General features: G+C 43.4%; 3 protein-coding genes across 3 annotated transcripts in view; all 3 read left to right on the top strand.

The window, feature by feature from the left end:
* LOC101832479 (filaggrin) overlaps window positions 1-2,364 on the top strand; it is a 6,685-nt gene extending 4,321 nt beyond the window's left edge. The window contains exon 2 of the mRNA XM_021233017.2: window positions 1-2,364. This exon is cut by the window's left edge and continues 3,607 nt beyond it. Coding sequence (XP_021088676.2) covers window positions 1-2,252 — 2,252 coding nt within the window. The 3' untranslated portion in view covers window positions 2,253-2,364.
* LOC121142149 (filaggrin-like) lies at window positions 2,255-5,165 on the top strand (the record flags this gene model as incomplete). The annotated part of the gene is made up of 1 exon (XM_040751476.1): window positions 2,255-5,165. A coding segment is annotated over one exon (2,379 nt), but the record flags the coding sequence as incomplete, so codon positions are not given.
* A 22,593-nt stretch (window positions 5,166-27,758) lies between these two features.
* Window positions 27,759-44,671, top strand: Hrnr (hornerin). Its single transcript, XM_040752295.1, has 3 exons — window positions 27,759-27,800; window positions 28,521-28,680; window positions 30,675-44,671. The coding sequence occupies exons 2-3, from the start codon at window positions 28,543-28,545 to the stop codon at window positions 43,791-43,793; spliced, it is 13,257 nt and encodes a 4,418-aa protein (XP_040608229.1). The 5' UTR covers window positions 27,759-27,800; window positions 28,521-28,542; the 3' UTR covers window positions 43,794-44,671.
* The last annotated feature ends 27,418 nt before the right edge of the window (window positions 44,672-72,089 follow it).

Here is a 72,089-nt window from a genome sequence, read left to right as displayed (position 1 = left end):
CATCCACTGACCGGAGGCACCATGAGTCCAGCAACAGTCAGGCAAGCGACAGCGAAGGCCACTCCAATGTCTCAGAGGGCCAGGCAGTGGGAGCCCACGGTCGCTCCAGGGTCAACAAGAGACACGAGGAACAGTCATCCCCTCGAGGCCAGCACGGCTCGGGAGCCTGCCACATGTACTACTACGAGCACGAGCATGAGCACAAAAATGAGCACGAGCACCACCACGAGCATGAGCACGAGCACGAGCACGACGCGTCTGGACACAGACACCAGCAGCAGAGGTCCAGTGGTAGGGCTGCTGAGGGCACCCACCGAGAACAAGGAAGGGACAGCGCCAGGCGCCCAGGGTCCGGTCAGGGCCAGGCATCTGGCCACGGAAGAGAAAGGCCCGAATCAGGCTCGCGCACCAGGGAAGCGCAAGGAAACGTTGGTCGTGAACAGTCGGCTGACCGCTCCGGTCACTCCGGAGCTGGCCGCACACAAAGCCACGCCACATCCACTGACCGGAGGCACCATGAGTCCAACGACAGTCAGGCAAGCGACAGCGAAGGCCACTCCGATGTCTCAGAGGGCCAGGCAGGGGGAGCCCACGGTCACTCCAGGGTCAGCGAGAGGCACGAGCAACAGGCATCCCCTCGAGGCCAGCCCGGCTCTGGAGCCTATCACATGAACTACTATGAGCACGAACATGAGCACAAAAACGAGCAGGAGCACCACCACGAGCACGAGCACGAAGAGTCTGGACACAGAGACCAGCCGCGGTCCAGTGGCAGGGCTTCTCAGGGGACCCGCCGAGAACAAGGAAGGGACAGCGCCAGGATTCAGGGCTCTCACCAAGGACACAGTTCCTCTGGACGCCAGGCTGGGTCCTCCCAAGGAAGGGTCCAAAGCAGTGCTAGAGAGGGACAGGGGTCCCACAGGGAGTCCGTGAGGGACAGCTCTGAGCACCGTCAGTCCAGAAGGGGCCAGGAAGACCACCACGTCGGCTCTGGACGTTCTGGATCGAGACAAGGCCAGGTGGGCTCCCACTCTACCGCAGACTCCTCCCATGGTCAGACAGGCCACAGAGGCACAGCAAGCAGGCAGACATCGGGCAGCAAACAATCCCGAGACAGCACCGGGCAGTCAGGCTCCCATCAGAGAAGCGAGTCCTCCCACCAACATGCTGACTCTTCGAGGGGCAGCTCAAGAACCAGTCCCAGAGGAAGACAGGAGTCCCCAGCCGGCCACAGACAAGCCACATCCAGCAGAGGCAGACACCAGGAAGACAGCCCCAGTCAGGCCAGTGACAGCGAGAGGCACTCAGATATTGAAGTCGGACACAGGCAGGGGTCGTCTGCCCACGGGAGGAACGCCAGATCCAGCCCAGGAGCCCAGCGGGCATCCAGCGGCCAGGGCCAGGAAGGTGACAGCGCCAGGCGTGCAGGAGCCCGTCAGGGCCAGGCATCTGGCCAGGGGCGAGGACAGTCTGAGTCAGGACGCCGCCACACAAGGGAAGCACATGGGAACGTTGGTCATGGACAGTCGGCTGACCGCTCCGGTCACTCCGGAGCTGGCCGCACAAAAGGCCACGCTACATCCACAGACCGGAGGCACCATGAGTCCAGCGACAGTCAGGCAAGCGACAGCGAAGGCCACTCCGATGTCTCAGAGGGCCAGGCAGTGGGAGCCCACGGTCACTCCAGGGTCAGCAAGAGACACCAGGAACAGACGTCCCCTCGAGGCCAGCACGGCTCTGGAGCCTACCACATGAACTACTACGGGAACGAGCACGAGCACGAGCAAAAAATGAGCACGAGCACCACCACGAGCATGAGCACGAGCACGAGCACGACGCGTCTGGACACAGAGACAAGAAGCAGTCCAGTGGTAGGGCTGCTGAGGGCACCCACCGAGAACAAGGAAGGGATAGCGCCAGCCGCCCAGGGTCCGGTCGGGGCCAGGCATCTGGCCAGGGACGAGGACAGTCCGAATCAGGCTCGCGCACCAGGGAAGCACATGGCAAAGTTGGTCATAGAGAGTCGGCTGACCACTCCGGGCACTCCGGAGCTGGCCGCACACAAAGCCACGCCACATCCACTGACCGGAGGCACCATGAGTCCAACGACAGTCAGGCAAGCGACAGCGAAGGCCACTCCGATGTCTCAGAGGGCCAGGCAGGGGGAGCCCACGGTCACTCCAGGGTCAGCGAGAGGCACGAGCAACAGTCATCCCCTCGAGGCCAGCACGGCTCTGGAGCCTATCACATGAACTACTATGAGCACGAACATGAGCACAAAAACGAGCAGGAGCACCACCACGAGCACGAGCACGAAGAGTCTGGACACAGAGACCAGCCGCGGTCCAGTGGCAGGGCTTCTCAGGGGACCCGCCGAGAACAAGGAAGGGACAGCGCCAGGATTCAGGGCTCTCACCAAGGACACAGTTCCTCTGGACGCCAGGCTGGGTCATCCCAAGGAAGGGTCCAAAGCAGTGCTAGAGAGGGACAGGGGTCCCACAGGGAGTCCGTGAGGGACAGCTCTGAGCACCGTCAGTCCAGAAGGGGCCAGGAAGACCACCACGTCGGCTCTGGACGTTCTGGATCGAGACAAGGCCAGGTGGGCTCCCACTCTACCGCAGACTCCTCCCATGGTCAGACAGGCCACAGAGGCACAGCAAGCAGGCAGACATCGGGCAGCAAACAATCCCGAGACAGCACCGGGCAGTCAGGCTCCCATCAGAGAAGCGAGTCCTCCCACCAACATGCTGACTCTTCGAGGGGCAGCTCAAGAACAAGTCCCAGAGGAAGACAGGAGTCCCCAGCCGGCCATAGACAAGCCACATCCAGCAGAGGCAGACACCAGGAAGACAGCCCCAGTCAGGCCAGTGACAGCGAGAGGCACTCAGATATTGAAGTCGGACACAGGCAGGGGTCGTCTGCCCACGGGAGGAACGCCAGATCCAGCTCAGGAGCCCAGCGGGCATCCAGCGGCCAGGGCCAGGAAGGTGACAGCGCCAGGCGTGCAGGAGCCCGTCAGGGCCAGGCATCTGGCCAGGGGCGAGGACAGTCTGAGTCAGGACGCCGCCACACAAGGGAAGCACATGGGAACGTTGGTCATGGACAGTCGGCTGACGGCTCCGGTCACTCCGGAGCTGGCCGCACAAAAGGCCACGCTACATCCACAGACCGGAGGCACCATGAGTCCAGCGACAGTCAGGCAAGCGACAGCGAAGGCCACTCCGATGTCTCAGAGGGCCAGGCAGTGGGAGCCCACGGTCACTCCAGGGTCAGCAAGAGACACCAGGAACAGACGTCCCCTCGAGGCCAGCACGGCTCTGGAGCCTACCACATGAACTACTACGGGAACGAGCACGAGCACGAGCAAAAAAATGAGCACGAGCACCACCACGAGCATGAGCACGAGCACGAGCACGACGCGTCTGGACACAGAGACAAGAAGCAGTCCAGTGGTAGGGCTGCTGAGGGCACCCACCGAGAACAAGGAAGGGATAGCGCCAGCCGCCCAGGGTCCGGTCGGGGCCAGGCATCTGGCCAGGGACGAGGACAGTCCGAATCAGGCTCGCGCACCAGGGAAGCACATGGCAAAGTTGGTCATAGAGAGTCGGCTGACCACTCCGGGCACTCCGGAGCTGGCCGCACACAAAGCCACGCCACATCCACTGACCGGAGGCACCATGAGTCCAACGACAGTCAGGCAAGCGACAGCGAAGGCCACTCCGATGTCTCAGAGGGCCAGGCAGGGGGAGCCCACGGTCACTCCAGGGTCAGCGAGAGGCACGAGCAACAGTCATCCCCTCGAGGCCAGCACGGCTCTGGAGCCTATCACATGAACTACTATGAGCACGAACATGAGCACAAAAACGAGCAGGAGCACCACCACGAGCACGAGCACGAAGAGTCTGGACACAGAGACCAGCCGCGGTCCAGTGGCAGGGCTTCTCAGGGGACCCGCCGAGAACAAGGAAGGGACAGCGCCAGGATTCAGGGCTCTCACCAAGGACACAGTTCCTCTGGACGCCAGGCTGGGTCCTCCCAAGGAAGGGTCCAAAGCAGTGCTAGAGAGGGACAGGGGTCCCACAGGGAGTCCGTGAGGGACAGCTCTGAGCACCGCCAGTCCAGAAGGGGCCAGGAAGACCACCACGTCGGCTCTGGACGCTCTGGATCGAGACAAGGCCAGGTGGGCTCCCACTCCGACACAGACTCCTCCCATGGTCAGACAGGCCACAGAGGCACAGCAAGCAGGCAGACATCGGGCAGCAAACAATCCCGAGACAGCACCGGGCAGTCAGGCTCCCATCAGAGAAGCGAGTCCTCCCATCAACATGCTGACTCTTCGAGGGGAAGCTCAAGAACCAGTCCCAGAGGAAGACAGGAGTCCCCAGCTGGTCACAGACAAGGCACATCCAGGAGGGGCAGACACCAGGAAGACAGCGCCAGTCAGGCCAGTGACAGCGAGAAGCACTCAGAAGCCGAAGTCGGGCACAGGCAGGGGTCGTCTGCCCATGGGAAGAACAATGTGTCCAGTTCGGGAATCCAGCGGGCATCCATAGAAGACCATGTAGGAGAGAATTCAAGTGATGCTTCCAAACAACTGGGGTTCAGTGTGTCACAGAGATATTATTACTATTAATGAACTGCACGCGAATTGGAAACAGCAACGCTAAACCTAAAGTCAAATCACATCAACCTTTAATGTAGGCCTTTTCTTTTATGTTTGGTGGTGGTGATTTCCTTTTTTCCCCTATTTTTGCTGATTTGTTTGTCTTGGTTTGGGGTTTTTGATGTTAAATTCTAGTTATTTCTTCATCTTGGTGTGAGTTCCTTTCTCTTTTTGAATATTTTTGAAATATACTTCAGGATTTATTACCTAGAAATTTTCTCGAGACAGAGAATTTTTGGTTGGCGTGGGAACTTTGATTTAAGATTAATTATTCACCTTGAAATGTGTTAGTTTTAACCTCTGAATACTGGTTATCATTTTTGCTAAAAAATTTTTAAAAAGCCCAAAATCCAAGACCAGTATTTGTAGCCCCTAATTCTCTGCCTGCAATCAGAGTTGGATTTGGATTCTACAAGATGTGACCTTTCATAAGCAATCATTTAAATCAAATTGGACACATTCAATTCAACACAGTAAACTGTATGATAATTGAAAATAAACAATTGGCCATCTAATACGGTTTTGCTCTTTTATTCTTTTCTTCATTTATTCAAAGGTTTCCTTCTGTACATCAGAACTGTATCTTTCATACTCTGTAGAAAAACTGTATAACCATATAAAAATATCTGTTTTGCCATGATCCCCTAAATTAGACATATACCCATATGTTTCTCCAAAGTAATCATGGTAACGTTATTATGAATGTAGCCTTGTTATCAATAGGAAATCATTTATCCATGTAGTATTTATCTATGTCAAACCAAGATCAAGATTTGGAATCTTTTGAGAGAGAAAAAATTTCTTCCTTCCAAAGAACATGGTACTTAATGTCTAGTGACAACCAATGGGAGCAGGGACACAGTCCTGGTGTATATTTCCAGAGGGAAGGAGGGGAACAAAGGCTCTCTGTCCTGGCAGGAGCACAGCCACATTTATTGTTTGGAAATGGGTCAGGGGAGAAAAAAGAATTAAGTAACATGTGCACAAAGTTCTTTCATTAAAGGGATGTCTTTCCATCAGAGCTGTACCTTTACCCAACTATCGAACAGGGGAGATCCATAGACACACGTTCACAATTTACAGATGAGTGTATCACACAAGTAACTTCTTTCAAGGTAAATAAGTAGATATCTAGTCTCCAACTTCTGAGTTTGGTGGTTTATAAAAAGAACACATTTAAAAACTACCTTTCTTAACCTTTACTGAAATAAATCAAGCTGAAGTGAGACCGTCAAAATTTAAATGCTCTTCAATGGAGGCAGGTATTGAATCAAAGGCAGTAAGCAAGCTCATTGTTCTAATTAGCTTTGCTTCATGTTTCTATTGCCTTCCACAAGCCCCCATTAAAACTATAAAACTGCATATTCCTTAAGTTGCCAGACCTGACAACTTAGCAATGCCGCTGCAGACAAACATGGTTTATTCCGCTCCTTCAGACAGCCCTTCTATACATTTAGTTAGGCCCACATAGAGGGTTAGGAGTAAAACACTATGAGTTAACAGTACAGACCTGGATTGACCAAGGTAAACGCACTGACAGACAATATAATACAAACAGATAGATATGTTTTCTCTATAAAAAATAAACTAAATTTTCTGACAGACACAGCCAACTGAAATTGCTTTCTTTTGTATTTCTGCCCAAGCAAAGGACAGACTTACCAGAGTATCCTTTGGCCAGCTAACAGAAAATCAGTTTACCCAAAAGGATACAACAAGTCTCAGTAGACACATAAGTTTTTATCCGTCCTCTTATTTCCTTATGACACACTTATCCCTCTTCTCAGTTGACTAGTGCACATAACAAAGTTGGCAGGGTCACAAAGACTGCGTAGGTACATGGAAGCACTTGGAATTGGGCCTGCACATGATGAACATTCAATAAGTTTGTCATTTGGGGCAAAGTTTTAGGGATGAGTTAAAAAATAAGGTGATGAAGAATAAAATATTGAGAAAATATACCATTAAAGGTCTGTCCATAGTTAAGTAATAAATATGTGGTAGATATAAGATTTGAAACCTGGAAACAGGTGGCTCAGTAGTAGTTTCTAACATGTATAAATCCTGAATTTACTCCCCAGCACAAGAAAATAAAACATAAATTTATCTGAAGATTTCTTTGTGGTAGGTTTAGTGATGTTTGCCTGTATTTCCAGTGCTTTGAAGGCAGAAGCAGAAATAGTGTGTTCAAGGCGAGTCTGGACTATATTGCAGAGCTCCAGGTCATGAAGATATACATGGATGATATCCTGCCTCAAATTTAAAAAAATAAAAATAAAAGGATGTCTAAACCTAATTCTGTCTTCCACGCAATACTCCTATCACTAAGAAGCATTATCAACATTAAAATAGCCCAGAAAATCAAATAAAGAGAAAGATAAAAATAGTCATTGCTGTGATATCTTGCAATCTGTGATACTACGAAGAGCTATTTCTACAGAAAGGCAGTGATATACAGAGATTATTGGAAAGGTTAGGAATGAATGGTTTCCAATGAACCATACCCAACAAATATAAACTACTCCTATGAAGAAGCAAAAAACTACTATCTAAGCAAATCATTTGGGTTTTCCACATTCATCAGAGTACTAGCCTGTGTGGGTTTGTGGGGTGAGGGTAGGGAAACCATCTTCAGGAGCTACCTTCTGAGAATTAACAAGAGACAAGATCATGAATGGAAGATTGGAAACCAGGGCTCAAGGCTGGTCTTCCCTTCCTCAGATTTCTGAAGAATAAATATTGAATTAACATAGCATGTTTTAAGTATACAATTCAATGTTTTGATATATGTGTAAAATGTGAATTAATCACCACAGTCTAGCTAACTTTAATATATCAATTACCTCACATAGTTACCTGTTCTGTGTGTGTATGTGGTGGGGACATTGGAGAATTAGCCTCTTAACAAGTTCCAAAGCACAACACATAATTATTAACTGTAGCAGACACATTGTACATTGTCTCCAGTAATCACTTTTCTGGTAATAGAAGGGTTTAATCCTTTGTTCAATAGATTTTTTTCCTACGCTCTAAACACTGGTAGCCACTATTCTACTCACTTTGTTTTCATGAGTTTGACTTTTCTTTAGATTTCGTATATGTGAATCATGCAACACTTATTTTTCTGTGTCTGACTTAGAATTATGCCCTCTGGGTTCACCCATATTGCTGCAAATCACAAGTCTCCCTTAATCTTAAGGCTGACTAATATTTCATTGTATATACAATCAGGCATCCATTAACAACAAAGATATATTTTGAGAAAATGCCTCATTAAAGAACTCAGCCATTCTATGAACACCACAGAATACAACCCTAAATGGTATAGAGCAAGCACTTGACATGGCCTGTTGAGTGAGGCAATAAAGTAAACATGAGATTTATAAGGTGTTGCCAACATCATATGTTATACTGTTTTACAGTAACAATGAAAATGTGACACATGAGATACGTACACTAGAAATACAGTCATTTATAATCATTAAAAGGTAGTATATGCTGTACATGATTGCAAGTCCTATATTATTGGAGGTGTGATATACTTATATGTGTGTACATGCATATATGAACTCGTGTGCACGTGTATGTGGAGGCCGGAGGTGGTCGAGTGTTTTCCTCAATGACAAAAGTTTTTGAGATAGAAACTCCCACTGAAGCTAGAGCTCACCAATTAACTAGACTGGCAGTACACTGAGCTCCAGAAATCCACCTGTCTATAATAAATCCACACTGCCATCGTCAACTTTTACATGGATGTTCAGGATCCAAATTAAGACCCTCATGTTTGCACAGTAGGCCTTTTACTCCCTTGTGCTATTCCTTTACATACTTGGCCAGAACAGTAGGCTTGTTTGTTCTAGTACAATCACAGAAACATGAGTGATGCTACAAAATTATGATGAGTACAATATCACTGGGTGATAGGAAATTTTCAGTTCTATTATAATCTGACAAGATAACTGCCATATATGCATTTTGGGGTATAAATAAGGGGGTGGTGTCAGAAAGCCTCACAACCATGATAACCACTTACAGATAAGATGTACATATTCAGGCAAGTAGAGGACATGGGAAAAATGAATAAATTACATTCATACTATACACTATCATCAGAGTGGTTCCAGCAAGAAGTTGATAGCTTATAACTTAACAAACAAGTTACCTATATAGTTTCACATGAAAATAAACAAACTAGTCTCTAGCACTTTGTGAGGCTAAATTGCCATTAGTTTCTATTGCTCTCAAAAACTTAAACTCTTCTTCCCCTAGTACCTTTTCCAGCCTATCATATAGGGAAAGGATGGACAAGACATGGTACCCAATGCCCAGGAGCAGGCAGCCTATTCAGTGTGTAAGGGTCATAGTGTATCCCACCATGACCAGAGGGTCCCCCTTATCCTATATTATCCCATGCATCTTCCATTAGAAAGCTAAGGATGTGTGTTATATTGACCAGAATCTAGGCAATGTGATTGTTGTATGGTTCACAATGCAACATGATTTATCCTATCCTTTAGAAGAAAAGTATTAAGCATTTAATAATTTTACTCTATTTTAGATATTGTAGTCATAATGATTGGAGAGAAAGACTGTTCCTTGAAAGGCTCACTGAACGGACAGCTCCTGGTGGTATAAAGTATAGTGCGACCAGTTGATTATGTTACTGGTAAGAAACAATAGTCCAGATATTTTTCTATGAACTTAGGAAACATATTCTAAACCTTCTGACTTTAGGAACCAGGTGGTAAGTCTCTACAAATGTCTAGGAATGTGTTAACTTGGGGAGGAGAGTATCCAAGAAGTTTAATTAAACACTTTGAATAAAATTCTAAAGACAAGAAAAACAATGGTGACAAGAAACTGTTAGTAATTCCTCATAGCCAATATACAAGATGCAAGTGAGTGTTTCAGCACAAGACATTCTGAATACACAGAAACCAGATCAAAGTTACCCCTGTAAAATATCCCCTTTGTATTATCCCATACAAAGAAACAGCAGAAGGTGTTTGGTAGAGAGGTGACATGAACAGATCTTAATTTTGTAAATATTAATTGGTGAAAAGACAGGAAAGGGGTGTGACCAAATGGTGAGCTAACTGGTAAGACAGCTATTGTACTACCTAGACAAACTTATCTTGGATACTGAGTTCACACCAGTTAAAAAACAATCTTAGATTATCTTTCAAATCTCTGGCTAGTATTTCTAAGTATATAAATAATGTATGAAACATAAAAATAACACCTTAATCAATTAATATACTTTACAGGAATTTTATAAGAGTTCTAAAGTTGAATCAATTGTTCATATGCTTCAACCCATGGTAAATAAATGAATCCATATGATCAAATGTAGACTACAGATGTGCCTTTCTATAAATTGATGAGTAACATGTTACTTCAAATGTTATCAATGTGGTCTAATTGGATAATTTCATATGAAACACAGAAAACTCATTATCTTCAAAACTGTAAGACAATGAATTATCTCCTGAAGACAGACTATTAAGTAACACTTCCGCCTACTGGCTGAATAGATAAGGGACTGTTCATTTGGTCCTGACAGTCTTTTCTCCAAACAACAAAAACAATTGCCTTACTTGTTTAGATCATCTACCTGCTTCTTTCCCTTAGGCATATGCCTATATACCACCTCCTATACCTAAGTTCCCCTCATCACTATTAACCCTCACTTCCCTCTGAAGTCAGTCAGAAGAGCTCGAAGTGGATGGCATTGCTGAGGGGGTCCACAAACACCAGTCCAAGGCTTAGGGGTGCATTGGCTCCCCCTTCTCTGGGTCCATTTTGGATGTTAAAACCTCAAGTCTCTTTCTTTGTCAGTTATTCTCTCTAGTTATTCTTTGAAGCTTAGCAAGAACTGTTTCCAGAACTAAAACCATTTCCTGAACCAGAATTACCCCACTCATTTAAAATATTTGGCATTTTATTTGTGTTAGGGATAAAGTGCGAGGGGAATCTTGGCGGATTCCATGGCAGGCGAGGGGGAGGGAGGGACACACAAACATGCCAGGCAGACAGAGCTTAAGTGAGAAGTTTTATTAGAAAGGGGAGGGAGGGGAGAAGGAAAGAGCAAAGAGACACAAAGGACAGAAGAGAAGAGGAAGACAGGAAAAGTCCTGTCTGCCTCAAAGGGAACAGTGGGAAAAGGGGGGAGAAATAAAGAGAGAGGGGGGCGGGAAAAGAGAGCATAAGTGGGTGAGGTCTTTATTTCAAACGGGTCCTTTGCACCTGCATGCAGACTACGCAGCCATGGAACCCTGGGCTGTCCAAGGTACTGCCTGAGTGCATTCTGCCAGGTGACAGAGGCAGGCCAGCGTAATGCCTGAATCCTTACAGAAGCAGCCTAAATGTTCGTCAACTGATGACTGTGTAATGAAAATGTGGTACATACACACAATGGAAATTTACTCAACTTTAAAGAAAAACGAAAATTTACAGAAAAACAGATGGAACTAATGATGATAGACAGAACAACAGATAGAGTGTGATAGCCCAGGCCCAGAAGTAGAAATGCAGCATGTTCTCTCGAAGCTCCTGGCTTTTCTTCTTAAGTACTTATGGGAACCAGGAAACTAGGATACACTGAGAGGAGTGTGGCTTAATTGGAGGAGAGTAGAACATGGGTAAAAGAGGGAAAAGAGCTTAAGGAGGGAAGGAGTAGGGGAAGAGTTAATCAAAACAAAGAGCGTAAGAAAAGGTCATATGGAGACTTACTATCTTATAACCCAATTTAAAACTACAGAAGGGAGATTGGAAGCAATGCTGTTCATAGGAGCAGCAGGTTTCTAAACACAATTCCAAGTTCAGATACCTCTGTAAGAGTTATTAGATAAGGAGGCTCCAGAGGCCTCTTGAACTATGCAGGCTCTTGCTGGTCCTTGTTTGCCCATCATAAGTAGTAGATAAATAAGATCTTATTGCTGAAGATACTACATATTTCAGTTGCAAGATACATAGAAATCAAGCCAATAGATAGGGCAATGCTGGCCGCAGTGGAAGACTAGCTGGTGCTTTTACCCAGCTGTGAACTCTATGAACTGTCAGGTAAAATGTGTCCATTGCTGAAATAGTGGCATAACTATTATGGGAGCAAACCAACCACTCCCTAACTAGATTTGAAGCCTGCTTCACATATGAAATCTATACCTAGTATGGAGGTCCAGTCAACAGTTCATGCCTAAGGAGCTCATAGGCACAAGAGATAACTACTACTACTACTGCTTAATTAAATTGTGTAGTATCAGATTGCCTTCTAAATGTTTGTTTATACTCATAGGCAAAAACTACTTTCATCCTTAACAGGAGAAGTCACTCTCTTAGTGAACAGTAGTAAAAGCAAAGACATATGGATCCCCAGTGTGCTGAGGCCCCAGCCTTAAAGAAGGATCTCCCCTCCTTGAGGGTCAGGAAGAAGTTGAGAGCTACAAAGCAGGCAGCATGGGTGGGGTAATGATGCCCCTCCCCCTGCCCATCAACATCTGAGCTGGTCCTGTAGGGATAAGAGTGACAAAGCCATTCCTGACTCCCACCAGCTGCAACACTAGAGAGCAGACCCTGTACCTTGCCAGGACAGCACAATAGAGTCAACACTGCCACCCATTCCTCATCTGTCTTGTGGTGGCATGGGCCAGGGAAAGATGCCCTGCCCACCACCACCATTGCCCATCAATGCCTGGTGCAGGTAGGAGAGCTGTCCTTGTGGTCATAAGAGCAGAAGAGCCAACCCATATGGAGGCCATGCCCTCTGCTATTCTAGTTTTAAATCTGATACTCTTCTGATCAGACATTTATCAGTACATATAAATAAAAAGAATAAATCTTAAAAAAGAAATGGATTTTTGCTTTTAGTCTTTGTTGTCCTCTAAACTCGCTCTGTAGACCAAGCTGCTCTCAAAGATCCACCTGCCTCTGCCTGAGTGCTGAGATTAAAGGTGTGAACTACCAGACGCCTCAATTTATAAAGATAGTGTAAGATCAGTACTATTTCCTCATTACATGGTTGACAGAATGTATCACTGAAACTGCCTATAGTCTGGTTTCTTGAGAATTTGAAATTTAACATCTTCACTAGATATAGGAAAATTTAGACTTTTCTTTGTATCAGTTCTGATATATTGAGGTTTTTCAAGAAATTTTTCATTTAATTGAAGTTGTTCAATTTATTAACAAAAAGAAAAAATTGAAATGTAAAAAAGAAATATATTAACCCATCCCCAAAAAACTCAACATAAAATTCCTAATAAGGAGACATATTCAAATAACTTTACTATACTTAAAAGATTAAAACAAAATTCTAGTATTCTACTGAGGTTCTCATTTATAAGACCTGAAAATATGGAGAAAATGAAAAATAAATAAATGGCAACATTTGGAGGTACTCTAATCATGGGTAACACATTTATTAAACTTTTTCTCTATCTAAAAAAATGGCAAGCTACCACACTAGCTGAAGCCTAGAAAAAGGATTAGGGAGAGCCAGGCCACACTGTACTCTGCAGGACCTTTGATTTCCCAAGGTCTCCCAGGAAATATCCCATAAGAGGAGAAAGAACTTTCTTATTGTGAAGACATAAAGGTATAGAAGTCCACCCAAATAGGACACCCAATATTAGGTTAACACCTAAACTCTGATAATTATATAATAGCTGTAAGTCTTTTTTGTTTTGATTTGTTTTGTTTTGTTTTTCGAGATAGGGTTTCTCTGTGGCCTTGGAGCCTGTCCTGGAACTCGTTCTGTAGACCAGGCTGGCCTCAAACTCACAGATGTCTGCCTGCCTTTACCTCCCATATGCTGGGATTAAAGGCATACACCACTACCACTTGAGGAGAAAGATAATAAGACTTGCTAGTAGACAATATATAAAAGTTGAGGGGAAAATGAATACAGGATAATTCCTAAACAATAACATAGATATTAAATTTGTATATGTCTATTTATTTGGTAATAACGAATGCAGTATAGTTGAATGAAAGAGAATTTGGAGATGTTTTGTCATGTTATATTTCAAATAATTACAAAAATGTCAAGATGTCAGGCATGTAGATAGATAATGTCCATGCTGGCACATTCAATAGTCATTTCAATCTCTTTATACATAGCAGCATTTAGCATAATTAGCTTTCTTTTTGCTTTCAAAATACCATTTTCTGCTGGCTCCTCTTATTTTCCTGACCACTACTTTGGTTTGCTTGGCTTGCTCTGCTTCCTCATCTTGACTTTTCACCATAAAGAAGGGCTCCAAATCTTTGCCATTTATCTTCTCTCATTATATATCTGTACAATTTTCACTCAGTTTTCTTTGACACTTACTTATCAATCCTGTGAGAACCCAGAGCAGTAAGGAATAGTCGCAAGATTTAGAAGAACAGTTAGCATCTATCCAAGCTCAGTCTAAATATGGCCAAAGGCAATATGGAATCAACACAGGAGTCAACTCTAACCACAAGTGAACAGGAAGAATTCAGATCTCATATCTCAGCAGGGCCAAATGCCTACCCATAGACCATGGGATTCTATGCAACAGAAGGACATCAATCCAATACTGGACAATCAGGAAGAGCATGAAATATTCAGGATTTTATCACACCCAGCCAATATCTATAAATGTCTTGACTCACCACGAGTAGACAAAAGTACCTAGGTATAGACAATATGATAGTGAAAGACAGGGAAAACAACCTCAGACAACAGTATTTATGAACAGTCTAGTTAGCCATAAATAACAGAAAACTTAAAGAAAAAATATATCAAGGCTCCAGACATGGTCAGTCACAAGATAGTACTGGATATTTAGTTCTGCCTACATTTACCCATACACAATCTAGGCCTACATGAGGAGAACCTGGACCTGATACCAAAAATCCAGTTTCATCTAGTCAATTAGTAAAGAATTTAAGATACCAATATATTCTCACAGACACTCACCATTCTCCATACAATCTAGATGCATCATAAACAGAAATCTAATTTTACTCAATTCAATGCCAAAGGACAACCAGGAGATTTGGATAGATAGTTGTGCTTTCTACACTCAAGTTGAGTATAGACATCGGCAGGCTAGATCCAACATAATGAAATATTTAAAAAAAAACTGATCCAGAGGCTGTAGAGATGGTTTGGTGGTTAAGAGCACTTACTTCACAATCATAATAGCCAGAGTATAGGACCCATTATCCATGTTCCAAGCAAGGTATGAAGATGGAATCACTGGGGCTTGCTGGCTTCCAGTTCTACCCAAGAAAACCATGCATGTCATGTTCAGGGAGAATTCCTACATCAAAGAAATAGATAAAGAGTGATAGAGAAAGACACTTGGTGCCCTCTACTGGCTTCTTAGCATGGGCACATACACATACACATCAATTATCCATTAGCTAATATTTTTTAAAAGATGCCTTAGCCATTAATAGTCAAAGTCAGGCTGGGGTACTCTAAGGACAGCACAGAGATATTCTGGTGATAATTTCAGAGATAAAGGCAGAATAAAAAATGTTTGTGAGATATTATTTGTCATTAAAAACTGGTGGTTTTTGTGTCTGCAGATAAATAGAAAACTACAAAAAGCTCAAGAATAAAGTATAATCAAGTGTAATTAGAAAAAATCTGGCTTACTTGAAGTGTTTTGTATACCTATAAAAGTTTCTTTCATAAAAACCAAGGATCATATAGAGGCTATGAGTCTAGCACATAGAAGATGCTCATTTAATTCCTGTTGTTATTTAGTAAGACACTTTAAATAGAAAAATGACAAAAATAATCAGATGTTTTCAGATAAATTCATATCTTCTACAGAAGAAAATATTTGGAATTTCAAGAAGATTGTATAAATAAATAAAAATGAATCTGAAGAAATCTTTTTTTTTTTGGTTTTTACTAGACAGGGTTTCTCTGTATTGTTTTGGAAGCTGTCAGTCCAGCCTGGCCTCGAACTCACAGAGATCCGCCTGCCTCTGCCTCCCGAGTGCTGGGATTAAAGGCGTGCACCACCACCACCCGGCAGAAATCATTTTTTTAAAATGCTTCCAAGAATATCATGTGAAGTTGAGTCATTTATTTTGGTGGTGGTGGTGGCACAGGCCTTTAATCCCAGCACTCAAGAGACAGAATCAGGTGGATCTCTGTGAGTTTGAGACCAGCCCAGTATACAGAGCTAGTTCCAGACTCCAAAGCCACAGAAACCTTGTCTCAAAAAATGTATATGTATAATATAGTATATACTATACATATATACTATATGACCATATATTCTTCAAAAGTTATTTTGGTAATGAGAATACTAAACAGAGAAAAGGCAGGTTTGGGAGAATGAAGACTTATTTTCCAAGCTAAAATGAGTCAAAATGTTTAGGTCAAAGAATGCACTGTATAGGTATGATAGCTCAACCTATAATCCCAGCATTTGGGTAGCTGAAGCAGAATTGACATGAGTTTGAGGCCAGGCTGGGATACATCTGTTCTAAGCAAGCCTGGGATACAGTTAGGCTATAGAAAAGTTCTTGTCAAAAAAAAAAAAAAAGAGGAGAAAAAGAACGACTTGTGAGCCAGGTGTTGGTGGCGTACACCTTTAATCCCAGCACTCAGGAGGCAGAGGCAGGCAGATCTCTGTGAGTTTGAGGCCAGCCTGGTCAGCGAGTTCCAGGACAGCCTCCAAAACAATACAGAGAAACCCTGTCTCCAAACACCAAAAAAAAAAGAATGACTTGTGTAGGTAATACTTGTCAGTAATGATGTGAAGAAGCTGTTTTAGCTGTTGCTTTGTAAATTTCATTCAGCTATGTCTACGGAGAACATGAGATTAAGCTGTACACAGGCAGCAGATTGTTATGGGTTAAGTGGTGAAGTTAAGAAATGCAGAAGAACTGATAGTGTCTACATAATGATTTTCATATGTTCATGAGTACATATACACCTGGGTGTGCATTGCTCGCTCTGCTCTGTTCCATTTTGTCTCAGACCTGGGGATTGAACACAGGGCCCTTCATACATTCTCTAATGAACCATACCCCTAGGCCCTCTCCAGAAGATCTTTGAGAATGAAAATTCAACAAAAATACACATTTTAAATGGAAGATAAAAGTCCCCAGCACATAGAGGATGTCCACTTACGGCACTCTACTGTGTCAATGAAGCTCTGAAATGAAATGCAGCATTTGTCAAAGAAACTTTGGCATTTAAAGGGGTACAAGAAAAAATTAAATCATATTTTAAAAATAAATTGAACAATTCTAGAAACCAGATTTAATGTGTTTCGCTTTTATAGAAAAAATGCTTATTTACAAAGTTTTAAAAGAAATAGTTCAATCTAATTAAATATGTAAATCCAAACTGGTCTGAAAGTGATTGGTTCTCTCCTAAGTTTATGGACCTTGTTTCTAACCATTCATCACCCTGATGATATTACTGGAAAGAAAGCTAACATGTGCAAATTTTTTAACTGATATAATCAAATATTGTCACCTACTCACTTGCAATCCAGATCTTTCCATGAAGAATCTGAATCATCATAAGGGACAGAAATGGGTTCACTTATGGAAAATCAAAAGGTAGCACTGTAGCTTTAGGCTAAGCTTACAGACTAGTACTATTAACATATTCTGGATTTGCTATAAGCAGACATCAAGGGTGCATCTTCAGATAGTGATGATTAATTCAATTTGGCAGGGTTATGGTTCAATCCTTGGGCAGTCTATAGAAAAAAAAGCAGTAGGATATATCAGAAAGAAAAATATGTATCCAGTCATAGGGAATATAAAACATAACTTATAGCCCAGGTCCAGACAGCCTCAGTGCAAAATTCTACCAGAAATTCAAAGACCAGCTTATACCAATTATTCTCAAAGTATTCCATGCAATAGAAGCAGAAGGGTCTTTGCCAAACTCTTTCTATGAGGCTTCAATAACCTTGATCCCCAAGGCACACAAAGACACAACTAAGAAAGAGAACTTCACACCAATATCCCTCATGAACATTGATGCAAAAATACTCAATAAAATACTGGTAAATCGGTTCCAAGAACATATCAAAACAATCATTCACCACAATCAAGTAGGTTTCATCCCAGGGATGTAGGGATGGTTCAACATACGAAAATCCATCAATGTAATCCACCATATAAACAAGCTGAGAAACAAAAATCACATGATCATCTCACTACATGCAGAAAAAGCCTTTGACAAAATCCAACACCCCTTCATGATAAAGGTCTTGGAGAGATGTGGGATAACAGGAGCATACCTAAACATAATAAAAGCTATATACAGCAAACCAACAGTCAACATCAAACTAAATGGACAGAAACACAGCGTGATTCCACTAAAATCAGAAACAAGACAAGGCTGCCCACTCTCTCCATACCTTTTCAATATTGTACTTGAAGTTCTAGCTAGAGCCATATGACAACAAAAGGAGATCAAGGGGATACAAATTGGAAAGGAAGAGGTCAAACTTTCACTATTTGCAGATGTTATGATAGTATACATAAGTGATCCAAAAAACTCTACCAGGGAACTCCTACAGCTGACAAATACTTTCAGCAAAGTGGCAGGATACAAGATCAACTCAAGGAAATCAGTAGCCCTACTATATACAGTTGATAAAAGGGCTGAGAAAGAAATCAGAGAAACATCACCCTTTACAATTGCCACAAACAACATAAAATACCCTGGGGTAACGCTAACCAAACAAGTGAAAGACCTGTATCGCAAGAACTTTGAGTCTTTAAAGAAAGAAATTAAAGAAGCCCTCAGAAAATGGGAAGATCTCCCATACTTTTGGATAGGTAGGATTAATGTAGTAAAAATGGCAATCCTGCCAAAAGCAATCTACAGATTCAATGCAATCCCCATTAAAATATCAGCACAATTCTTCATAGACCTTGAAAGAACAATAATCAATTTTGTATGGAAAAACAAAGACCCAGGATAGCCAAAACAACTTTACTCAACAAAGCAACATCTGGAGGCATCACCATCCCTGACTTCAAGCTATATTATAGAGCTATAGTCCTGAAAACAGCTTGGTATTGGCACAAAAATAGACAGGTAGACCAATGGAATCGAATTGAAAACCCTGATATTAACCCATACATGTATGAACATCTGATCTTTGACAAAGAAGCTAAAAATATACAATGGAAAAAGAAAGCATCTTTAACAAATGGTGCTGGCATAACTGGATGCTGGCATGTAGAAGAATGCAGATTGATCCATGTCTATCACCATGCACAAACTTAAGTCCAAATGGATCAAAGACCTCAACATAAATCCAGCCACACTGAACCTGTTAGAAGAGAAAGTGGGTGCTACCCTGTGGTACAGGAGACAGCTTCCTGAACAGAACACCAGTGACACAGACAGTGAGATCAACAATTAATAAATGGAACTTACTGAAACTGAGAAGCTTCTGTAAGGCAAAGGACACAGTCATCAAGACAAAAAGGCAGCCCACAGAATGGGAAAAGATATTCACTAACCTCACAACTAACAAAGGGCTGATCTCCAAAATTTACAAAGAACTCAAGAAGCAAGTCTCTAAAACACCAACGGATCCAATTAAAAAGTGGGCTACAGAACTACATAGAGAATTTTCAATAGAGGAGTCTAAAATGGCTGAGAGGCACTTGATAAAGTGCTCAACATCCTTAGTCATCCGGGAAATGCAAATCAAAACAACTCTGAGATACCATCTTACTCCTTCCTGTCAGAATGGCTAAAATCAAAAACACCAATGACAATTTATGCTGGAGAGGTTGTGGTGAAAGGGGAACCCTCCTCCACTGCTGGTGGGAGTGCCAACTTGTTCAGCCACTTTGGAAATCAGTATGGAGATTCCTCAAAAAAGTGGGAATAAGCCTACCACAAAACCCAGCAACTCCACTCTTAAGCATATATCGAAAAGATTCACATTCATACAACAAGGACATCTGTTCCACTATTTTCATAGCAGCATTATTTGTAATAGCCAGAACTTGGAAGCAACCTAGATGCCCCTCAACCAAAGAGTGGATAGAAAACATGTGGTACATTTACACAATGGAGTACTATTCAGCAGAAAAAAACAATGGAATCCTGAAATTTGCAGGCAAATGGATGGCACTAGACGAAACCATCCTGAATGAGGTAACCCAGTCACAAAAAGAGAAACATGGCATGTACTCTCTCATATATGGATTTTAGACATAGATCTGGGGAGTGCCAGCCTACAATCCCATGGCCAGAGATTCTGGGAAACAGAACTTTCATTCATTGGCTGATGGAAGCAGAGGCAGACTCCCACAGCTAAACACTGAGCTGAGCTCAAGGAATCCAGAGACAGAGAGGGAGGACTGATGAGCAAAGGGGTTAATACTGAGCTGGTTTAACACCCAGAAACAGCTGACCTGACAAAGGTTAACTTTTGAATCCCAGGCTGATGCCTGGGAATCCAGCATGGGACTGATCAAGACCCCCTGAACGTGGGTGTCAGTGAGGAGGCCTATGTAATCCACTGGGCCTTGGGTAGTAGATCAGTATTTATCCCAGGCACACAAATGGACTTTGGGTGCCCATTCAACAATGAGAGATGCATTCTCACCCTGGACTCTTGGGGGAGGGTCTAGGCCCTGCCCTGGATGAAATGACAGACTATGGACACCCCCATGGAGGGCCTCACCCTCCCTGGGGAAATAAGGGGATATTGGAGGCATTGGTGGGAGGGTGTGGGAGGAGGGGAGGGAAAGGGAGAGGGACCTGGAATTGATATGTGAAGCAACCTTGTTTCTAATTTAAATTTAAATTGAAAAATAAAAATTTTTAAAAACATAAATTATGGTTTAGAAGGAAATTTTGTGTACTCTTTATACTAGTCCTCATTAGAGCCAGATATCTTCTAATTGTCATTATAAATCTACACATAGATGACCCAAATGCAACATCATTATCAGTCAAACATCCAGCTAGGAACAGACAGAAGACAGTATATTCTTAAGGCCAGACATAAATTCATGGATAATTTGGTTCTAGTCATGGAGATGCTGAATCCATTTAAAAAAAGGAAGACACAGAACAACCCATGAACACTCAGACGATAACTGCAGGTGTCTGCCAGAATATTTGGAGAATCAATTACGGCCCATGAGAAGCTTGGGTGTACGAGACACAAGACCAGGGCCTATCCATTGTAAAGAAAACAACATGACGATTGGAGGTCTATGCACACAGTATATGCAGAAAACAGACATCTAATTATAGTCAACATACTGATAGTAAAAGGTAATCAGGAGATTGAAATGGACGGTCAGCTTTCGCCCATAGTCACTTTGAGTATGGTTATAAGCAGTTATGGTTCAACACATGAGGAAGACAAACGTGATAGTTAATCTCCACTGTCAACTTGGAAGGATTTAAAAGCATATACACACACATCTCTGAGTGTTTCTATAAGGATATTTCAGAAGGGTTTAAAACTATCCTCATAGGATGGGGTCTCAGGCTGAATAAAATTGAGAAGGCAGACTTAGAACTAGTATTCATTTCTTACCTTCCTAACTACAGACACAATGAGACCAATCATTTCACCTTCATTACCACAATGAACTGTATCCTCTCAAATTCAAAGCCAAATAAACACATCTCTTACATTTCTTTTATCAGGTATTATATAACAGCAATGAGAAAAGTAACTAGTCATGGAAAGTTAAGAGGATATTTGTAAACCTTCAGGATATCAACATGACCAGGAATACTCTAGATCCACCCAAGGATATAAGAGTCTAGTATAACAAGAGCAAATATTGCATTTCAATGAAAACAACCACACCTATCTGTATTAAGTATATGTAGACACCAGGGGTGCCAGTATAGGAATGATACTGACATACTCAGAACCTTCAAGTAGAAAGTCAACATCAGTCAGTTCATGGATGGTCCTAACATGATTAGAAAAAGTTCAGACAGAGAATCAGAGATAGAGACAGAGATCTAGACACCCAGGATCTTACCAAGAGCAGACACTATTTGGAAGGACTAGCCATGAACAGACAAAATCTAGTACCAAAACATGTAATTTTGGTATGGGCAAGCATAGATGGGTATGGACAGTCAGACACAATCACTTAATACAGGTTGAATTAATTATAAATGACAAGAGGATTCAATTATAGTCATCACAAAGCTGATGACAAATAGGAGACAGATAAATATGTTTTTCCTTCTCATAATAAACCAAAGTATGGCTATAGAGTCTGACCTAATACAAAAAGATGACAACTGCCACAGAAAAGTCAGAAAATAGTCCAGGATTCTAGACATCAACTCATAGGCAAACTGTATCTACCCATAGAGAATTTGTATTCAACACAAGAGAAAGATGTCAATCTATTCATGGGTGATCTAGAATCAGGGTCATCTCAGAAACAACCAGCTATATCAACGGAGTCCATAAGAAGAAAACATCAGTGATCTTATCTAGTAAATCAGAGTCATCGAAACACAACTATGATGTCAAAGTGGTGGTCAGAAACAACCCATGGATGACATAAGCCAACTGAAGAAATAGTACTAATCTGCTACAGCTTATCAGATAAGCACTAACTCCTGATCTGGCTCTGCCCATGGGACCACATGATCCAGCACAAGAGAAGCAAAGGTGCATAAGATGAGGCTCTCTGTCTCTGGGTCTCCTACCTTCCATTTGCGTTTCAACCCTTTAAAATACAATTTTCATTCCTTCTTGCAGACTTTCTTGCCTTATCCTCCATGTACTTACTTATAAGCCTTTGTATTTACATATTCTTGTTCCCTAAAGTTCTGTCCTCAATTATCTACCTGCTTAAATCTGTTTCTACTCTTATAATTTATAAAATAAGGTAAAGAGGTGAAATTCACTACTTGCTCAAAATATTTTATTGGGAATTCTCACTCAGTGAGACTGACGGAAAGAAAAACTCAGAAGCCCTGTCTCCAGAGCATTGCAGTCAGTGATCTGATACTAGGGAAACTAATACATTGTTTAGAGTGTATGGAACATAAAATCAGCAAAACCTTACTACTTCTGCTTCATACTTAACGGTTATTGCCAGACAACAAAAATCCTATGTAATGTTAACATTTAAACTTACACCACATAAGTACACTGAGGAGGATAAATACAAACTATCCCCTAATTATGGTTTGTTTAATATTCTGTCTCTTTCTGTGTGTGCGTGTGTATGCATGTGTATGTGTGTCTGTCTGTCTGTCTGTCTCCTTGTCTCTCTGTATGTATGTATGTATCTATCTATCTATCTATCTCATAAGTATCCTCCTTCATAGAGCTTAAGCTACAAAGAACTGTTGGAAATAACATAGGAGAAAAAGAATGGACAGAATGTTCTGCATCTCCTCATTATCCAGTAGATGGTGCTACAGACACATCTCACAGGCTTCCAGACCAGGAATGAGTTTGTTTATTCTTAAAGAGCAAATTTTCAATTTGGGGAGGCAATATTTTTCAACATCTTATTTTTTTCTATAATTAGAAGCCATAAATGTGATTTGAGGTTGACTTTTTTAATTTTTTCATTCTTACACACACACACACACACACACACACACACAAGTTTTGTTCATTGTCACTCCTGTTGTCCTTCTATTCCTTTCTCTCTTCCACTAAAACTCATCTTCTCACTTCTTCCTACCAAAACCTTGCTTTGATATTTTTTTTATCACCTACTAACTTTAATTATGGTTTGACTCAGGCTTGCATAAACATGAACTGGGGGTTATTTACTGGAACATGGACAACTTCTCAATGGCTTTCCTATTGGAGAAAATCACACAGAAGGTGAAATGGTGATGGCCCCAGTCTTGCACTTGTAGCCACAGCTGCAGTGAGTTCGTGAGTGGAATGTCTGCATCATGTCCAGAAGACACTGTTTCATCCAAACTATCTCTTACATTCTTTCTGTTTGGGGAGCAAAATTCTTTGGGTGAAACATTCTACTCCCTAAGAACTATCTGCAAAGCTCTATTTTTTCAAAAGAAAAAATAAACTTTACTTTTTCCAAAAGACAGTTGCCTGCTCACCACTTTCTAAGAATATGTAGATTTGTGGTTGAATCTTGCTTCATTTAATAGCTAGTTTAAAGTAAGTCACATCGTTTAATGTAATGCTGCATATCAGCACACAGTGCACAGTACTTTTGCAGAAAGGATAAAACAGTGTCTTTTTTCAACATATCAAAAGCACTACATCCAGGTGGTGGTGGCACTCGCCTTTGATACCAGCACTGGGGAGGCAGAGGCACATGGATCTCTGTGAGTTCCAGGCCAGCCTGTTCTACAGAGTGAATTCCAGGACAGCCAGGGCTACACAGAAAAATCCTGTCTCAAAAACAAACAACAACAACAAAACACTAAAAAACTAGATCCTGACACGTACCATAAAAAGCATTTTTCATGCAAAGCATGGTAGCAAATTCCCATGATATCAACATTCAGGAGAGAAAAGCAAGAGAATTGAGATTCAAGGCTAACCTGGACTATATAGCAGACTCTAGGATAGCCTAGGCTATGAAAGTTTGTCACTGACAGAAAGAAGGGAGAGAAGGGAGGGATCTTTTTATTGAAGCCTGTTATGATAAAGAAGAAAAGCATTAATTGAAATCATAGAGGAGCTTCCTTGCCCAACTGTGCTACCGTGGCATACACACTCAGGAAATCATGAACCTTAGCTTTAGAATCTCCAGGACAACCTCACTTTAATACAACCTGTATTCAATACGAAAAGAAAGGCCCAGAACACAATTTCAATAGGCACCTTGTTTTCATTATATGACCCAGGAAATAACACTTGACAAGATTCAGCTTGGTAAGGACATTCTGAAAATATAGCACTGAAAGGTTTAGTGTTTTTAAAAGCAAAGTACTACTTACAGGACACATGGCAGTCCCTATAAGATCCAGACAGCAAACTATTTCAGAAAGAACACACTGTCTTTTCATTTAGTTCAGATGTTAAATTTTTCTTTCATTTCCTTTTAATAGTAATGTTGTTCTGTCTTCTTTCCAGACATAGTGAACAACAGGTATGTGAGAGTCAGCAGCTCTGCTGTACCTCACAGTCCAGCCTTGTTCTCCCTGTGAGATTCTACTCTCCTGGAAAATCTTTCCAACAAGCAAATGGAGCAAAAGGTGATACCTGTGGCTCTTAGGCCATCACAAGCTCAGCACAGTTCACGTATGGCCACAGACCATAAAGCAGTGGTCCTTAATATTCCTAACCCTGTGGCCCTTTAATACAGTTCCTCATGCTGTGGTGACCCCCAACCATAAAATTATTTCATTACTACTTCATGGCTACAATTTTGCTATGGGTATGAATGGTAATGCAAATATCTGTGGTTTCAGATGGCCTTAGGCAACCCATGTGAAAGGGTCATTCTACCCCCAATGGAGTTGTGACCCACAGGTAGAGGACCACCACCATAAAGATTGTTTTCTACATTTACAACTGGTTGAAAGAGTCTATGACAAACAGAATTCTAAGATCAGTGTCATTCGTGAATTTTATCCAAACACAACCTTTTACACAAATGTCATCTACGGTGCTGGAAAGAAGGCTCCAAGATTAAGAATACTTACCAGATGCTCTGCCAGAGGACCCAGGGTTTGACCCCCAGCATCCATATGGCAGCTCACAACTATCTGTAACTCCAGTTCTGAAGGAACCCACACCCTCATCTAGCCTCCATGGGCACCAGACACACACGGCACACAGACATCCATGCAGACAAAATATCTATTTTAAAATACAATAATTTTAAAATACATTGTGTATGACTGTTTTCATGCTAGAATAGCAGGATTGAATAGCTGCATGAAAGATCACTTGGCCCACAAATCTGATCATATTTACGGTCTAGCCATTTACAGAAAATTTGCTGACACTTCGTTTAGAAGGACACTGGCTTCAAAGGCATGTTCACCTGCAACAGTCTCCTTACAACTCTTTCCTGCCTCTGAAATAACAGCTCTTCACTCAACAAACTCCACCTCCCCTTCACTCCCACAGCCTCAGTCACACCTTTAAGAAGGTCATTGCTCTTATGCTGTGTGCTGACCTGACCCAAATCAGGCATCCAGGGAAGCACAGCTGCAAAAGAGACGCTGACATTTCACCCTCGGGGTAGTTTCTGGGGGGTGGGGAGGGGGATATCTAAGGATAGTTGAATTTGGAATCATGGAGTTTGCCATTTGCCAAAATTTGCTACCGCCTTTACTCAAATTTGATGACTATATTCCACACATTTTAGGTTCTTTAGCTTAGGATATCTTCAATAAAATGTGTGTTATCCATTCACAATGGATAGAACTTGGGGACAAGATCCTCAAGAGTGAGCAGAGAATAGCTTGTTAATTCTCAATACAAGATTCAACAATATTCATGTGAAATCATGTCTTCCAAACTGAATATGGCATGAAAATAGACAGATCCTAGTTCTGGGGAAAAAAAGCATAGGTTGGTCTCTCTGTGCAGAGGTCTGAAGGCATGCCCTAATCCTTTTTTAATTCAACTCCAAGTGGCAATTTTTTTTGAAAACTTCACACACCAGGCAATTAGCCTAGATCTCTAGCTGACACAGGGATTAGTAATGCCCAGTTCCTCTTCTTCATAGTTTATAAATTATATAAGACATAGAAAAATATGTGTGTGAAGGAATAATCAACCAAATTACTAGCAAATCAAATAATGATGGATATTTCTTTCTAGTATATTTACAGGTACTATGATCTTTCTTTAGCAGCATTTTCAACTTTCTAATTTGGAGACTAAGTTAATGGCTCAGTCAGCAAAATACCTTCTATACAATCATGAGGACTTGAGTTCAGATTCAGCACTCAACCTCCTGCCCCCCAAAAATTAGGGCATCTGTAATCCTAGCACAGGGGAAGGGCAGATTCGCCAGAGCTCAGTGGCTAGGCAGTATAGCTGGCTTCAGTGAGAGACCCTGTCTCAAAAGACAATATGGAAAGTCATCAAGAAAGATGCCTGACATTGAATTCTAGCTTGTACAAGCACATAGACACACTCAGCACTCAGCACTCTCAGCACACACATACAACACACACACACATACACACACACACACACACATGAACCCATGCATACACACATTAACTTGAAAATCATGAACAAGTTATGATTCTCTCTTGAGTAATACTAGAAACATTTCTTACAGAAAGGACAAAGTTAATTGCAAAAAACAACAATTCACTAGACAGATACTGCTAATAGGTAATCCAAGGGGTGGGGGGAATATGAAATAGCATATGTTGAAGTAATTAACTCCAGATGAGCATAAAAGTAAATAAATATGCAGAGAAACAATTGAACTTAAGAGAATCCACAGGCAAGATCAGGAGGGACCTAGAAAACATGTTTCTGCTTGCTATGGTTATATGGTAGTTAAAATGAAGCTACATTCACGTATAGTTGTATAAGTTATATAAATTTAGTTAGACAAACAGATAAAAAGAAGAGCCTCTCTACAGTCGCTACTGACTCCCAAGAGGTGATAAAATCATGGACAGTGCCTGGCTGGAATCTCTTATATAAAACTAGTTTAAAATGGATGCATCAGACTAAGTGATATTTCATGCTTCTTCTGAACATCAAATTTCTTGATTTTTTTTTGACATTTGAGTTCTCATGTCATTCCATTCAACTTCTACTAAAGTATACAGCTGGCTGTCAATGCAGCATTCCATAGTTGGGTGCACACACATACACACACACACACACACACACACACACACACATACACACACACACACACACACACACACTTTTAATTTTTTTAAAAAAAAAGCCTTTCTGCAAAGTGTCCTGAGAGTTTAACAGGTGGGGCTGATACTAGCCCAGATTTGGGAACTGCTATTGCAATCTCAAGTTAACATGTAAGGAAGTAAGAAGGTAAACATCTGGGAGGTGGAGATGGAGAAGGAGCTGAACTTGTTTAGGAGTGAACTAGGACATGTCAAAGAAAGCAACTCCTCCCTAAGATGGACCATCATTGTCCCTATAAAAAGGCCAGTGTTTTCAACGAGCAGCACCCTGCAAGCAACATCAGTCTCCATCCTGCTGTTCCTCTGGTGACTCTGGTAAGTGAGCAGCTTCAGTTCTACTCACAATATTTAGGTCTACTAAATACTAAAGTCCACATTATACTCGAAAGTTTACTTTTTAGTACATTGTGATATAAAACTACACTGTTTATATTACCTATTTGAGGTCTTTCCTGGACAGTTTAGGAACCTAGTAAGGCCTTGGCAGCTTGTCTCTGTTTTCTTTCTGTGGTATAAGCAGAAAACACCCAAAACAGCCCTACATGAAGAATGAAAACAGAAGCTGTCTGATAGGAGCTACCTCAGCTCCTATCATTCTCTGTGGTTTGCTTTGCTCGTTTTTTTTCTACTTTCTTTATCCTGGAATGTTGAGAATCCAAATTAGCTACTGGGGCTCTTTGTAGATTTAGGCACAGTATATAAATGATATGCCTGTCCCTTATAGTGTAGTGGTTGAGACCTAGGAAGCAACTAAGGAATGGATGGATTAGCATATTCAGGTTTTCTATATCTCCAGAACAAATCAGGAGCCCCATTAAAAAGGCTCCTCCACATTCCTTCAGGTATCAAAGTAAGACATAGGGATCCTGCTCTAATTTCATCACTTTCTTGCTACATAGCTGGAGCAAGTTATTCAACTTTGGATTTACGTACAGAAAGAAAATTAATCATGACTGATAATTATCACAAATGACTGGAAGTAGTTAGGTATTTAAGAATTAAGTTAAAAGATGAATGTCTTACTCCCCCATCTAGGTTAACTTGAATTTGCAACAAGATGCCTAAACTCCTGCAAGGTATTGTCACTGTTATTGAAGTTTTCTACCAATATGCCACTGAAGATGAGAACTGTGACATGCTGAACAAAAAAGAAATGAAAGAACTTCTAGAAAATGAGTTTCACCAAATTCTGAAGGTAAGAACTCTGTACCAGAACTGAATTCTGAAGCAGTTTTCTGTTTTACCCTACCTTTTGTTTATATGTCAAACACCAGAGAAGACTCTCATATTTGGTAATAGAGAACTGAGTTTGGCAGACTTAAAATGCTATAAGCCATTGACTGATAATGTTTCCATAACATGATTAAGTTAAAGTGATCCTACCAAACAACAGGAAAATTCATATATTTAAATTTTTCCTGTCTGTGGGAGTAATTCTTATGACCCTCAGAAAATCTGCAGAATATATTGAACTCATATTCTTACATTTGGTTTTCTTTAGTGCAGAGTCCAAACCACTGCCTATTCCTAAGACCTCTTAAGTTGAGAACATTTGTATTAACCTATAAATCACCAAAAAGGGAAAGAAACACATTAAAATTATCATCTCTGGAAATAAACCTGTGGGAGCTTAAACCTATCCTTAAATTCAAATGCTTACTGAGTGTCATCTGGATTACTAGGGATCTCTTACATCACATGTAAGTATAGCCTTACACCCTAAACTCCTTCCTTCTCTTTTAGATCAGTATAGGATCCCAGGATTAGTATTGATTTCCTCCATATCAGAAGACACTACCACCTTCTCCATCCAGTTCAGAAAGAGACTTCTAAAACATTCCTCTTATCTCCAACAACACTGCTAGTCCTCTGGTTCAGGCTACCTTCTTTTTTGATCTCACCATACAAATTCCCCCAATTAGTCTCATCTGTTCTTAATATAAGGGTCAAAATTCATCAACATGATTTTAAATATATGATCTAGTCTCTATCTCTGTAGCTAGATGTCTTTACTCCTTGTACTAAATCAGCACTCTTGAATTTCTGTCAGTTCTTCAAATAAACCAGACCTCTTTCTTTTACCCTTTGTTCATAGCATCACCTCGATCTGTGTCTTCTCCCTAGTCTTTCCTCCCGCCTCCTTCTTTACTTGGTTAATTCTAACCCACCCTTCACTGAATAGCATATTCTCTCATTAATCTTTCTTGAATCACAATTGGTTCCACTTTGAATCACTCATATTAGTAATAATAAGTTATAAATTTTTATATTGAACCACTAGCCTTTACTTTTTAAATTTTATTTATTAACTCATTTTTTATTAAAACAGTGTTTCATGTAATATAGTCAGACCTTAAACTTGCTGTGTAGCTGAAAATGACCTTGAACTCCTGATGTTAGTGTCTCCACCTCCAGAATGAAGGGATTACGGGCATGTACCATAATGCACAGTATAACCACTGAAATGGTTCACTGCTTTAGATCCTCCATAACACAGTGCTAGGCAGAGAGTAGCTACACATACCCACGCAAAAGAAATATGTTTTAAAGTCTGTAACAAGCAAATAAACTAACTGAACAAAAATTATATAATTGATGCAGATATCTACAATTATTATTTATGCATAAGCTAATCATACTTGATTAACCATTACCCTTTTCTTTTTGTTGTTGTTGTTGTTTGTTTTGTTTTTGTTTTGTTTTTTGGCAAGACCTTACTTTTAATTCAAAGGAGCTCAGCAACTTGCCACACAACCTACACTGTTTTTAAACTCAGGATCATACTTTCTGACCTCCAAAGCACAGGTCTCAGCTATTATATTTATGAAAAATGATTGTGTCATGTGATTGCTTGAACCTTTGGATTGCATGCCCTCCTGGTTAATTCTTCTTGCCAATTTATTGCTTGTCTTGTTGCTGGCTGGTTCTTGCTCTCTATCTCTCTGTCTCTGTCTGTCTGTCTCTGTCTCTGTCTGTCTCTCTGTCTCTCTCTGTCTCTGTCTCTGTCTCTCTCTCTCTCTGTCTCTGTCTCTCTCTGTCTCTCTCCCCTCATTCTAGTCCAAAGAACTATGTGGTTATTTTCAATGTAACTTACAAAATATTCACATTTCTACAGCATTCTCCCAAATACTCAGCTAGTTTTACAGTTTATAGTTAAAAAGCCTTCATTTGTACATTATTCCTTTACAGAATCCAGATGATCCAGACACTGTAGATATCATCATGCAAAGTCTGGACAGAGATCATAACAACAAAGTGGATTTCACTGAGTATCTTCTGATGATAGTCAAGCTCACACAGGCTTGTAATAAAATTATTGGCAAAGATTACTGCCAAGCTTCAGGGTCAAAGCAGAAAAATCACAGTCACCAGGACCAAAAGGAACAGAGTGAAGGAGAAAAAGATGACAAAGAACAAGATGCCTCTTCAAGTTTTTCAAGTTCGAGTGCAGGAGAGACTAATACTTATTCCAGGGGCTCAAGAATAAGCAATAAACACAACTCTAAGTCAAGTTCTGGAAAATTGAAGGAAGGGAATCCACAAATTTCTGAACAAGAGAAAAGATCAAATTCAACTCACATGAAAAACACTGAAAAATACACAAAAGAAGATTACAGATCAGGATCAAAAAGCCACAGCAGAAGATCTAGCTCAAGTAAAGACAGGGGCAACCAACAAACTACACATAAATCAAGAGAATCTCCTTGTTCCAGGAGACAAGGATCTGGACAACATCAGAGTTCTGGTAATGGAAAATATGAGTTTTCATCAGAAGAATTATCAGGCTGCGGATCAGGACAGTCTACCAGCACTGGACAGCATGGCTCAGCATCTGGTCAGTCTACCAATTATGGAAACCACAATACAGGATCATGCCAGTCTTCTACACAGAAGAGAAATGGCTCTGAGTCAAGAAACTCTTTTGGAACCAGTGAAAACAATTCTGCAAGAAGTCATTCTTATGGCTCCAGTACACAACAATCTGGGAAAGGTCAGTCATCTGGCAGTGTACAACATGGCACTTCATCAGCACAGTCAGCGGGCTTGGGCTCAGGTCAGTCCTATGGTAAGCCTGAATCAGCATCAAGAGAGTCATCAAGACACAGCAGGACTGGGTCTAGCTCAAGGGAGTTTTCTGGCTCCCAACAGTATGAGTCTGGATCAAGAGAGGCATCAGGGCAAGGGCAGTCGTCTGGAAGAGGGCAACAGGGTTGCATCTCGGGACAGTCAGCAGGGAGGAATGAGCATGGATCTTCTTGTGGTCAGGCCACTAGCCATAGGGAGCATGGCTCTGGCTTAGGCTCTGGCTCTGGCTGTGGACAGTCTACCAGCTATGAAACACAAAACTCAGGGTCAGGACAGTCTTCTAGCCAGAGGAGTAGTGGCACTAGGGGAGAATATGGTTATTCATCGGGCCACGCTTCTGGCTCCACACGGCAAGGTCAGTCATCTGGTAGTGTACAACATGGTACTTCATCAGGACAGTCATCAGGAAGCAGCTCAGGTCAGTCCACTACTTATGGCCAGCATAGATCAGGATACAGAGAGTCTTCAAGCCAGAGAAGGACAAGGTCTAGCTCAAGGGAGTCTTCTGGCTCCCAACAATATGGGTCCGAATCTGGAGGGGCATCTGGGCGAGGCCAGGCTTCTGGGAGAGGGCAACAGGGTTCCATCTCTGGACAGTCAGCTGGGAGGCATCAGCATGGATCTTCCTGTGGTCACTCCACTAGCTATGGGGAGCATGGCTCTGGCTCTGGCTCTGGGCAGTCTGCCAGTTATGGAACACAAAACTCAGGGTCACGACAGTCTTCTAGCCAGAGGAGAAGTGGTTCTGGATCAGGGAAATCTTCCACTCTAGGAGAATATGGTTCTTCATCGGGCCATGCTTCTGGCTCCACACGGCAAGGTCAGTCATCTGGTAGTGTACAACATGGTACTTCATCAGGACAGTCATCAGGAAGCAGCTCAGGTCAGTCCACTACTTATGGCCAGCATAGATCAGGATCCAGAGAGTCTTCAAGCCAGAGAAGGACAAGGTCTAGCTCAAGGGAGTCTTCTGGCTCCCAACAATATGGGTCCGAATCTGGAGGGGCATCTGGGCGAGGCCAGGCTTCTGGGAGAGGGCAACAGGGTTCCATCTCTGGACAGTCAGCTGGGAGGCATCAGCATGGATCTTCCTGTGGTCACTCCACTAGCTATGGGGAGCATGGCTCTGGCTCTGGCTCTGGGCAGTCTGCCAGTTATGGAACACAAAACTCAGGGTCACGACAGTCTTCTAGCCAGAGGAGAAGTGGTTCTGGATCAGGGAAATCTTCCACTCTAGGAGAATATGGTTCTTCATCGGGCCACGCTTCTAGCTCCACACGGCAAGGTCAGTCATCTGGTAGTGTACAACATGGTACTTCATCAGGACAGTCATCAGGAAGCAGCACAGGTCAGTCCACTACTTATGGCCAGCATAGATCAGGATCCAGAGAGTCTTCAAGCCAGAGAAGGACAAGGTCTAGCTCAAGGGAGTCTTCTGGCTCCCAACAATACGGGTCCGAATCTGGAGGGGCATCTGGGCGAGGCCAGGCTTCTGGGAGAGGGCAACAGGGTTCCATCTCTGGACAGTCAGCTGGGAGGCATCAGCATGGATCTTCCTGTGGTCACTCCACTAGCTATGGGGAGCATGGCTCTGGCTCTGGCTCTGGGCAGTCTGCCAGTTATGGAACACAAAACTCAGGGTCACGACAGTCGTCTAGCCAGAGGAGAAGTGGTTCTGGATCAGGGAAATCTTCCACTCTAGGAGAATATGGTTCTTCATCGGGCCACGCTTCTAGCTCCACACGGCAAGGGCAGTCATCTGGTAGTGTACAACATGGTACTTCATCAGGACAGTCATCAGGAAGCAGCTCAGGTCAGTCCACTACTTATGGCCAGCATAGATCAGGATCCAGACAGTCTTCAAGCCAGAAAAGGACAAGGTCTAGCTCAAGGGAGTCTTCTGGATCCCAACAATACGGGTCTGGATCAGGAGAGGCTTCTGGCTTTAGTCAACAGGGATCTGGACACAGCCAGTATTCTGGAAGAGGGCAACAGGGTTCGATCTCTGGACAGTCAGAGGGGAGGCATCAGAGTGGATCTTGCTGTGGTCAGTCCTCTAGCTATGGGGAGCATGGCTCTGGCTCTGGGGAATCTCCCAGCTATGGAGCACACAACTCAGGGTCAGGACTGTCTTCTAGCCAGAGGAGTAGTGGCACTAGATCCAGACAGTCTTCTGGTAGAGGAGAATATGGTTCTTCATCGGGCCACGCTTCTGGCTCCACACGGCAAGGTCAGTCATCTGGTAGTGTACAACATGGTACTTCATCAGGACAGTCATCAGGAAGCAGCTCAGGTCAGTCCACTACTTATGGCCAGCATAGATCAGGATCCAGAGAGTCTTCAAGCCAGAGAAGGACAAGGTCTAGCTCAAGGGAGTCTTCTGGCTCCCAACAATACGGGTCCGAATCTGGAGGGGCATCTGGGCGAGGCCAGGCTTCTGGGAGAGGGCAACAGGGTTCCATCTCTGGACAGTCAGCTGGGAGGCATCAGCATGGATCTTCCTGTGGTCACTCCACTAGCTATGGGGAGCATGGCTCTGGCTCTGGCTCTGGACAGTCTGCCAGTTATGGAACACAAAACTCAGGGTCACGACAGTCTTCTAGCCAGAGGAGAAGTGGTTCTGGATCAGGGAAATCTTCCACTCTAGGAGAATATGGTTCTTCATCGGGCCATGCTTCTAGCTCCACCCGGCAAGGGCAGTCATCTGGTAGTGTACAACATGGTACTTCATCAGGACAGTCATCAGGAAGCAGCTCAGGTCAGTCCACTACTTATGGCCAGCATAGATCAGGATCCAGAGAGTCTTCAAGCCAGAGAAGGACAAGGTCTAGCTCAAGGGAGTCTTCTGGCTCCCAACAATACGGGTCTGGATCAGGAGAGGCTTCTGGCTTTAGTCAACAGGGATCTGGACACAGCCAGTCGTCTGGAAGAGGGCAACAGGGTTCAATCTCTGGACAGTCAGAGGGGAGGCATCAGAGTGGATCTTGCTGTGGTCAGTCCTCTAGCTATGGGGAGCATGGCTCTGGCTCTGGGCAATCTCCCAGCTATGGAACACACAACTCAGGGTCAGGACTGTCTTCTAGCCAGAGGAGTAGTGGCACTAGATCCAGACAGTCTTCTGGTAGAGGAGAATATGGTTCTTCATCGGGCCATGCTTCTGGCTCCACACGGCAAGGTCAGTCATCTGGTAGTGTACAACATGGTACTTCATCAGGACAGTCATCAGGAAGCAGCTCAGGTCAGTCCACTACTTATGGCCAGCATAGATCAGGATCCAGAGAGTCTTCAAGCCAGAGAAGGACAAGGTCTAGCTCAAGGGAGTCTTCTGGCTCCCAACAATATGGGTCAGAATCAGGAGGGGCATCTGGGCGAGGCCAGGCTTCTGGGAGAGGGCAACAGGGTTCCATCTCTGGACAGTCAGCTGGGAGGCATCAGCATGGATCTTCCTGTGGTCACTCCACTAGCTATGGGGAGCATGGCTCTGGCTCTGGCTCTGGGCAGTCTGCCAGTTATGGAACACAAAACTCAGGGTCAGGACTGTCTTCTAGCCAGAGGAGAAGTGGTTCTGGATCAGGGAAATCTTCCACTCTAGGAGAATATGGTTCTTCATCGGGCCATGCTTCTAGCTCCACACGGCAAGGGCAGTCATCTGGTAGTGTACAACATGGTACTTCATCAGGACAGTCATCAGGAAGCAGCTCAGGTCAGTCCACTACTTATGGCCAGCATAGATCAGGATCCAGAGAGTCTTCAAGCCAGAGAAGGACAAGGTCTAGCTCAAGGGAGTCTTCTGGATCCCTGCAATATGGGTCTGGATCAGGAGAGGCTTCTGGCTTTAGTCAACAGGGATCTGGACACAGCCAGTATTCTGGAAGAGGGCAACAGGGTTCGATCTCTGGACAGTCAGAGGGGAGGCATCAGAGTGGATCTTGCTGTGGTCAGTCCTCTAGCTATGGGGAGCATGGCTCTAGCTCTGGGGAATCTCCCAGCTATGGAGCACACAACTCAGGGTCAGGACTGTCTTCTAGCCAGAGGAGTAGTGGCACTAGATCCAGACAGTCTTCTGGTAGAGGAGAATATGGTTCTTCATCGGGCCACGCTTCTGGCTCCACACGGCAAGGTCAGTCATCTGGTAGTGTACAACATGGTACTTCATCAGGACAGTCATCAGGAAGCAGCTCAGGTCAGTCCACTACTTATGGCCAGCATAGATCAGGATCCAGAGAGTCTTCAAGCCAGAGAAGGACAAGGTCTAGCTCAAGGGAGTCTTCTGGCTCCCAACAATATGGGTCAGAATCAGGAGGGGCATCTGGGCGAGGCCAGGCTTCTGGGAGAGGGCAACAGGGTTCCATCTCTGGACAGTCAGCTGGGAGGCATCAGCATGGATCTTCCTGTGGTCACTCCACTAGCTATGGGGAGCATGGCTCTGGCTCTGGCTCTGGGCAGTCTGCCAGTTATGGAACACAAAACTCAGGGTCAGGACTGTCTTCTAGCCAGAGGAGAAGTGGTTCTGGATCAGGGAAATCTTCCACTCTAGGAGAATATGGTTCTTCATCGGGCCATGCTTCTAGCTCCACACGGCAAGGGCAGTCATCTGGTAGTGTACAACATGGTACTTCATCAGGACAGTCATCAGGAAGCAGCTCAGGTCAGTCCACTACTTATGGCCAGCATAGATCAGGATCCAGAGAGTCTTCAAGCCAGAGAAGGACAAGGTCTAGCTCAAGGGAGTCTTCTGGATCCCTGCAATATGGGTCTGGATCAGGAGAGGCTTCTGGCTTTAGTCAACAGGGATCTGGACACAGCCAGTATTCTGGAAGAGGGCAACAGGGTTCGATCTCTGGACAGTCAGAGGGGAGGCATCAGAGTGGATCTTGCTGTGGTCAGTCCTCTAGCTATGGGGAGCATGGCTCTAGCTCTGGGGAATCTCCCAGCTATGGAGCACACAACTCAGGGTCAGGACTGTCTTCTAGCCAGAGGAGTAGTGGCACTAGATCCAGACAGTCTTCTGGTAGAGGAGAATATGGTTCTTCATCGGGCCACGCTTCTGGCTCCACACGGCAAGGTCAGTCATCTGGTAGTGTACAACATGGTACTTCATCAGGACAGTCATCAGGAAGCAGCTCAGGTCAGTCCACTACTTATGGCCAGCATAGATCAGGATCCAGAGAGTCTTCAAGCCAGAGAAGGACAAGGTCTAGCTCAAGGGAGTCTTCTGGCTCCCAACAATACGGGTCCGAATCTGGAGGGGCATCTGGGCGAGGCCAGGCTTCTGGGAGAGGGCAACAGGGTTCCATCTCTGGACAGTCAGCTGGGAGGCATCAGCATGGATCTTCCTGTGGTCACTCCACTAGCTATGGGGAGCATGGCTCTGGCTCTGGCTCTGGGCAGTCTGCCAGTTATGGAACACAAAACTCAGGGTCACGACAGTCTTCTAGCCAGAGGAGAAGTGGTTCTGGATCAGGGAAATCTTCCACTCTAGGAGAATATGGTTCTTCATCGGGCCATGCTTCTAGCTCCACCCGGCAAGGGCAGTCATCTGGTAGTGTACAACATGGTACTTCATCAGGACAGTCATCAGGAAGCAGCTCAGGGCAGTCCACTACTTATGGCCAGCATAGATCAGGATCCAGAGAGTCTTCAAGCCAGAGAAGGACAAGGTCTAGCTCAAGGGAGTCTTCTGGCTCCCAACAATATGGGTCAGAATCAGGAGGGGCATCTGGGCGAGGCCAGGCTTCTGGGAGAGGGCAACAGGGTTCCATCTCTGGACAGTCAGCTGGGAGGCATCAGCATGGATCTTCCTGTGGTCACTCCACTAGCTATGGGGAGCATGGCTCTGGCTCTGGCTCTGGGCAGTCTGCCAGTTATGGAACACAAAACTCAGGGTCAGGACTGTCTTCTAGCCAGAGGAGAAGTGGTTCTGGATCAGGGAAATCTTCCACTCTAGGAGAATATGGTTCTTCATCGGGCCATGCTTCTAGCTCCACACGGCAAGGGCAGTCATCTGGTAGTGTACAACATGGTACTTCATCAGGACAGTCATCAGGAAGCAGCTCAGGTCAGTCCACTACTTATGGCCAGCATAGATCAGGATCCAGAGAGTCTTCAAGCCAGAGAAGGACAAGGTCTAGCTCAAGGGAGTCTTCTGGATCCCTGCAATATGGGTCTGGATCAGGAGAGGCTTCTGGCTTTAGTCAACAGGGATCTGGACACAGCCAGTATTCTGGAAGAGGGCAACAGGGTTCGATCTCTGGACAGTCAGAGGGGAGGCATCAGAGTGGATCTTGCTGTGGTCAGTCCTCTAGCTATGGGGAGCATGGCTCTAGCTCTGGGGAATCTCCCAGCTATGGAGCACACAACTCAGGGTCAGGACTGTCTTCTAGCCAGAGGAGTAGTGGCACTAGATCCAGACAGTCTTCTGGTAGAGGAGAATATGGTTCTTCATCGGGCCACGCTTCTGGCTCCACACGGCAAGGTCAGTCATCTGGTAGTGTACAACATGGTACTTCATCAGGACAGTCATCAGGAAGCAGCTCAGGTCAGTCCACTACTTATGGCCAGCATAGATCAGGATCCAGAGAGTCTTCAAGCCAGAGAAGGACAAGGTCTAGCTCAAGGGAGTCTTCTGGCTCCCAACAATACGGGTCCGAATCTGGAGGGGCATCTGGGCGAGGCCAGGCTTCTGGGAGAGGGCAACAGGGTTCCATCTCTGGACAGTCAGCTGGGAGGCATCAGCATGGATCTTCCTGTGGTCACTCCACTAGCTATGGGGAGCATGGCTCTGGCTCTGGCTCTGGGCAGTCTGCCAGTTATGGAACACAAAACTCAGGGTCACGACAGTCTTCTAGCCAGAGGAGAAGTGGTTCTGGATCAGGGAAATCTTCCACTCTAGGAGAATATGGTTCTTCATCGGGCCATGCTTCTAGCTCCACCCGGCAAGGGCAGTCATCTGGTAGTGTACAACATGGTACTTCATCAGGACAGTCATCAGGAAGCAGCTCAGGTCAGTCCACTACTTATGGCCAGCATAGATCAGGATCCAGAGAGTCTTCAAGCCAGAGAAGGACAAGGTCTAGCTCAAGGGAGTCTTCTGGCTCCCAACAATATGGGTCAGAATCAGGAGGGGCATCTGGGCGAGGCCAGGCTTCTGGGAGAGGGCAACAGGGTTCCATCTCTGGACAGTCAGCTGGGAGGCATCAGCATGGATCTTCCTGTGGTCACTCCACTAGCTATGGGGAGCATGGCTCTGGCTCTGGCTCTGGGCAGTCTGCCAGTTATGGAACACAAAACTCAGGGTCAGGACTGTCTTCTAGCCAGAGGAGAAGTGGTTCTGGATCAGGGAAATCTTCCACTCTAGGAGAATATGGTTCTTCATCGGGCCATGCTTCTAGCTCCACACGGCAAGGGCAGTCATCTGGTAGTGTACAACATGGTACTTCATCAGGACAGTCATCAGGAAGCAGCTCAGGTCAGTCCACTACTTATGGCCAGCATAGATCAGGATCCAGAGAGTCTTCAAGCCAGAGAAGGACAAGGTCTAGCTCAAGGGAGTCTTCTGGATCCCTGCAATATGGGTCTGGATCAGGAGAGGCTTCTGGCTTTAGTCAACAGGGATCTGGACACAGCCAGTATTCTGGAAGAGGGCAACAGGGTTCGATCTCTGGACAGTCAGAGGGGAGGCATCAGAGTGGATCTTGCTGTGGTCAGTCCTCTAGCTATGGGGAGCATGGCTCTAGCTCTGGGGAATCTCCCAGCTATGGAGCACACAACTCAGGGTCAGGACTGTCTTCTAGCCAGAGGAGTAGTGGCACTAGATCCAGACAGTCTTCTGGTAGAGGAGAATATGGTTCTTCATCGGGCCACGCTTCTGGCTCCACACGGCAAGGTCAGTCATCTGGTAGTGTACAACATGGTACTTCATCAGGACAGTCATCAGGAAGCAGCTCAGGTCAGTCCACTACTTATGGCCAGCATAGATCAGGATCCAGAGAGTCTTCAAGCCAGAGAAGGACAAGGTCTAGCTCAAGGGAGTCTTCTGGCTCCCAACAATACGGGTCCGAATCTGGAGGGGCATCTGGGCGAGGCCAGGCTTCTGGGAGAGGGCAACAGGGTTCCATCTCTGGACAGTCAGCTGGGAGGCATCAGCATGGATCTTCCTGTGGTCACTCCACTAGCTATGGGGAGCATGGCTCTGGCTCTGGCTCTGGGCAGTCTGCCAGTTATGGAACACAAAACTCAGGGTCACGACAGTCTTCTAGCCAGAGGAGAAGTGGTTCTGGATCAGGGAAATCTTCCACTCTAGGAGAATATGGTTCTTCATCGGGCCATGCTTCTAGCTCCACCCAGCAAGGGCAGTCATCTGGTAGTGTACAACATGGTACTTCATCAGGACAGTCATCAGGAAGCAGCTCAGGTCAGTCCACTACTTATGGCCAGCATGGATCAGGATCCAGAGAGTCTTCAAGCCAGAGAAGGACAAGGTCTAGCTCAAGGGAGTCTTCTGGATCCCTGCAATATGGGTCTGGATCAGGAGAGGCTTCTGGCTTTAGTCAACACGGATTTGGACACAGCCAGTCGTCTGGAAGAGGGCAACAGGGTTCAATCTCTGGACAGTCAGAGGGGAGGCATCAGAGTGGATCTTGCTGTGGTCAGTCCTCTAGCTATGGGGAGCATGGCTCTGGCTCTGGGCAATCTCCCAGCTATGGAACACACAACTCAGGGTCAGGACTGTCTTCTAGCCAGAGGAGTAGTGGCACTAGATCCAGACAGTCTTCTGGTAGAGGAGAATATGGTTCTTCATCGGGCCACGCTTCTGGCTCCACACGGCAAGGTCAGTCATCTGGTAGTGTACAACATGGTACTTCATCAGGACAGTCATCAGGAAGCAGCTCAGGTCAGTCCACTACTTATGGCCAGCATAGATCAGGATCCAGAGAGTCTTCAAGCCAGAGAAGGACAAGGTCTAGCTCAAGGGAGTCTTCTGGCTCCCAACAATACGGGTCCGAATCTGGAGGGGCATCTGGGCGAGGCCAGGCTTCTGGGAGAGGGCAACAGGGTTCCATCTCTGGACAGTCAGCTGGGAGGCATCAGCATGGATCTTCCTGTGGTCACTCCACTAGCTATGGGGAGCATGGCTCTGGCTCTGGCTCTGGACAGTCTGCCAGTTATGGAACACAAAACTCAGGGTCACGACAGTCTTCTAGCCAGAGGAGAAGTGGTTCTGGATCAGGGAAATCTTCCACTCTAGGAGAATATGGTTCTTCATCGGGCCATGCTTCTAGCTCCACACGGCAAGGGCAGTCATCTGGTAGTGTACAACATGGTACTTCATCAGGACAGTCATCAGGAAGCAGCTCAGGTCAGTCCACTACTTATGGCCAGCATAGATCAGGATCCAGAGAGTCTTCAAGCCAGAGAAGGACAAGGTCTAGCTCAAGGGAGTCTTCTGGATCCCTGCAATATGGGTCTGGATCAGGAGAGGCTTCTGGCTTTAGTCAACACGGATTTGGACACAGCCAGTCGTCTGGAAGAGGGCAACAGGGTTCGATCTCTGGACAGTCAGAGGGGAGGCATCAGAGTGGATCTTGCTGTGGTCAGTCCTCTAGCTATGGGGAGCATGGCTCTGGCTCTGGGCAATCTCCCAGCTATGGAACACACAACTCAGGGTCAGGACTGTCTTCTAGCCAGAGGAGTAGTGGCACTAGATCCAGACAGTCTTCTGGTAGAGGAGAATATGGTTCTTCATCGGGCCACGCTTCTGGCTCCACACGGCAAGGTCAGTCATCTGGTAGTGTACAACATGGTACTTCATCAGGACAGTCATCAGGAAGCAGCTTAGGTCAGTCCACTACTTATGGCCAGCATAGATCAGGATCCAGAGAGTCTTCAAGCCAGAGAAGGACAAGGTCTAGCTCAAGGGAGTCTTCTGGCTCCCAACAATACGGGTCCGAATCAGGAGGGGCATCTGGGCGAGGCCAGGCTTCTGGGAGAGGGCAACAGGGTTCCATCTCTGGACAGTCAGCTGGGAGGCATCAGCATGGATCTTCCTGTGGTCACTCCACTAGCTATGGGGAGCATGGCTCTGGCTCTGGCTCTGGGCAGTCTGCCAGTTATGGAACACAAAACTCAGGGTCACGACAGTCTTCTAGCCAGAGGAGAAGTGGTTCTGGATCAGGGAAATCTTCCACTCTAGGAGAATATGGTTCTTCATCGGGCCATGCTTCTAGCTCCACATGGCAAGGGCAGTCATCTGGTAGTGTACAACATGGTACTTCATCAGGACAGTCATCAGGAAGCAGCTCAGGTCAGTCCACTACTTATGGCCAGCATGGATCAGGATCCAGAGAGTCTTCAAGCCAGAGAAGGACAAGGTCTAGCTCAAGGGAGTCTTCTGGCTCCCAACAATATGGGTCAGAATCAGGAGGGGCATCTGGGCGAGGCCAGGCTTCTGGGAGAGGGCAACAGGGTTCCATCTCTGGACAGTCAGCTGGGAGGCATAAGCATGGATCTTCCTGTAGTCCCTCCACCAGCTATGGGGAGCATGGCTCTGGCTCTTGCTCTGGGCAGTCTGCCAGATATGGAACACAAAACTCAGGGTCAGGACATTCTTCTAGCCAGAGGAGAAGTGGTTCTGGATCAGGGAAATCTTCCACCCTAGGAGAATATGGTTCTTCATCGGGCCATGCTTCTAGCTCCACACAGCAAGGTCAGTCATCTGGTAGTGTACACCATGGCACTTCATTAGGACAGCCTTCAGGATGGAGCTCAGGTCAGTCTACTACTTATGGCCAGCATAGTTCAGGATCCAGAGAGTCGTCAAGCCAGAGAAGGACAAGGTCCAGCTCAAGGGAGTCTTCTGGATCCCTACAATATGGGTCTGGATCAGAAGAAGCTTCTCGCTGTAGTCAACAGGGAGCTGGACACAGCCATTGTTCTGGAACAGGGCAGCAGGGTTCCTACTCTGGAATGTCATCAGGGTGGCACTCAGGTCATGCCACTCCCTATGGCCATAATGGATCAGAATCAAGAGAGTCTTCAAGCCAGGGTAGGGCTAGGTCTAGCTCAAGGGAATCTTCTGGCTCAGAACATTATGGGTCTGTATCAGGAGGGGTATCTGGGTGTAGTCAACAGGGATTTGGTCAATGCCAGTCTTCTGGTAGTGAACAACTGGGTTCCTTTCCCCACCAATCATCTTCCTATAATCAGTATGCATCTGGCAGTAGTCAATCATCTTGTATAGGACAACCTTATTCGTCATCCAGACAACCACCAAATTCTAGGCCTTTTCAATACAACTCAGGTCAGTCACCTAACTGTAATCAGCATGAATCTAATTCCTGGCAGTCTTCTAGCTGTGACCATCAAAGGTCTGGATTATATCAGCCATCTTACAGTAGTAATCATCAGTCTACCTATGGTGAGTCTTCCCAGTTTGGTCAGAGTGTGTCTGGCTCAGGAGAGTATTCTAGCTGTGATAACCAAGTGTCTAGTTCAGGTCAGTCTACTTACAGCCAACATCATTCCCACATAAATCAGTCTCCTGACTATGGACAGTATAGTCCACTAGCAGATCAGTCATACCATCATGGTCAGTGTGGATCTAATTCAAACCAGTCTTTCTGCAGTGGTCAACAAGTGTCTGGTTCAAGTCAGTCTTCTAACTATGGCCAATATGAATGCCCCTTGAGTCATTATACTAGCCAGAGCCAATATGGTGCTGGGTGTAGTCAGGGTTTTAGCTCTGAACAATATGGGTCTGGTTCCTATCCCTCTTCTATGTGTAGACAAACTTGTCCCAGGTCTGGTCCATGTCCTAGTTTACAACAATATGGTTCTGATTCATGTCACACATTTAGCTCTGGATCATGTGGTTCTGGATATGACCAATATTCTAGTTATAAGCAAAGTCAATCAAATCAGAGATGTGGAAACCAATGGGAATCTAGCTGTAGCCCCTCAACTTGTAATAAAAATCAATCAGTAAGTGTGCATAGGCAAGTAGAAACCTCCTCAGGTTTTAATTTTGGACAATTTACACCTTCACATGGACACAGTAGATTCAATACTACTGGTCAACTGTCACGGTACAATGTGGACAATAGAGAAGTTGACTCTGACTATAAGAGAGTCAGGGACGGTAACTCTGGAATGAGAAATATAGGCTTAGATTCTGTCAGTAGTAGCACTCCACTCTATGAGTATGTCCAGGAGCAGAGACGCTAATTCTCAGAGTAAGTAAGGGACTGAGGTAAAAGTAACTTAAAAGTTAATTTAAGAAATAAGTTGTTGTAGAACTTTTTCTCAATCTGGACACACATGCTCTCATTCTTTTAAAATGAAAATTAGCCTATATTCCTTGTTACTGAGTTCTTCCCAAATAATGCATGATATTTGAAATACCTAATTAGGATCTATTTCAGTTGCTGAATGCCTAATTTAGGGAAATTAAGTTTTGAAGAATTGGGTGTTTAGTGGGATTAAGTTTGGAAGAATAGTTTAAAGAGTATGGTGTTTGGTTAAGGACTCTATCTAAAAGATTATTATTTAATGAGGAATGATGCTAAAGCTAAGCTTGTAGTGTTAAAGGGTAATATAGTATAAATATGCTCTCATTCCAGCTGCCAAGGCTTTATCTTACATCAACACACAATCTAATTCTTAATGTACATTACATTAGATGGCAAGAGAAAGAGGAGGAAAAAGGATAGGGTATTGATTTCTATTTACCCAAATCAACAAGAAACTTCTTTGGTACATTTTAAATCAGTAAGTGAACAAGTGTAATTAAATTTTTGCTTCAGATGCTTCTCTCTAGCCACTGGAAAAGAGGTGCACGACCGAAGAATCCAAATGTGGGCCTTAACTTTATTTCATCAACAAAGATCATTGCTTCCATTTGTATGAAATTTCAGATAAGAAAACTTTAGATATATCACAGCATGGAAATACTGGTCCTCCTATGTAGAGATATCATAACCAGATGGAAAGGAAGCTTGCCATTGTTACATAGTTCTTTGTTTCACTGTAACATATCTGTTTTAAGTCTTTGGATTTGATTAACTTGATTGCATTATACTGACAATAAATTAGTGGTGACTAAATATTGAGATTTGTCGTTCCTCTGCTTCAGTTCACATCTTTCATACAAGTGGTCAAACTAGAAACCAACACAAGTATCTGTGTCCCAAAGTTCCATAATCCACAGACTATCCAGATAAAAATTAAAGTCTCCCAGTACTCTCTCCTTCTATCCTCTCTTGACCTAATTCCTCCTGTTGCTCACCCTCATCCAGACCCCTCCCCTCACCCATCATATTTATTCTATTTCCCCTTCACAGTGAGATACATGTGCCCCCTCCTGCCTTGAGTCCTCTTTGTTACTTGGCTTTTCTGGGGCTGTGGACTGTAGCATGGCTAGCCTTTACTTTATGGCTAATATCCACTTATGAGTGTGTACATATCATGCTTGTCTTTTTGGGTCTGGGTTACCTCACACAGGATGATCTTTTCTAGATCCATCAATTTGCCTGAAGATATCATGATGTCATTGTTTTTAACAACTGAGTAATAATACTCCATTGTACAAATGTACCACATTTCCTTTACCCATTCTTTGTCTGATGAATATGTAGATTGTTTCCAGTCTCTGGCTATTACAAACATGGTCAGGAGGCATCTCTGGGATGATCTGGAAACCTAGTACAATGGGAACCCACAGGAATCTATGAGGGTGACCCTAGCTAAGGTTTTTATTAATGGACCCTGTCTGGCCATCTCCTATAACCAGGCAAGACTTCCACTGGAGGGACTGGGACCCAAATCCAGCCACATAACCTTTGGCATAAAATTTCACCTCCCAACAAAATGTGCTGGGGTAAAAATAATGGAGAAATGATGGGAGTAGCCAACCAATGACTGGTCCAGCTAGCGACCCGTACCATGAGAGGGAGCCCATCCCTGACACTGCCTAGAGGGCCTGGACCCAGAAGCTGGACAGTCTAGGGACCCAGGACAGAACCAAACATGACTGGCAATAAAAAACAAAATAAAAGTTAATTAAATGATTCCTAATGATAGTCTTCTATACACTATACTCATAGATTGTTGCCTAGCCCAGTTGCCATCAAAGAGGCTTCACCTAGCTTCTAAAGGAAACAGATACAAGCCGGGCGGTGGTGGCGCACGCCTTTAATCCCAGCACTTGGGAGGCAGAGGCAGGCGGATCTTTGTGCGTTCGGGGCCAGGCTGGACCGATAGCCTCCGAAACAATACAGAGAAACCCTGTCTCGTAAAAACCAAAAAAAAAAAAAAAAAAAGGAAACAGATACAGAAATCCACAGCCAAATATTAGGCAGAGCTCAGGGAATCCTGTGGAAGATGGGGAGGAAGGATTGGGGGAGCCAGAAGTGTCAAGGTGATCACAAGAAAACTGAAAGAATCAATTAACCTGGGTACACTCGGGCTTATAAAGCCTGAACCCCTAACCAGAGAGCTTGCATGGGACTGACCTAGGCCATCTGCTCATATTGTATAGTTGTATATTTTGATCTTCTTGTGGGACTCCAAATAGTGGGAGCAGGGACTGTCTTAGACTCTGTTAACTGGTTTTGGGACCCTTCCCTCCTACTGTGTTTCCTTATTCATATTAGTGAGAAATGGAAAGGAAAGGAGAGGAGAGGAGAGGAGAGGAAAGGAAAGGAAAGGCGAGAAGAAGGTAGCAGGAGGAGAGAGGAGGGGAATGGAGGAGAGGAGAGGAGAGGAGAGGAGAAGGGAGGGAAGGAGAGGAGAGGAGAGGGGAGGAGAGGGAAGGAGAGGAGAGGAGAGGGGAGGGGAGGAGAGGAGAGGAGAGGGGAGGGAAGGGGAGGGGAGAGGAGAGGGGAGGGGAGGAGAGAGGAGAGGAGAGGAGAAATACAAAAGAAATGATAATGGAGCCCTCCAGGACCAGCTCATGTTCCACATCCTATGCCCTGGCCTATCAATAATGAGTCCAACTGACCCTAGTCTGCCTACACCCTCCCTAGTTCCCACACCCAGCCCAGGTTTCATGTTGAGTGTCCCAGCCTAGTCTGAAGACCCTTATTCTGCTCTTAATCTGCAGGCATGGCCCCAGTGGCCAACATTCTGTGCCAGGTCAGTGTTGAGTTCACCAAATTTTATCCTACTCATGATATGTCGAACCTCCAGACTTAGTCTAGGTCACACATCCTGTATGCTAGTCTAGTCTAGTCAGTCTCCTGGACTCTACCCAGACGGTACCACACCCAACCTTTAGCCTATGCTGAAATATATATTTGTGTGCTGGCATGGCCTGATGAGTCCCTAGAACCTCAGCTGCTCACCCTATCCCCAATCCTCATGTCAAGCCTCAGTCACACAACTAAGTCTGTGGAAAATAACATGTCCCTGCCATCCCAAACCTTCATCTTTGTTCCACAGCCTATATGCCAGCATAAGATGGTGAGTGCCAATTCCCCAACGCACCCATGGAATCCTCATATTCCAAGATCTTGAGTAGTATGAACTACTCATCAACCAAACAAGATCCAGACATTTGTCCCATTTACTTGTTTAACACAGAATTGTACTCAGTATAAAAAAAAATCAACAATGAGTATCTGAAGGGTCAGCTTACCAGTTATTCATACCTGATCTGAAGTCGACCAAGCTCGCGCAAAAACAAAATAAAACTAATCTCACATCAGACATATAACCAACAACAAGCCAAGTCTCATCACAAAAGCACAAATATGAAAGGCTAAGTCAGTCTGACAAAAAATCGAAGAGCTGCTTCCTTGAGAAGATAAACCAAAAGAAAGAACCCAAGTGAAGAGAATCAGCAATGATGAGAAAAACATTACAAGTGATACCAACTAAGTTCAAAACATTATAAAGGAAAATACTTTTTTAAATTATCTCTTATTTTTAATAAGATTATAATATAATTATATCATTTCCCCCTTCCTTTTCCTACCCCCTCCAACCCTCCCATATACCCCTCCTTGCTCTCTTTCAAATTCATAGCCTTTTTCCCCATTAATTGTTGTTTTACACACACACACACACACACACACACACACACACACACACACAAACATTCCTAAGTGCATAAGTAAAACTTATTCAGTCTGTACAATGGTACTCACATATATGTTTTCAGGGCTATTTGGTATTCCATAACCAATTGGTATGATTTTCCTTGGGGAACACTAGCTCTCCTGCTCTCAGCATTTCTTAATTTCTTGTAACTCTTTGTATAGGGTTGAGGCCTTGTGGTCTTTCCCATGTCCACCCTTTGCACATCTATCATTGCTCCTTTCAGCTCAGGTTTAGGCAGTACTGCTGGTGAAACTTTCTGAGTGTAACTTCTGACATTCCTGGGAGACAAAATCTCACATCAAGCTCCCTGATCCACTCTTTCTGTCCCTTCTTCCACGATGTCCCCTAAGCCTTGTATACAGGAGTGGTTTTGTAGATGAATCAATTGGGACTTGATTGGTTATGGTTTCCATGATGGCCTCATCTATGGCACAAAAAAAGCTGAAAGGTAAAGACTATACTTACATGTGTGTATAAGGAAAAATATAGTGTACCTAGGGATGTTTTAGGAAAGTTGGGGTTGTAGGTTCTCCTCCAAGTTCTCTAATGTTCTATGACCTTCCTCTTCGCTTGATTGTTTAGTTATGTGTGCAGAAGCTTGTTGTTGGTCTTAATTCCGGTGCAAATGGAGTCCTTTTCTGAAAATCCTTTCCTTTTTTTTTAAATTTTATTTTCCAGTTTAAATTTAGATAAGAAACAAGGTTGCTTCACAAGTCAGTTCCAGGTCCCTCTCCCATTCCCTCCCTTCCTCCCGTGCCCTCCCCCCCCGTTATCCCCTCATTTCTCCAGGGAGGGTGAGGCCCTCCATGGGGGTGTGCATAGTGTGTCATTTCATATAGGGCAGGGCCTAGACCCTTCCCCAAGAGTTCAGGGTGAGAGTGCACCTCACATTGTTCTATGGGAGTCCAAAGTCCGTGTGTATACTTGGGATGGGTACTGATCTGCTGCCCAAGGCTCAGTAGATTCCCTAGGCCTCTTCACTGACACCCAGATTCAGGGGGCTTGATCAGTCCCATGCTGGCTTCCCAGGCTAATGCCTGGGATTCAAGAGTTAACCTTTGTCTGGTCAGCTGTTTCTGGGGGTTAAACCAGCCCAGTCTTAATCCCTTTGATCATCAGTCCTCCCTCTCTGTCTCTGGATTCCTTGAGCTCAGCTCAGTACTTAACCAAGGGAGTCTGCCTCTTCTTCGATCAGCCACTAAATAAAGTTTCTGTTTCCCAGACTCTCTGGCCATAGGATTGTAGGCTGTCACTCCTCAGATCTATGTCTAAAATCCATATATGAGAGAGTACATGCCATGTTTCTCTTTTTGTGACTGGGTTACCTCACTCAGGATGGTTTCTTCTAGTGTCATCCATTTGCCTGCGAATCTCATGATTCCATTATTTTTTTCTGCTGAATAGTACTCCATTGTGTAGATGTACCACATTTTCTCTATCCACTCTTCAGGTGAGGGACATCTAGGTTGCTTCCACGTTCTGGCAATTACAAATAAAGCTGCTATGAACATAGTGGAACAGACATCTTTGTTGTATGAATGGGCATCTTTTGGATATATGCCTAAGAGTGGAGTTGCTGGGTCTTGTGGTAGGTTTATTCCCATTTTTCTGAGGAATCTCCACACTGATTTCCAAAGTGGCTGAACCAGTTGGCACTCCCACCAGCAATGGAGGAGTGTCCCCCTTTCACTACATCCTCTCCAGCATAAATTGTCATTGGTGTTTTTGATTTTAGCCATTCTGACAGGGATGAGATGGTATCTGAGAGTTGTTTTGATTTGCATTTCCCGGATGGCTAAGGATGTTGAGCACTTTCTCAAGTGCCTCTCAGCCATTTTAGACTCCTCTATTGAAAACTCTCTATTTAGTTCTGCAGCCCACTTTTTAATAGGGTCCTTTGGTGTTTTGGAGACTTGCTTCTTGAGTTCTTTGTAAATTTTGGAGATCAACCCTCTGTCAGATGTGGGATTAGTGAATATTTTTTCCCTTTCTGTGGGCTGCCTTTTTGTCTTGCTGACTGTGTCCTTTGCCTTACAAAAGCTTCTCAGTTTCAGTAGGTCCCATTTATTAATTGTTGATCTTACTGCCTGTGCTACTGGTGTTATGTTCAGGAAGCTGTCTCCTGTACCAATTCGTTCAAGGGTACCACCCACTTTCTCTTCTAAGAGGTTCAGTGTGGCTGGATTTATGTTGAGGTCTTTGATCCATTTGGACTTAAGTTTTGTGCAATACAAATAGCCAACAAATACAAGCCGGTTCTTTGATAAAATAAACAAGATTGACAGATCCTTGCTCCAACTAACCAAAAGAAAGAAAGAAAGGACCATCAAAAAACAAGAATTCAACAACCTAAATAAACACACATCAAATAAGGACATTGAAACAGTAATGAAAAGCCTTGCAGCTAAGAAGAACTCAGGGCCAGAAGGGTTCAGAGCTGTCTACCACAGCCAATCCTTAAACTATTTTTAAAAACTGAGAGAAGAAGCACTCCAGAACTCCTTTTATGAATATTTTCCTTACAAGCATATGTTCACCACATGTGTTCCTGATGCCCATGGAGCCAAAAGAAGGCACTGGATCCCCTGGAACTAGACTTAAGGACAGCTACTATATGGGTACTGGAAACAGATTCCAGGTCATCTGCAAGAGCAGTAAGTGCTCTTAATCAATAAGCCATCTCTCCAGACATTATTCTATTCTTAAAATGAAGGAATTGGTGTCATTTACAACCTGTGGATGAACTCTAGATGACATCATGCTAGTGGAAATTAAGCAGATGCAAGATTACAGTTAATTGCTATACAATCTCATTTAGTGGAATCTTTAAAAGTTGAACGCACAGAAACAAAAACAGAGAGTGGTTTCCAGGAGTCGGGGGCAGGGGCGACGGGGGGGGAGGAGGGGGTGATGGAGAGACATTAGTCAAAGGTTTTGGAGACATGATTACAGTGAATAGTAGACTGGTTTTCATCTGCTATCATTACATTTTTAAAAATGAAAAATGGGACTAGAGAGATGACTCAATGGTTAAGAGCACTAGCTGTTCTTCTAGAGGACTTGGCCCCACACGGTAGTTCACAACCATCTATAACTCAAGTTCCTGGAGTTCTAATGCTCTCTTCCAACTTTCTCAGACACCAGGCATACACATGGTACACAGATATACATACACATAAAATAAATAAGTCAATTTGTTTAAAAGATGGCAATAAGGTAATATGTGATATGTAAGCTAAACTAGCTTGATTATAGTAATTATTTCAAAATACATACATATATCAAATTGCAGGGCAGCCTGCGTTATATGGTGAGAATTCTTCTCTAAAAGTATGCACTTTTTTATACTACTTTATATCTTTAAATAGATTTTATCCCTTACACCTCAATAATACTAGAAAAACTAAAATAAGCAAAAGATCTGAGCATTTACTCAAGTAGATGTGAAATGGCCAATAAGTACATGAAAAAAGACACACACCACTAGTCATCACAGAAATACACATTAAGACATTAAAAGACATTATAACACACTCCTTTCAAGACTACAGTTTTAAACCATTGGCAATAACAAGTGCTAGTAAAGGAAAATTATATAGATACTGCAAAAATGGTTTTTTATCATAAAGTTAACATTATTTTGGGACAGTAATGGGAACAAAATGGGACCATTTGTATTAGTAAACAATTTATTTTACAGGGCCCATCTCATACCCTTTACAACCTAATGTTAAGACCCATGCAGCTTGACCCCCAGGTCAGAGATGTATCCTTCCCTAGCATTCTAACTCCTGGCATCTCAGAACCCACATGAAGCTTCCTCAGTTGCCCCATCTACAAACAGTACCCAGTAGCCCCAAGACTAAACTTTAAGTATCACCTAACTGATTAAAACATAGACATAATGCATTAATAGCAAGCAGAAAACTACATGCCCACTCAACAGCAGTGGACTGGAAACTCATACCAGAAGATACAACCAATGAAAAAAAGCACAAATCCTAATGGAAAACTTAAAGCAACACACAAAAAACTGAAAATATTATGTCCTCTGAAGATTACCAACTCCATAGTCACAGTCCACAGTGAGAATAATTAAGATGAAATTCCAGACAAAGGATTTTTAAAATTATAAATATGTTCAACATATTTAAAGAGTACATGAGTAAATATCCGAATGAGTTTTAGGAGGATAGAAATACACTCCTCAATGAATTCTAAGAGAATACAAATGGCTGAATGAAATAGGAACAAAAAAACAGAATATGAAAAAACAGTTCAATAAGGAGATATAAACACTAATGAAAATACTTAAAAATTAAGTAAGTCATTTTAGAAAACTCAGTGGAAAATCTCACCAATAATGGATCATACAGAAGACAGATTTTTAGGGTTCAAAGATAATCTAAATAAAAGGGATTATTCACTCAAAAAAAATAAATTCTTAAATGTATGAATAGAGCATAAGAGATCTTTAGAATACCATGGGAAGAAAAACACCTTGGAATTATAGGCAGAGGATACTTCATTCCAAGGCCTACAAAATAATTTCAATAAAATCATAGAAGAAAAATTCCAAATCAAGAGAAAGATATCCTGATCCGGTTACAACTGACTTTTCAATGGAAACTTTAAAACACAAGAGGACTTAAGAGTGGTATCTTCCAAGTTGTGAAGGAATGCAAATACCACCCCAGCCTAAGCAAAAATGCCAAAATTAATGAGAAAATAAAACTTCCATGCAGGAAAAAGAATTCATGATCACAAAGATAGCCCTACATGGCTTCTAGAAGGAACATTATGGACTAAAGAAAAGGATAAACAATTTTAAGAACTACAAGGAAAATTATATAAATATAAACAGTGCTAGAACAGTTGTTAGCAAAAGAGGATGTAGGAAGCATCATACTCATCTCAGAGCCATGACTTCTTTTTCTTTTCATTGAGTCCACTCAGTGCTGCCCATATATGGGGACCTCTTCTGGAGCAGATGCTATATCCTCAATAGAGAGTGGCTCTTCCCCTCCCAGCAATTATCCATTACTAGAATATCTTCAGTATGGGGCGGGCACATTGTACACAAGTCTGAAATTCTCAAAAAAAATGAAGAAAATGAATTTAAAACCCAGATCCAGGTAGCCTCACAGAAGACTCTTAAAGAAGAACTAAAACCAATACTACACAGCTTATCCAGTAAAATAGAAACAGAAGGAAATTTTCCAAATCCCTTCAACTAAGCCACTATTATACTAATACCAAAATTAGAGGAATACTAAAGGGCAAAAACCCTACAGAATAATATCCCTAAAGAAAACAGATGTAAATCCTCTCAACAGAATACTTGCTAACTGAATACAGAAACATAACCAATTTCATTTTATTAGAGAAATACAGACAAGGTTCGGCACGTGCAGGGTGTCAAAGTACATGATTAGCTTAATAGATGCAGAAAAGGCCTTTGGTAAAATCTAATATTCATTCATAATAAAGGCCCTGGAGAGAATAGGAATTGAAGGAATATATATCAATGTAAGAAAGGCTATACATTAGAAACCCCTAGCCAATATTCTGATAAATCATGAAAACCTCCAAGCATTTCTATTTAAGTACAGAAAAGGGATATAGGTAGTCCCCACTGCCTGAGGACCACATGAAGTTTCATTCCTCAGATAAGCAGCACTGCCCACTCAGTGACCCTAGCCTACTCTACACCACTCTGAGGTAACCCCACTCATCTGCCAGCCCACATCCTGAGGGCCCTGAGCAGCACACGCCTCACAAAGAGCCACTTCTGTCCACAGAAAAGAGACATGGAATCTAAAAGATCTGTGGAAACAGGCATCTCACATAGGTGGCATCACCCACCTGCAGAATTCAGAGACCCCCTGACGATGGTCCAGAGACACAACTGATGATCTCACTTTATGACTGGACTTAAAAGCCAATCCACCTTTAATACTGACCTGTATCTAGGTAGGTCTAAAGTCTTAGGGGAGAACCTACTACTATTATTCTGCTAAATGGACATAGTATTAAAATGTCTCCTTAAGGAATATCATTACACTCATAGATAAACACATCTCTCAACCTTCATCAGGAAAACTTCTTTTTGTAATGACATAACCATATATAATTTCAAACTATACTACAAGGCTATAGTAATAACAATATCAAATAGAACAGAAAACCCAGTTATAAGTCCACACAACTGACTACACCTACCTAGTGTTTTACAAAAATGACAAAAATATACACCGGAGAAAAGAAAGCATCGTCAACAAATGGAGCTGAGAAAACTGGAAATCTCCATGCAGAAAAATAAACTAGATGTGTGTCTTTCATCCTGTAAAAAAAAAACTCTAAAAAGTTAAAGCACCTTAACTTAAGACATGAAACTGATGGAGAACAAAATAAGGAGTGCATTACAATATTTAAGCATAAGTGAAGACTTTCTGAATAGGACCCCAGTGTCTCAGTGCATTAATTATTTTTCTGTTGCTGTGATAAATACCATAATTAAGGCAATTTACAGAAGGAAGACTATATTTGCTTTGCTTTTCCAGAGGGATAAGAGTCAACACAAGCAAGGAACCATGCAGCCAGAAGGCGGACTCACTCTTGAACCATATGCAGGAAGTATAGAGCAAACTCAAAATGAGTATAGGTCTTTCAACAGCTCTCAAAGCCCACTCCCAGTAACAAACTTCTTACAACAAGGCCATACATACTTCGTGAGCCTCTCCAAACAACACCACCAACTGGGAACCAAGTGTTCAAATGCCCACGACTATAGAGAGCATCTCATTCAAACTACCACATTCAAGAAAACAAGATCATTTGACAAATGGGACCTTATGAAATTAAGACTGAGGACGGAGGGGACCAGTTTTCTAAAATCCTTCAGGGACCCTCTGAGCCATTCTCAGAATTTGTGGACCACATTAGTCAGGTGGCAGAGAGGCTTTTTGGGTCCGTTGCTGCCGCTCTACCAGTAATTAAGCAAATGGCCTATGAGAACGCAAATAAATACTGCAAAGAGGCCCTTCGTTCCCACCACAAGAAGAGTTTGAATGATTACATATGCAGACATATGCATTTGCAGGGACATTGATGGCAATTTTATTCAGGGACAAGTCTTGGCCACAGCCATCCAGCCTCGCGGGGGAAGGGGAGGACGTGAACAAGGTAGTGGGAATAAGACATGCTTTGGCTGCGGGAAGGAAGGACACTTCCATAGGGAATGTCCCCAAAATAACAACCACAGCCCTAGAAGGCCCGGGCTGTGCCCCCACTGCCGCTGAGGATACCACTGGGCTAATGACTGCCGCTCCAAGACAGATATGGAGGACAACTTCCTCCCCCCTAATACTCATCAGGGAAAAGGGAGGAGGGCCCCGCCTCAGGGCCCCAGAACCAATGTGTATGGGGCAATGACTCCTGTCCCAGGCAGTGGCAGGATCCGATTCCTCCTCCAGAGCAACCCCTTCACCTCTCAGACCTCCTAAAAGCCACGCCAAGAAGTGCAGGACTGGACCTTGGTCCCTCCGCCTGGGGAATTCTAACTCCCGAGATGGGGGTCCAGGCTCTCCCTACTGGGATATATGGGCCTTTGCCTCCGAGCACTGTCGGCTTGACTTTGGGACGCTCTAGTACCATTCTTTGAGGCATTCAGATACACCCAGGAGTTATAGATCAAGACAGTGAGGGGGAGATTAAAATAATGACATCAGTAGCCCACGGAGTTGTGGCTATACCAGCCAGGGAGTGGGTCGCTCAATTGCTTCTCCTCCCGCTGGCGCCACAGGAGGCCAGGGCCCTAAAAGAAAAAAAGAAGACCAAGGCTTTGGGAGCTCTGGCCAGGCCGTTTTCTGGGCCAATTCCATGGTCGAGTGTCCTCAACTCACACTGAGACTAGAAGACAAAGCCTTTAAAGGCATATTGAACACTGGAGATGACATTTCTGTCCTCTGAAAAGTTCTGGCCCCTGGCCTGGCCAAAACAGAATGGGATTGCCACCCTACAGGGAATTGGGCAAGTGATTCCCCAGAAGAGTCTGCGAATATTAAAATGGAAGGATGATGAGGGCCACCAAGGCTATTTTCAACCCTATGTCTTGGTAGGTCTCCCTACTAATTTATGGGGACGGGACATCTTACAGGAGATGGGGGTCATCCTAACCACCCAGGTTCCGGGCCAAGACCCTCAACAAGGGAATAAGGCTCCCCAGATGATGCACAAGATGGGTTGTAATGAGGGACAGGGATTGGGCAAATCGAACCAGGGAGAGGTCTGTCCTGTAACCACCCTCCCATTGGATACCTGAGGCCCAGGAAACAAAAAGGAGTTTGGAAATTTTTAATGAGGGTCACTGTTGCGCCGCCGGCCCCCATACCCATCGCCTGGCTCCATGAGGAGCCGGTATGGGTAGAACAGTGCCCTTACCTAGGGAAAAGCTCCTGGTGGCCCACCAACTGGTGCAAGAACAGCTGGAGGCAGGACATGTAATTCCCTCCACCTCTCCATGGAATGCCCCCATTTTTGTAATTAAAAAGGCCTCATGAAAATGGAGGCTGCTTCAAGACTTAAGGGCCATTAATGCAGTGATGCAGCCTATGGGAGCATTCCAGCCTGGGTTACCCACACCCGTGGCTATTCCTAAGGATTGGCATTTGATTGGCATTGATATTAAGGATTATTTCTTCTGTATCCTGTTACACCCCCCTCGATAGCCCCAGATTTGCCTTTACTCTCCCTTCAGTTAATTTCTGGGAGCCTGCCCTCATTTTCAGTGGGTGGTGCTCCCCCAAGGTATGGCTAATAGCCAACAATGTGCCAAGCGTATGTAGCTGCTTGCCTAGATCCCCTTAGATGCAAGGATTCTGACCTGTATATTATTCACTATATGGATGATATTTTATTGGCAGCACCTATGGAGGGATGTTTTGAGGCATTTGCTATGTTGCAGGAGCTCCTGGAGGCCCGTGGATTTGTCTTGGCCCTGGAGAAAATTTAAAAAACGCCTCCTTATACTTACTTAGGCCATCAAATACAACATACTGGCCTCCAGCCTCAAAGGCTCCAAATTGATTACTCGAATTTAAGGACTCTCCATGATTGGCAAAGGTTCCTGAGGGATGTCCAATGGATCTGCCCTCCGTTTCCATCCAAACAGGGGAGCTTAGGCCTTTATATGACAACCTCCAGGAAGATCCGGCTCCAACCTCTCCCAGACAAATTACTCCAGAAGCAAAAGGGGCTCTCCAATTGTTGATGCAGAGAATAGAGAGGGCCACCTTTACCGTATTTATTATGGCCACCCTCTTTTGGTTATAGTGCTTTCTTCAGCCTTTTCTCCCACTGTTTTCTGGCAGGAGGGTGCTATATATTGGATTCACCTGTCAGCCTCTCCTAGGAAGGTGGTGTCCCCCTATTGTGATTTGGTGTTACAATTGTTATGGAAGGCATATAAGTTTAGCATTCAGACCTTCGGAAAAGGCCCCAATAAAATTATCCTTCCATACGGTAAGGAAGAGGTCAAAAATTTACAGGCCTCTCATGATGGGTGGACACTTTTTATTACCACTACAGGGGCCGAATTTGATAGTCATTACTCAAATCATCCATTGCTATCCTTTTTAAAGCAACATCCTGTAACATTTCCTAGGATTATAAAGATGGCCCCCCTCCAAGGAGCACGCCTGGTATTCACTGATGGCTCCTCTAAAGGTTCTGCTGTGGTAGTCTCTGAGCAGATGCGGAGGAGAGTACCTACGGGGCAGATGTCTGCTCAAGCTGCCAAGTTGGTGGCATGTTTGTCGGCCTTTCAACTGTTAGGTGGGGAGCCTTTTAATTTGTATACTGATAGCATTTATGTTGCCAACATTGCAAAGCCATTGGAGATTTCTCCATATGTTCTCCCTACCTCTCAGGTTCGCTCCCTCTTAGTTAGGCTTCAGCACCTCATTTGGCAACGAAGAGATCCTGCCTTTGTGGGATACATACATGCCCATACTGGGCTTCCGGGGCCCCTTGCCCAAGGAAATCAGATTGCAGATTCTTTAACTAGATCCCCAATGGCTATGTTTACAGAAGAACAGCATGCTCACCAGCTTCACGAGCGGTATCATTTAAATGCTCGTTCTCTTAAGTTTCATACTAACTGCCCATTGCCTGTTGCCACTCAGATCACCTCCCAATGTCCAGACTGTACCCCTTATCATAATTCCCCTAATGAGGGCGTGAATCCCCCAGGACTAAAGGCTAATACTCTCTGGCAGATGGATGTCACCCATCTCCCTCAGGGAGGAGAACTAAAATATATGCATGTTACAATGGACACATACTCCAAGGTGGTTTTTGCATCCCTACATTTGGGAGAAAGAATTAAGGATGTTATTTCCCATTGCCTGCAGGCTTTTGCCTATATGGGTGTTCCTGACATTTTAAAAACAGATAATGGGCCTGTGTATGCTAGTCATCGCTTTGCGGCCTTTTGTAAAGAGTATCAAATTAATCATTCCTTTGGCATCCCACATAATCCTACAGGACAAGCCATTGTGGAACGAACTCATGCTACCCTTAAACAATATTTTTATAAAATAAAAAAGAGGGAATATAGGTCCTCCCCCAATGCCCAATTATCCACCCTTTTATATATTTTTAATTTTTTGATTGTAGATAAAAATAATTTGTCAGCCATGGAAAGGCATTGGAATAAGCATTCCCAAATGTTGGGATGAGTCAGACGTAAGGATTTAATTACAGGATTATGGCAGCCCCCTACCCCTCTGTTAGCTAGGGTTCGAAGGGCTGTTTGTGTTTTCCCTCCAGGGAAAGAGAAACCCATTTGGGTACCAGATCGATATGTTTGCACCGTGGACACTGATCCTGCTATCCCTTCTCCAACTGCGATCCACAGAGGGACGGATGGTATGGGCACTGGTGAGGAATCCCCCAATATTGATGCCAGTAAGTTATGATAGTTCTGTGTTTCCATCCTTTTATTCTACAAATTATACCTTGGGCCTGCCGGCAGCCAATACACCATTGGAAATTGCCCCCTTAAAGAATATGATCTTTTCTGCAAAGGGCGGTCTTTGCTTTGAGAAGATTTTTAATGTAACCTCCATGCCCAATGGATCATTTTCACTACCTTTGCGAGTATGTTCCTTTGCGGGCCGCGGGCTTGGATTGATGCTCAACCCCCTAGTTATGCAGAGGGAACCGGCGTTTAATGCCACTGCAAACTGGAATTAGTCCTCTACCTTTGAGGAATCCTTAAAAATTAATTGGACTGTTGGTAAAAATGTTTCTATAAAGAGTATGGCCTGCGTTTTGCCCCCCTTTTTGCTCGTAACCTTTAATGGGAGCTTGGGGGAGGATGGGTCTCTCAATTGTTCTTCTAGAAATTGTTCCCAGTCCAACTGCTGGGCCCCGACGGATTCCAGAGCACTGGTGGTCAGAATTCCAGCTCTTGTGCCCCTAGTGGTTGAGGATCATCATGAGGGACATGAACTTATCCTCTACAGACAGCAGAGGGACTTCAGCATTACTGCAGTGGTTGTGGCTGCTATTGCTATCTCAGCCACCACTGCCACCATTGCTGGAATTGCTGTTGCTCAATCTGCTGCCAATGCGGATACCGTCAATTTCCTCACTGGCAGAGTCAGCAAGGCTCTGGCCACGCAAAATACTCTGAACTCTCACATTCAACTTGGAATTCTTAATCTAAATCAACAGACTGCCGTACTCCAAGAACAGATTAATGTTTTATGGTTGGTTCAGCAAGCCTCCTGTTCTCACTTTTATCATTCTGCTTGTGTTACCTTGCTTGAGGTTCATGTTTCTGCTGAAGTGTCCGGCCTAAATAAGTTCTTGGCGGAACCTTGGAATGATACTTTTGTAAAAGTCACCAATACTTTGGCTCACCAACTTGTAATAAGTCAGACTAGGGTAGACACTGTTTCTGCTGAAGGCTGGTGGAATGCTATGGCCCAGATCGGGGGTTGGGTACAGCGTTGGGATGGAGCATTGTCTCTGGGGATCTTGGGGCTGGTTATGGCCGGGATCGGAGTCCTCACCTTTTGCAGGCTCTGGCAAGTCTTCTCCTGCAGGGAGCAAGTCCATCGGCAAGAGTTACTCAGTTTGGCCCGTGGTGCTCCCGGAAGCCATGAGGTCTGGTTACAGATGCTCCAGAAGTGAGGGGTACCAATGACGGACAAGTCGTGGAGACGTCTCCCGCCTAAAACAGGGGTTTCAGGGTGCCTCCATGATGGGTAAAGGGATGTGTTCTCTGTGTGACCTAAGACAGGGCCCCTCATATAAAATAAAAAAGGGGGGGAATTGTGGGAACATGACCCTGATTAAAAAGCCTATTTCCCCGTGGCAAGAAGCCATCAGGTAGCAGTAACCACAGAGAAAAACATGTTTACTAAGAATGGGCCATTCCTTCCATTCCCGGAACAGGGGAAAGGCCCCCTGGAACAGCCTGACCGCTCCCAGAACCCTGATGAGGCAGGACGCCGCCCCTGCTTCCCCCCCTTTTCTCCCTGATCTGGCGCTGTGGTATAAAAGCCTGTTTTGGGAGTTCAATAAAGGGTCTTCTTGCTAGCCTACTTAAGTGTGGTGCAGTTAATCCCGACGTCCTCCACAGGAATCTTAGGTCATTGCTGCACGGGCACGGCAACAGCTTATCTTTCAGAAGATCTTTATTTGCTTCAAAAGTTCAAAACTCAAATACTGCATTTGATCCTACTGCATTAACACTGCTGCACGCTGTCTATCAGTCAATTTTAGTGTGTAGTAGAGAACACTTTCTCTTCTCTGAGAAAACTTGGTTCTATCTTTCTTCTTGTGTCTGCTGAACAGCACTGGTTATATCCTTTCCAATAACTGAGCTGTCTCATACACCAAAAATGAACTAGGAAGATGTACTTCTCTTTCAAATAGGGAAGGGACATTCTGGAAAACTGTATGAATGTTTTCATGAGTTACTGAGAAGTTCAGTTGTAAAAAAAAAAAATCTCATAAGTCATTCAAAAATATTTAGCAAATGTGTGTTTCCTGCTTCTATCTTCCCTTTGGAAGATTGTTGTCTCACTGGGAACAAAGAATGCTGGGAGGGAATGGTGATGAGTGGAGGGTCTCTCCAGCTTAACCTCCACACTGCCTGAACTGGCTTGGCTCCACCTGAGTCTACTGTAGTTTCAGATTATAGCTCTATGGTATCTCATATTTGATAAGGAAGGCAGTGTTTTTAACTGCTGCAATTGAGTAGCATGTGTGTTGACACTCATGTCATCTAAAATAGCATGCAACTGTTTCCAGAAAGGTTAATAATTATGTTACCAAAAAAATCCTCTTTTCCTAAAATACAGAATTTTTAAATATTAAAAAGAGAAATAATTCCCAAGTCAAACAACTCCAAAAACATATCTTAGAAGCTCATTTTTGTATTTAAAAATTGTGAACTAAGCTAATACAATGCCAGTTTGAAGTTGGTTTTGGACACAAATTTACAAATCTAACAATTGTCCATGCCAAAGAAAGGAGCCTTATATCTGAACTATTTGTCATAAAAAATAAAAATAAACCAGGCGTTGGTGGCGTACACCTTTAATCCCAGCCCTCAGGAGGCAGAGACGGGCAGATCTCTGTGAGTTCCAGGACAGCCTCCAAAACAACACAGAGAAACCCTGCCTAGAAAAAACAATAAATAAATAAATAAATAATAGAAACTCCTGAGTAGAAACAAAAAACAAGTCTGTCTTTCCTCCACTATTAACCACGAACTATATGGTAATATGGTAATATTGATTATATTGTAATACTACATAAAACAAAATCATGTCATGTATGCATGTTTTACAACATATGAGCAAACTTCAAAATGACAATGTTCAGTGAAAATTTTATAAAACATATATATGATAAATAAAAGATCTTTATGAAACAATAAATACCAAATTCATGATACTGGGTACCTTGGAGGGAGTGGAGAAAATGAGACTGAGAATATACAACACCCAAACATCTCTGAGTCAAGATGGCATTTGTTACATGATTTCCTGTATGTAAACAACAAAGCATTTCAAAATAAAAACATATCTCCAAAGGCAAGAGTTGCCCATCCAGAGCTGCTCAGGGGGAAATACTCTGACCAGCTAGTGCCGTGACATAATTGGTCTAGCATGCTCCAGTTTTTTACATAAATCTCTCACCACATCAGTTCATGGTGATAGTCATCAGATGAGTCACACAGCAAACATTCTGACTGCCCTGAGACTCACCCAGGCTTTCTGACCATCATCTTCCCAAAAGGAAAAAGCACACATTTCTGGTGTAGGGTCATAACCTAGTTAATATGTAAGTTAATGTAGGTTAATAATCCTGGTGTTCATGCTTCAGTCCCTAGCAAGGTACAATGAAAGAGATTTTTTTCTGATTCTCACCAAGTCCAGGGTACAAATATGAGTGTTTCCGGGTCTACAAGGAAAAAGCAGGCCCAGACTCTAGCTTTTTCTATACAACATTACAACCTTATTCCTTGCCTTTCAAATTTCAAGAGGTATGTAGCATAAAAATCTTTCTAAGAAAAAAATCAAAGAATTTCAAATAAATATTTAGTTGTATAGCTAAACCAAGTTCATTATGATATTGTTCTTCTTGCTATGACTCCATAATCTCAGGACCCAACTGTTGCTGCTAAAAGAAAGAAGGAGAGGGCTAAGTAACTTGGGCAGGATCTCAGCACCTTAGCCAGGGCCTGGATATCACTTCTGAAGGTAAGGGAAGAGGTTCTAACTCTCCAGGTTTATTTCCCCGGTATATTAAGATGCAATCTGGAAGACAGATTCATACTAAGCAAAAACTTGATGGTCCACTTTGCTAACTATAAAGTAAAAAAACTGTAACCAGTTATCATAGGATAATCTCTCCCATTTGATCAATTTATTTTTAAAGATATCAAAGGTTATTAGATGAGCTTCAGAGCAAAGGAATTTCAGTACTAACGCTTCCTTATCACATTATGGTAACCTGACAACTTCAATAACTTTTCCTGAAAGGGAAGGAACAACACAGAAGGGACCTTATTGTTCACTAGGTAATGCTTACAAGCTAGGAACATTACTTTATGCACTGTGCTTGGTATAACTAACTCAACATGCTATTTATTCTCATAGCAACCCAATGCTTTATGGCATTATAATCATTTTATTAAAGAGGAAAGTGACTCTGAAAAGTTAAGTGACTTGTTTTCACTAATGAAGATTTTACATCCAAGTCCATCTGTTCCTTACACGGGTCTGCTACCTCATAGTGTCTCCTACTCCAGTAATTAAACTACAAACATCTAAAGCTAGAGCTGCCTCCTCTTTCTGGACACTGCTGGAAACACTAATTAGCAACCATCCTCTTCCTACCCTCATTGCAAATACACTTAATTTCTTTGAGGGAACATTGAGAAATAACTTTACTCATTGGTAGTACACTTAATAATTTCCAAGGGTGGATCCCTGCTGTAGACAACTCATCTCACATTTTATTTAGCTTATCACATTAATTGTACTCATTATCTTTAATTCCAGGTGTCATTTTGTGACACAGTCCTTAATGCATGCCCTATTCGAGGCTCAACATTTACTAACGATTAACAACCATTTACAGCTTTATATTCCTTTATGAAAGATCCTATATCCAACTCTCCCAGAAACCAAAATTTCTGCCCCACTTCCCTATCTGCTCCTGTGCTCCCAAAATCCCCCACTCTGAGCAATGAATTCCATCTAAGAGGATCTCTCGGTAGCAGACCCCTCCCTGGCTGGTCCTTTGCTACAAGTTGAAACCAGAACATCCCAGATGTTGACTATTTTAAATCACAAGGTACTCATAGATACACAGAGCCATGATGGATCAACTATGCAATAATTTTTTGAATTCACAGCCAAAGAAAGAAACTCCATGACCAAAGACAGTAGGGAGAGTAAGCTCAGGGATCAAACGATATTTTGTTTGGGGTTGAAGGATGAAGGGGAAAAACATATATCCAAAAGTAAGGCTAGGAAGGCAAGTTAGAAGCACATGTTACAGGGTTTTAAATAGACTCATTTCAGCTAGACAAAGAAGAAAAGTTCATGGAAAACATGGAAAAGATGAATCAAAGGAGAATGAAATCCAAGTACTTCAGAGAGAATTGTTAAAAACTGGCAAGATAATAAAATACATTTTAACCGGGTGGTGGTGGCTCACGCCTTTAGTCCCAGCACTTGGGAGGCAGAGGCAGGCAGATCTCTGTGAGTTCGAGACCAGTCTGTTCTACAACAGCTAGTTCCAGGACAGCCTGCAAAGCCACAGAGAAACCCTGCCTCGAAAAACCAAAAAATAGTTAATTAATTATAAAATGCATTATATAGAATAGCAATAACACCAAAATTTATTATTGAATAGTAGGTAGATAACTGAGTAAGTAACCCATAAACAGATCCACATATGCACACACAGATATATCCTAAAATTGATATTGTAGACTATCTGATACAAAGTTGCTTTGTAAAATACTTGAAAAAGTATAATCAGAAATTAGGAGATGGTGCAGCAGATAAGAGTCCTTGCTGCACAAACATGAGGGCCTGAGTTCTAATCCTTAGCACACATGTAAAAAGTTGGACATGGGCATTCACCTCAGCATCATAGGAAGCAGAGAGAGCAGGATGGCTGCCAGCATAGCTCCAGTTCAATGAAGTTCCCATGTCAAGGGAATAAGGTTAAAAGTGGCAGATGGGGCACCTGGTCTTCTCCCCAGCCTCCATGTGTGTATCTACATACATACACACACACACTTAAAAAGTATATTCAAGCCGGGCGTTGGTGGCGCACGCCTTTAATCCCAGCACTCGGGAGGCAGAGGCAGGTGGATCTCTGTGAGTTCGAGGCCAGCCTGGTCTACAGAGTGAGTTCCAGGACAGCCTCCAAAACAATACAGAGAAACCCTGTCTCGAATAACCAAAAAAAAAGTATATTCATATGGTAAGTGTTAATGACTATCTTTACCACTGTTTGTAATTACTGCAAGTTACTATGGGAAGAAAATATTCTTCTGGAAATTTAGTGGTAAATAAGTATGACTGTAGGCAAGGAAGAAAGAAAACAATGTACAGAAAAGTAATGTGACTGAAACATGGTAGATATTGAGTAAAGAATTGGTGAATAAATCATGCTTATAAACCTAAGGGAAGCAGACTATAGTATTAAGGGACTGTCAATTCCAGGGAAGGGAATTTCATCAACTCAAAGAACTAGAAAAAGTTACAGAAATGAAATCAAAGTCAGGCATAGTGGTGCATGCCTGTAAATCCAGAGTTCAGGAAGCTGAGGCAGGAGGATTGCTATGGGTTTGAGAACAGCATGGATACATAATGAGACCCTAGTGTCTTAAAACCTGAAACCAAAGGAATGGAATCAAGAGTTCCCATAGAAAAATCAGCTTAGGAAGAGAACAGGCTCTTAGACTGCTGAGAGAGAAAAAGGGGTAAAAAGAGTGAAGACTGCAGCTTAGGAGGCTGAGGCCGGAGCATGTGTTCTAGAATAAGCTACAGAAGGAGTTCCCAGTAGGTCTCATAGTCCTGAGATCCTGCCCAATTTTTTAAGTTTTTTAAAGAATGAAGGTATAGGTGTAAGTTTGTTTCTAAAGGCAAGCTCTCCCTGGGTGAGCTGCATCAGTGTCACACACGATAATTACTGCAAAAGGAAAATGCTTGGACACCATTACAGGTATTTCATCTGTATCTATGATGGGCCTAGGAATCTGTATTGGCCCAGTAGATTTCCTTCAAAAAGAAGGGAACTAAAGAATTTTTCCTATCCATTGGTCCTTATTGAGAAAGCAAACTGGCCCATTGCTTGACCACTGCTGTGACTCTGCACACCAAATCCCACCAGCACTAGTGGGAGAAATCTTTGCATTCTGAGATAAGCTGAAAATGGGAGAAAGATTCTACTTAACACTAATCTTCTAAGATCAGTAAAGCTTTGACACCTTTCAATAAATTACTAATATCAAGTAACTTTACACATAGCTTTTGTAATACAACTCTGAAAGTCATGTGAGGAAATTGCTATTCAACTTGCATAGGACTAGCTAACCATAACCTCAGTAACCTATTAGACTTGGCTTGTGTATGTACACTTGCATGTATATGTATGTATGAGTGTGTGTGTGTGTGTGTGTGTGTGTGTGTGTGTGTGTGTACATGCATGTGTATTTGGGTTTTTTTTAACCAAGTAAGCATTCTTCTCAAGACTGACTCCTAGTGATTTTTAAACAATCCTCCATTTTAGTGAGGTAATAAAGTCATCCACCAAAAGCAATGTAAGTAGAGAGGGAAGGGGAAGGAAAAAAAGGAGGGAGGATTGAAAAGAGTAGGAATGGTCTGAAAACCCTACTGTGGCAGACTCAGGAAGGAGAAAGACACTGCCAGGCACTGTTCAGGTTTGAGCACAGCAGAATGTCTGAAGTTGGCAGAGGAGTTAAGGCAGAGTCAGATAACTTTACTAGCACCCAAAAGCCTCGCAAAAACAGGAAATGGAATAAAGTAACAAAGCTAAAGTAAGCCTAGATTTAAGGTTGTCAGGAAAGGTGAGGACATTGGCTCCTACAGCGGGTTACAGGTACAGAAGACAGAAGCTCCCCTCAGCCCAAACTGCGTGTGTGTGTGTGTGTGTGTGTGTGTGTGTGTGTGTGCGTGCATGCGCGTGAAAAGAAGGATAACTTCGCATCCACGTTCCTTAGACAAGGCCTCAACTTTATATGTTCAATTATGGCAGAAAAGTGATGCCTTGTTAATAGTGGTAACTCGTCAGATTAAACGGAACTATAGGGCACAACAGGAGCTCTGGATCAATTGCCTTCACAATAAATCAACCAGGAGAAAAACGCTTAAAACTTTACAAACTAAGCCGGGCGTTGGTGGCGCATGCCTTTAATCCCAGCACTTGGGAGGCAGAGGCAGGCGGATCTCTCTGAGTTCGAGGCCAGCCTGGTCTACAAGAGCTAGTTCCAGGACAGCCTCCAAAGCCACAGAGAAACCCTGTCTCAAAAAAAAAAAAAAAAAAAAAAAAACTTTGCAAACTGAAGCTGCCATGAACCCAAGGACATGTAACTTACCTATGATGCAATTCATGTCACCTGCAAAACTTACTTGCAGTCATTTTCACTAGCCCACACGGGCACCACCATGAACGACTGACTCCACTAGGAAAAGCAAAGCTATATAGATAAAAAGAAAATACAGATCCGAGTAGAGGCCAGGGCCTGCAGCAAGTATTCGAAACAAATGTATAGGAATGTTTCTTGGCACTGTAACTAAAGAGGATGAGAAAGGTAATACCGGAGAAGTAGCTGTTGGACTGCAAACAGCTAAAAGTAGCTCTAAGTGTGTTATCTGATTGCCAGGTGGAGGAGTGTAAGAATGAGGGCGGACAGGAATAAGAGGGACAAGCTGGGCAGAGAAGGAAGTGAGAGGAAGAAACTGAGCTTAGTCCATTTACCATCATTATCTGTGATCTCTCAAAGGAGGTGGGCAGCAAAAGGTTTGAGCAGGACTTACCTGGATGAAGAGTCATCACGTATGGCAGGTCACTCTCACTGTATCTGTAATAAAATTATTTTATTCTCCCTGCATTGGGAAATGACTAGTGGAACTTGGTTTGTTCTGCAGTGACTAGCTTATCTATTAGAGATGCCAATCACAACGCAACAGGGTTGAAGCCCACAGTTCCAGAAATGTAATGATGGAATGAATCTAGGGTATCTATTACACGAAAGCACACATGGAGGAGTTGGCAAACTGAGAAACACTACGGAGACCACATATAACAATGCAATTTTCCCACTGCTCAGAGGTGCTCACTGGGAGCTAGTTGACACAGAAGTCCAGTTCATTTAGTAATTCATGCATTCCTAGTTCAAAACTACACCCACCAGAGTGGACAGTCATAACCGCCTTCCAGTATTCTTAGCTGATTGGTTCCAGGACCCAAAGGTCTCTAAGTCTGCAGATGCTCAAGTCCCTTGTAGAAAGTGACAGAACACTACAGAAAACCTACATACATCCTCTTGCGTATACTTTAAATAATTTCTGGATTTGCACCACATGTAATACAAATGCGGCACGCATACTTATTAGACACTGTTAGGGAATAATGACAAAAAATGATTCAGTCTGATTGTGTCTCAAGTATTTTTTCTTATCTGAAGTTGAATGTATGGGTGAGAACTCACAGAGTCTGACTGCTGGCTATACTTTTGTTTTTATCTTTGCCCTAAGTACCTCCCATTTGCCAAGTTAAATTCCCAAATGACTAGATCAGTGCAGCAGTCTTTTTTTATTCACAGGAAAGCACCACACAGCTGGGGCATAATGTACAAACCTTTAACCCCAGCACTCAGAGGCAGAGGCAGGCAGATCTCTCTGAGTTCAAGGTCAGTCTGACCTACACAGGGAGTTCAGGCTAGCCAGGGCTACATAATGAGATGCTTAAAAAAAAAAAAAAAAACAGGTACCACTGTCTAGGTATGGCCTTAACCACAGCACTATACTAGCCTATTTTGTGAGAAAGTATAATAAACACTGAAAATGGATAAAGTGTGCAATATTCTATAGAGCACTAAGGAAATGATTATGTATAAGATTTTGAAACCTAACATCAAATGAAAGTCATTACCAATTATGAACAGTACATGACAGAAATTCTAAAACCAACAAGAATATATACACATATAAGCACATTTGCACATTCACTAAATTCTTTTTTTTATCTTTTGATATTTGGAGACAGGGTTTCATTGTGTAACCCTGGCTGTCCTGGATGGGACGAGGCTGGCCTCAAACTCACAGAGATCTCTAGGTCTGCCTCCCGAATGCTGGGATTAAAGGCTTATGCCACCACTGCCTAGCTCATTCACTAAATTCTTAGTGGTAGTTGCTTCTGAGATTAAAATTTAGTGATGGGATATGAAGGATTTAAATATGCCTGCAATATTTTATCCATTCTAATAGATTTAATACATCTTGAAACAAGTGACATGATATTTATGTATAATTACATACAATGTTGGTACACAGCTATTCAAAACAAAAATAAAAACTATTTCTTGAAACAAAATTTCACTCTGCAGCCCAAGCTGGCCTGGAAGTCACTACACAGACATTGAACTCACAGAGATCCACCTGCCTCTACCTCAGAGTGTTAGGATTAAGGACATATGCCACCATACCTGGCCAAAAAAAAAAAAAAAAACAATAATTCTTAAGATCAAGAGTAAGAGAGTTAGGAGGCTATGCTATGCTGTGTTGATCAGTAAGTAGAATTTCAGAGGTCACAGCTTCAGAGGTGGAGCAACCGTGGGTGATGACAAGGTCCAGGATATGGCATCTGAATGGGTGGCTCATGTGAAGTGGAGGTTGAAACCAGTGCAGTGTAAGAAATGAACGATGCCGATGTGTCACCTAACATGGTTGCTAAGATTTTCCAGAACGATGACGATAGCCAGGGTGGAAAGAGACAACTGCCAGTCGTCACTGATATGATTATAGGATAAGGAGATTAATTGAGGGGAAAAGTGAGGATAAAGAGGGTGGAGTGTGCATCAGTGTATGAGTAGTTGTTGAAAGAAGCCACAGTGGTGAGAGGGAAAAAAAAAAGATATCCATATCCATACCACAGCATGGTGGAAGGGAGAAAGAAACATCTACACTTGGACCTGCTGAAAAACACCACCATTCAGAAAGAACACAATAGCAGTTAAGGCAAGGAGGAGGTTACAGCAAAAGTCCCATTGAGGGTACTGGGTAAGATGACTCAGAAGTTAAGAGCAGAGGCTGCTCTTCCAGAGGATCCAGGTTTGACTCCCAGCATCCACATGGCAGCTTACAACCACCTGTAACTCCAGTACCAGCGGGATCTGATGCCTTCTTCTGGCTTTGCCAGCTACACACAAAATAAAATGAAAAGAAAATCCAGTTGAAATTCTAACTTTCTAATTCACTGACCCACAACTATGTGTACAATCATAAATGAGCATATTTATGCATACATATAATAGATAAACTTGAGCCCATATCTTGGTGGAAATAAAACTGCCAAGTGCTGCAACAAAAAGGGACTACCTAAACAAATTATCAAAAGGCCAAAGGTCGATTGATAAGGTATTCAACCTTGGGAAATAAAGTTGACACAGAGTGAAATGACCTGAGGGAGTAGACTGCATAGATTCAGGCATTATGCTGGCCTGCCCCTGTCACCCAGCAGAATGCACTCAGGCAGTATCCTGGTCAGCCCAGGTTTCCCTGATTGCCTAGTCTCTCCCCACCCCACCCCCACTTGAGCTCTCTCTTCCTGCTGTTCCCCTGGGGCAAACCAAACCTCTCCTGTCTCCCTCTTCTCTTGTGTCCTCTCTATCTCCAAGTCTCTTTACCTCTGTTCTCTTTCCTCCCCCTTCCCCCTTCCCTTTCTAATAAAACTTCTCACTTAAGCTCTTTCTGCCTGGTATATTTGTCCCCCACCTCGGTCGCTCTTGCCTGCCATGGAATCCGCCAAGGTTCCCCTGGTGCACTTTCTTCCTAACACAGATAAGGTTCCAAATATTTTAAATGAGTGGGGTAATTCTGGTTCAGGAAATGGTTTTAGTTCTGGAAACAGTTCTTGCTACTAAGATCCAAGGAATAACTAGAGAGAATAACTGACTAAGAAAGAGACTTGAGGTTTTAATGCCCTAAATAGACCCAGACAAGGGGAAACCAATACACTGCAATTTCAATCTTTTTAAGATAGAGTTGGAAAAGTGACACAATAGAACGGGAAAGCAACACAGGCCAGGATCCAAGAGAACTAGACTAACTGCTACTTCCCAATGGTCAGTCCTACCACCGGGCTGAGTTTCTCTGATATTAATACCAAGTATGCAAAATTCCCTGCTCAATAGCCCTGAAGGACCTCTCTACAATGCTGAAGCCATGTTGGTAAAACCAGGAAAAGGCAACATATGTTATTGCTATTCTGGGACCCACACACACTTCAGGACAGCTTTGTACGGTACCCACTCATTACCTTAGTCTAGAGCAGGAAGACCACAGGTTCCTCACACCACATCTTTACTTTTTCTTCAGGTACCTCTTTAGTCTTGTCTGGGAACCTTAAGAGTATACTAAATGAATTCGAGAAAGGGGCTGGGAAATCTCAAAATAGTGCATGTATCTAGCCACAGTTGTTTTTATAGTGCTCAAATATTTCACTTCCAAGCATCTAAAATTTAGCAAACTAAACATTTTTTAAATTTTTACAATTTTTTAATTTTTAAAATGTATCTTGTTCTGTTAAAGAACTAGGCAATAGGACTGTGGCACTGCTAAACCATGGGCACAAGAAGGAAGGCTGGGTTTTTGTTTTGTTTTGTTTTTTTGCTTTGTTTTGTTCTTTTTTTTTTCTATGTGGTGATGGGGAGAGAACCCATGAGGGCCTCATACTTCATACATTCTCAAGGAGCTCTACCACTGAGCTACATCACGAATCTAAAAAAGTAACCTAGTCGGATAAAATCACCAAACTCCCCAGCTCTTTATCAACAACATACAGATGTTAAAACAAAATGTTCATGTTTGTTTTCACCAACAAAGAAGAAAAAGAAAACACAATAAAAGCCAGGTGGTGGTGGTGCACACCTTTAATCCCAACACTCTGGATGAAGAGGCAGGTGGATCTCTATGAGTTTGAGGCCAGTCTGGTCTACAGAATGAGCTCCAGGTGAGCCAAGGCTACACAGAGAAATCCTGTCTCGAAAAACCAATAAATAAATAAATAAATAAATAGAACCACAATAAAGAGAATATAAGAAAGTAGAGGAGTAATGTCAAAGCACTAAAAACATGCATAATATTCCTGGCTTCAGACTTGGTTATCTTCTCTTACAAAGCAAAAACAAGACAGCACCAGAGTTCTTTCTGTGTTCTGGGCAGCCCACAGAGAGTACCATTTCCTGGTGTCAGACAATCTAGGTCTACATTCTTATGAAAATAATCCCATTCACATCTGGAACCTCCCTCTGGAGCAACTGTCATCTCCTGCAGGAATTCAGGCCTCACTCAACAAACCTTAACTGCCCTTTGCAAAGGTCATTCCCTATGTGATTAGCAGCCCTAAATGAAAACATATTTATTCTGAAATGATTCATGAAAAGTCAATAGCTAAGAGCACTAGGTACTTCCTATGGGTTAGGCCTGCTTTAAGAAGATCCTGTAACACCAACCTCCACAAAAACTCTTGAAGGTGTTATTCTTCCACATGTATCACTGAAGCAAACACCAGGCAGTTAAACAGCAGGGTGCTAAACAGTTACTCCAGGCACACACAGATAGAAAGGGGCAGAGC

Source organism: Mesocricetus auratus, unplaced genomic scaffold, assembly GCF_017639785.1.
Source record: "Mesocricetus auratus isolate SY011 unplaced genomic scaffold, BCM_Maur_2.0 Super-Scaffold_100009, whole genome shotgun sequence".
NCBI lineage: Eukaryota > Metazoa > Chordata > Mammalia > Rodentia > Cricetidae > Mesocricetus > Mesocricetus auratus.
Note: the sequence above shows the minus strand (reverse complement) of the source record. Positions and strands in the feature narration are given on the sequence as shown.

Coding starts and splice junctions, on each gene's coding strand:
- Hrnr (XM_040752295.1), top strand. CDS start 28,543: ATGCCTAAACTCCTGCAAGGTATTGTCACTGTTATTGAAGTTTTCTAC. Junction 28,681..30,674: donor AGTTTCACCAAATTCTGAAG/GTAAGAACTCTG, acceptor ATTCCTTTACAG/AATCCAGATGATCCAGACAC.